Below are 72,089 nucleotides of genomic sequence, written 5' to 3'. Positions count from 1 at the left end.
GTTATGTTAATCACCATACACTACATCATTAGTTTTTTTTTCCTTTTTTATTATTATGTATGTTACTCACCCTACATTACATCGTTAGTTTTTGATGTAGTGTTCCATGATTCATTGTTTGCGTATAACACCCAGTGCTCCATGCAGTATGTGCCCTCTTTAATACCCATCACCAGGCTAACCCATCCCCCAACCCCTTCCCCTCTAGAACCCTCAGTTTGTTTCTCAGAGTCCATAGTCTCTCACAGTTTGTCTCCCCCTCCGATTCCCCCCCTTCATTTTTCCCTTCCTACTATCTTCTTCTTTTTTTTAATATATAATGTATTATTTGTTTCAGAGGTACAAGTCTGTGATTCAACAGTCTTACATAATTCACAGCGCTCACCATAGCACACACCCTCCCCACTGTCTATCACCCAGCCACCCCATCCCTCCCACCCCCCACGATTCCAGCAAGCCCTCAGTTTGTTTCCTGAGGTTAAGAATTCCTCATAACAGTGAGATCAAATGATACATGTCTTTCTCTGATTGACTTATTTCACTCAGCATAATACCCTCCAGTTCCATCCACGTCGTTGCAAATGGCAAGATTGCATTCCTTTTGATGGCTGCATAATATTCCATTGTGTGTGTGTGTGTGTGTGTGTGTGTGTGTGTGTGTGTGTGTGTGTGTACCACATCTTCTTTATCCATTCATCTGTCAATAGACATCTTGGCTCTTTCCATAGTTTGGCTATTACGGACATTGCTGCTATAAACATTGGGGTGCACATACCCCTTCAGATCCGTACATTTGTATCTTTGGGGTAAATACCCAGTAGTGCAATTGCTGGGTCATATGGTAGCTCTATTTTCAACTTTTTGAGGAACCTCCATACTGTTTAACAGAGTGGTGCACCAGCTTGCATTCCCACCAACAGTGTAGGAGGATTCCCTTTCTCCACATTCCCGCCAACATCTGTTGTTTCCTGACTTGTTAATTTTAACCATTCTGACTGGTGTGAGGTGGTATCTCATTGAGGTTTTGATTTGGATTTCCCTGATGCCGAGCGATGTTGAGCACTTTTTCATGTGTCTGTTGGCCATTTGGATGTCTTCTTTGGAAAAATGTCTGTTCATGTCTTCTGCCCATTTCTTGAATGGATTATTTGTTCTTTGGGTGTTGAGTTGGATAAGTTCTTTATAGATTTTGGATACTAGCCCTTTATCTGTTATGTCATTTTCAAATATCTTCTACCATTCTGTTGGTTGTCTTTTGGTTTTGTTGGCTATTTTTTTTTGCTGTGCAAAAGCTTTTTATCTTGATGAAGTCCAAATAATTCATTTTTGCCCTTGCTTCCCTTGCCTTTGGCAATGTTACTAGGAAGAAGTTGCTGCAGCTGAGGTTGAAGAGGTTGCTGCCTGTGTTCTCCTTTAGGATGTTGATGGACTCCAGTCTCACATTGAGGTCTTTCAACCATTTTGAGTCTATTTTTGTGTGTGGTGTAAGGAAATGGTCCAGTTTCATTCTTCTGCATGTGGCTGTCCAATTTTCCCAACACCATTTGTTGAAGAGACTGTCTTTTTTCCATTGGACATTCTTTCCCGCTTTGTTGAAGATTAGTTGACCAGAGAGTTGAGGGTCTGTTTTTGGGTTCTCTATTCTGTTCCATTGATCTGTGTGTCTGTCTTTGTGCCAGTACCATACTGTCTTGATGATGACAGCTTTGTAATAGAGCCTGAAGTCTGGAATTGTGATGCCCCCAGCTTTGGTTTTCTTTTTCAACATTCCTCTGGCTATTCGGGGTCTTTTTTGGTTCCATACAAATTTTAGGATTATTTGTTCCATTTCTTTTAAAAAAGTTGATGGTATTTTGATAGGGATTGCATTAAATATGTAGATTGCTCTAGGTAGCATTGACATCTTCACAATATTTTGTTCTTCCTATCCATGAGCATGGAATGTTTTTCCATTTCTTTGTGTCTTCCTCGATTTCTTTCATGAATATTTTGCAGTTATTCTGAGTACAGATTCTTTGCCTCTTTGGTTAGATTTATTCCTAGGTATCTTATGGTTTTGGGTACAACTGCAAGTGGGATCGACTCCTTAATTTCTCTTTCTTCTGTCTTGTTGGTGTATAGAAATGCAACTGATTTCTGTTCATTGATTTTATATCTTGCCACTTTACTGAATTCCTGTATGAGTTCTAGCAGTTTTGGGTGAAGTCTTTCGGGTTTTCCACATAAAGCATCATATCATCTGCAAAGAGTGAGAGTTTGATGACTTCTTTGCCAATTTGGATGCCTTTTATTTCTTTTTGTTGTCTGATTGTTGTGGCTAGGACTTCTAGTACTATGATGAATAGCAGTGGTCATAGTGGACATCTCTGCCATGTTCCTGACCTTAGGGAGAAAGCTCTCAGTTTTTGCCCATTGAGAATGATATTTTCTGCGCGTTTTTCATAGATGGCTTTTATGATATTGAGGTATGTAGCTTCGATCCCTATACTCTGAAGAGTTTTGATCAAGAAAGGATGCTGTACTTTGTCAGATGCTTTTTCTGCATCTATTGAGAGAATCATATGGTTCTTGTTCTTTCTTTCATTAATGTATTGTATCACATTGATTGATTTGTGGATGTTGTACCAACCTTGTAGCCCAGGAATAAATCGCACTTGGTTGTGGTGAATAATCCTTTTAATGTACTGTTGGATCCTATTGGCTAGTCTTCTGGTGAGAATTTTTGCATCCATGTTCATCAGGGTTATTGGTCTGTAATTCTCCTTTTTGATGGGGGTCTTTGTCTGGTTTTGGGATCAAGGTAATGCTGGCCTCATAAAATGAGTTTGGAAGTTTTCCTTCCATTTCTATTTTTTGGAACAGTTTCAGAAGAATAGGTATTAATTCTTCTTTAAATGTTTGGTAGGATTCCCCTGGGAAGCCAACTGGCCCTGGGCTCTTGTTTGTTGGGAGATTTTTGATGACTGCTTCAATTTCCTTAGTAGTTATAGGTCTGTTCAGGTTTTCTATTTCTTCCTGTTTCAGTTTTGGTAGTTGATACATCTCTAGGAATGCATCCATTTCTTCCAGGTTACCTAATTTGCTGGCCTATAGTTGCTCATAATATGTTCTTATAATTGCTTGTATTTCTTTGGTGTTGGTTGTGATCTCTCCTCTTTCATTCATGATTTTGTTGATTTGGGTCATTTCTCTTTTCTTTTTGATAAGTCTGGTCAGAGGTTTATCAATCTTGTTAATTCTTTCAAAGAAACAGCTCCTAGTTTCGTTCGTCTGTTCTACTGTTCTTTTGGTTTCTAGTCCATTGATTTCTGCTCTGATCTTTATTATTTCTCTTCTCCTGCTGGGTTTAGGCTTTATTTGCTGTTCTTTCTCCAGCTCCTTTAGGTGTAGGGTTAGGTTGTGTATTTGAGACCTTTCTTGTTTCTTGAGAAAGGCTTGTATTGCTATATACTTCCCTCTCAGGACTGCCTTTGCTGTATCCCAAAGATTTTGAACAGTTGTGTTTTCATTTTCATTGGTTTCCATGAATTTTTTTAATTCTTCTTTAATTTCCTGGTTGACCCATTCATTCTTTAGTAGGATGCTCTTTAGTCTCCATGTATTTGAGTTCTTTCTGACTTTCCTCCTGTGATTGAGTTCTAGTTTCAAAGCACTGTGGTCTGAAAATATGCAGGGAATGATCCCAATCTTTTGGTACCAGTGAGATGTGATTTGTGACCTCGGATGTGATCTATTCTGGAGAATGTTCCATGGACACTAGAGAAGAATGTGTATTCTGTTGCTTTGGGATGGATGTTCTGAATATATCTGTGAAGTCCATTTGGTCCAGTGTGTCATTTAAAGTCTTTATTTCCTTGTTGATCTTTTGCTTAGATGATCTGTCCATTTCAGTGAGGGGGATGTTAAAGTTCCCTACTATTATTGTATTATTGTTGATGTGTTCCTTTGCTTTTGTTATTAATTGCCTTATATAATTGGCTGCTCCCATGTTAGGGGCATAGATATTTACAATTGTTAGATCTTCTTGCTGAATAGACTCTTTAAGTATGATATAGTGTCCTTCCTCATCACTTATTATAGTCTTTGGTTTTTAAAATCTAATTTGTTTGATATAAGGATTGCCACCCCAGCTTTCTTTTGGTGTCCATTAGCATGGTAAATGGTTTTCCACCCCTCACTTTCAATCTGGGGGTGTCTTTGTGTCTAAAATGAGTCTCTTGCAGACAGCATATTGATGGGTCTTGTTTTTTTTATCCCTCTGATACCCTGTGTCTTTTCATTGGGGCATTTAGCCCATTTACATTCAGGGTAACTATTGAAAGGTATGAATTTAGTGTCATTGTATTGCCTGTAAGGTGACTGTTACTGTATATTGTCTGTGTTCCTTTCTGGTCTATGTTACTTTTAGGCTCTCTCTTTGCTTAGAAGACCCGTTTCTATATTTCTTGTAGGGCTGATTTTGTGTTTGAAAATTCCTTTAGTTTTTGTTTGTCCTGGAAGCTTTTTATCTCTCCTTCTGTTTTCTGTGACAGCCTAGCTGGATATGGTATTCTTGGCTGCATATTTTTCTCGTTTAGTGCTCTGAATATATCATGCCAGTCCTTTCTGGCCTGCCAGGTCTCTGTGGATAGGTCTGTTGCCAGTCTAATGTTTCTACCATTGTAGGTTAGAGACCTCTTGTTCCAAGCTGCTTTCAGGATTTTCTCTTTGTCTCTCAAACTCATAAGTCTTACTATTCGATATCAGGGTGTTCACCTATTTTTATTGATTTTGAGGGGTTTCTCTGTGCCTCCTGGATTTTGATGCCTGTTTCCTTCCCCAAATTAGGGAAGTTCTCTGCTATAATTTGCTCCAATATACCTTCTGCCCCTCTCTCTCTTTCTTCTTCTTCTGGGATCCCAATTATTCTAATATTGTTTCATCTTATGGTATCGCTTGTCTCTCAAATTCTGCCCTCGTGTTCCAGTGGTTGTTTAGCTCTTTCTCTCAGCTTCTCTATTTTCCATCATTTGGTCTTCTGTATCACTAATTCTCTCTTTTGCCTCATTTATCCTAGCAGTTAGAGCCTCCATTTTTTATTGCACCTCATTAATAGCCTTTTTGATTTTGACTTGGTTAGATTTTAGTACTTTTACTTCTCCAGAAAAGGTTTCTCTAATATCTTCCATGCTTTTTTCAATCTCAGCTAGTATCTTTATAATCGTCATTCTGAACTCTAGTTCTGACATCTTACTAATGTCTGTATTGATTAGGTCCCTGGCAGTCAGTCCTGCCTCTTGTTCTTATTTTTGAGGTGATTTTTTCCATCTTGTCCTTTTGTCCAGAGGAGAATAGATGAATGAGAGAACAAAATGCTAACAGGGTAACAATGACCCCAGAAAATATATACTAAACAAATCAGAAGAGACCCGAAACCGGGGGAAAAGAAAGGGAAAGAAAGAAAAAAGAAAAAAAAAAAAAAAGAAGAAAGAGGAAAAAGATAAAAAAAAAAGAATATGATCAAATATGATCAGGCTGGTGAATAGATCAGTGTCAAACACTAGATTTTGGGCGTATTTTGGTCTGTTAGAAGAAACTTCCTCCCAAAATTTTAAAGAAAGAAAATCTTATATATGTACGAAAATAAAGGTAAATATGATGAAGGGATGGAATATGACTGTGAAGATGAAAATTATAAAAGATTTTATAAAAGGAATTGATAAGATAAGAATTTGGTTGAAAAAAGATAGAAGAGAAATTAAGAAAAAAATAAAGGGAGAGAATGTGATCAGGCAGGAGACTAGAACAAAGCCATACACTAGAGACTTAGGGTATATTTTGTTCTGTTAGAAGTAACTGTATCTCAAAATTTTAAAGAGAGAACAACTTATATATATACCAAAAATAAGGTTAAGTACTATGAAGGGATAGACTATGACTCTAAAAATGAAAAATAAAAAAAGTTTTTTAAAAAGGGATTGATATGTTGGTTGAAAAAGGGAAAAAGAAAAATTGCAAAAAAAAAAAAAAAAGAAGAGAAAGAAAAGAGAATTATAAAAATTAACTTTGAAAGACTAAAGAATCGGGGGGGAGAAAGCCATGAATTCTATGTGCTATATTCCCCTAGCGCTGGAGTTCACTGTTCTCATTGATCTGTAAACCTGCTCTCGGCTGGCTGTTCTTGCTGATCTTCTGGGGGAGGGGTCTGTTGCCATGGTTCCCAAATGTCTTTGCTGAGGTGGAATTGACCCGCCCTTGCCCAGTCCAGCCTAAGTAATTTGCTCGGGTTTGCTCTCGGAGCTTTTGTTCCCTGCAAGCTCTCAGTACAGCTTTGGAGGATGAGGGTGAAAATGGTGGCCTCCCACTCTCCCCCGGAGGAGCTGAGAACTTGGGCCCCGCTCCTCAGTGTGCCCCCAGAGAAAAGCAGTCAATCACTCCTGCCTCCCCAGTCTCTGGCCGCACTCCGTGCTCACCCGGCCTGTGACCGATTGTTTCTATCTCTGGCACCCGACCCTGTGTGGAGTCTCCAAACCCAGAAGATCCCTGCGGTGCGCTCCCCCGCCGCTCCTCCCGGGGGAGGAAGGGGAGTCTCCCAAGCTCTGCTGCTTGTTGGGTCCCTGCTGGAGGAGCAGTGGCTGGACTGTGCCGTGGATCATGGTTTATGGCCACCCCGAGCTGAGAGCTCGCGCCTCGGCTCCATCTCTGCAGCCAACTTCTCCACTCTGATACCTGGGACCTCTGTTGCACTAGGCACCCCCAGGTCTTTCTGTGACCCTGAGGGTCCTGAGACCACACTGTCCCACGAGGGTTCCACCCCCCGCTTAGCCACTAAAGTGACATCCCTCAGCGGAGCCGACTTCTAAAAGTTCCGATTTTGTGCTCCGTGGCTCTATCACTTGCCAGAAGTGGCCGACGGAGGCCCCCTCCCCCACCGTCTATCCTCCCGAATATTGCCTCGGATTCACTTCTCCGCACGTCCTACCTTCCAGAAAGTGGTCGCTTTTCTGTTCAGAGAGTTGCTGCTATTCTTTTCTTCGATCTCCTGTTGAGTTCGTAGGTGTTCAGAATGGTTTGATCCCTATCTAGCTGAATTCCTGGGACCAGACGAAATTTAGGTCTCCTAGTCCTCTGCCATCTTGCTCCAAGCCCTGTTTGTTCTTTTTTACCTAGCTCATTTAGGTGTAGGTTTAGGTTGTTTATTTGAATTTTTCTTTCTTTTTTTTTTTAAAGATTTTATTTATTTATTTGAGAGAGAGAATGGTAGAGAGAGAGCACGAGAGGGAAGAGGGTCAGAGGGAGAAGCAGACTCCCTGCTGAGCAGGGAGCCCAATGCGGGACTCGATCCCGGGGCTCCAGGATCATGACCTGAGCCGAAGGCAGTCACTTAACCAACTGAGCCACCCAGGCGCCCGTATTTGAATTTTTCTTGCTTCTTGAGGTAGGCCTCTATTGTTATAAACTTCCCTCTTATTTATTTGTTTGTTTATTTGGGGTGGGGGCAAAGGGAGAAGGAGAGAGAGAATCTTAAGCAGGTTCCTCTGCCATGTGCAGAGCCCAATGTGGGGCTCTATCTCACAACCCTGAGATCATGACCTGAGCCAAAATCAAGAGTCAGATGCTTAAGAAACTGAGCCACCCAGGTGCCCCTAAACTTCCCTCTTAGAACAGCTTTTGCTGCATCCCAAAGATTTTCGACCATTGTGTTTTCATTTATCTCCAAGTATTTTTTTATTTCCTCTTTGATTTCTTGGTTGACCCATTCATTGTTTAGTAGCATGTTTTTTATCCTCTATGAATTTTTGTTCTTTCTGTTTTTTTTCTTGTGGTTAATCTCCAGTTTCATGGCATTGTGGTTGAAAAGATGCAGATATGACTTTGATATTTTTGAATTTGTTGAGACTTTTTCGTGGCCTAATATATGATCTCTTCTGCAGAATGTTCCATGTGCATTGAAAAGAATGTGTACTCTGCTAATTTAGGATGGAATGTTCTAAGTATATCTGTTAGGTCCATTTTGTCCAATATGTAAATTAAAGCCACTGTTTCCTTGTTAATTTTCTGTTTGAATGATCTATCCATTGATGTAAGAGGGGTGTTAAAATCCCCTACTATTACTGTATTACTATCAATTACTTTCTTTATATTTTTTATTTGGTACTTTATATACTTGGGTACTCCCCTGTTGGGTGCATAAATATTTATTATTGTTATATCTGTTGGATTGTTCCCCTTATGATTATATAGTGTCTTTATTTGTCTCTTATTACAGTCTTTGCTTTAAAATCTATTTTGTCTGGGGTGCCTGGGTGGCTCAGTCAGTTAAGCAGCTGCCTTTGGCTCAGGTCATGATCCCAGGGTCCTGGGATGGAGCCCTGTGTCTGGCTCCCTGCTCAGCGGGGAGTCTGTTTCTCCCTCTCCCTCTGCCCCTCCTCCAGCTTGTACTGTCTCTCTCTCTCTCTCTTGCTCACTCACTCTGTCTCTCAAATAAATAAATAAAATATTTTTAAGAATAGTCTATTTTGTCTGATATAAATATTGCCACCCCACCTTTTTTTTCACCTCTATTTTCATGATAAATGCTTTTCCATCCTCTCAATCTGTATGTGTCTTTAGGTCTGAAATGAATCTCTTGTAGGCAGCATATATATGAGTCTTGCTTTTTTACACATTCTTTCATGCTATGTCTTTTGATTGGAGCATTGAGTCCATTTACATTCAATATAATCAAAGAGAGGTATGTACTTATTGCCATTTTGTTACTTGTTTTATGGTTGTTTTTGTAGTTCTTTTCTGTTCCTTTCTTCTCTTGCTGTCTTCTGTCATGGTTTGTTGGCTTTCTTTAGTGATATACTTGGATTCTTTTCTCTTTATTTTTGCATATCTATTACTGGCTTTTGATTTGTGGTTACCTTTAGGTCTGTATATAACATGTAATGCATATAGCCGTCTATATTAAGTTAATGGTAGCTTAAGTTTGAACCCATTCTTTATGCCTCTTCCCTCAACTTTTTAGGTCATACTTTAAATCCTTTTATTTTGTGAGTCCTTTGACTGATTTTTATAGCTAGATATACTTATTTTATTACTTTTGTGTTTCCTGCTTTTCTTACTCCTATTTATGGTCTTTCCTTTATACTTAGAGTCTCCTTTAACATTTCTTGTAGACTTGGTTTAATGATCATGAGTTCTTTAACTTTTGTTTGTCTGAGAAGCCCTTTATCTCTCCTTCTAGTCTGAATGCTAGCCTTACTGAATAGAGTATTCTTGGCTGCAGGGTTTTTTTGTTTGTTTGTTTGTTGTTGTTGTTTTGTTTTTTTTTTTTCCTTTCAGCACTTTGAATATAGTGTGCCACTCTCTTCTGGCCTATAAAGTTTCTGCTGAAAAATAAGCTGATAGCCTTATGGGGTTCCCCTTGTGGGTAACTATTTTTTTTTTCTTGCTACTTTTAAATTCTCTCTTTATCACTACATTTTGCCATTTTACTTATTTACTATGTGTCTTGGTGTGGACTTCCTTGGGTTGATTTTGTTGGGGTCTTTCTGTGCCTCCTGGATCTGGATTTCTGTTGCCTTCCCTAGATTTAGGCAGTTTTCAGCTCTTATTTCTTCAAATAAATTTTCTGCCCCCTTTTCTCTCTCTTCTTCTGGGAGCCATATAATGCAAATGTTATTGTGCTTGACAATGTTGAGTTTCCTAAGTGTTGTTGTTGTTGTTCTTCTTCTCCTTCTCCTTCTCCTTCATTTCTCTCTCCTGTTCAGCTTGATTGCTTTATATCACTCTGTCCTTCAGGTCACTAATCCATTCTTCTGCTTCCTCTAGTCTACTCCTTATTTCATCTAGTGTATATAAATTTCACTTATTGAGTTCTTCATCTCTGGTTCCTTTTTGTGTTTTCTATCTCTTTACTAAGGGTCTCACTGAGGTTCTCCATTCTTTTCTCAAGTCCAGTGAGTATCTTTATGACCATTACTTTAAATTCTCTATCAGCATATTATCTCCATTTTGCTTGGGTCTTTTGCTATGATCTTTGTCCTCTTTTTCATTTGGGACATATTCCTCTGTCTGTTCATTTTGTTGAACTCTCTGTGTTTGTTACTCTGTGTAAGGAAAGTCAGCTATGTCTCCTGCTCTTGAAAGTAGTGGGCTTATGAAGAAAAGGTGCTGTAGTGCCCTGTAGTACATTTCCTATTCACCAGAACCTGTTACTTCAGAGGTGTCTGCTAGGTGTGTTGCCTACACTGTGCTGTTGTGGCTGAGCTACTTTTGCCTTCAGTCCAGTTTTGTGCAGTGGTTCTTTCTGCCTGAAGTAGGTAGGGTTTCCCCATCTTTTGTTCATTTTCTGGGTTATTTACAGTGATGTGGCTGTTATTCTGATATCAGGACGAGGTGAGCTTAGGGTCCTCCTACTCCACCATCTTCTCCAGAAGTGCACTTAAATCATATTTTAAGTATAAGATAATATATTTGAATATGGTTTAAAAATCATATATTTAAATACTTTACATTGGCTACTAACCGTGATCTTGCAGAAAGCACTTATGTACAGGGTATAGTTTTCTTATTTGAAATTGAGGAATTTGGGCACATGACTCCCTTGTAATTTTTTGATATAATGTCTCTTATTTATTCAATTTAGATATTAAATAAGTATTTGCTTATATAGTACATGGTACTTGATTGGACTGAGGAGGATACAAAAGCAGTATATAGCCATTCTCCACCATCCAGGTATTTTTTTTTTTTAAGATTTTATTTATTTATTTGACAGAGAGAGACACAGTGAGAGAGGAAACACAAGCAGGGGGAGTGGGAGAGGGAGAAGCAGGCTTCCCGCTGAGCAGGGAGCCCGATGTGGGTCTTGATCCCAGGACTCTGGGATCATGACCTGAGCTGAAGGCAGACGCTTAACGACTGAGCCACCCAGGTGCCCCCACCATCCAGGCATTTTACTCTATTGGGAGACAATAAGGCATAAGGAAAAGGAAAGGTCATCTGCAAAAGGAAAGAATGAAACTAGATTATCTCCAAAAACATTTTCCATTTTAAAATTTAATCACTGCGTGTGTACTTAAAAGCTAAAAATTTTGTGATATGGAACCTAATTATGTAAGCATATAAAGTATATGATGAAATCATTAGGGAAGTTTTCATGGGAGAAATAATTCTTAAGACTTGTTCTTAAGGATGCATAGTATTTTGGAGAAGAGACAAAAATTGTTCTTGTAAGAGTACTCAGGATCTCTGTACTTCACTTCACACTGGCATAGCACACAATGCCAATCCAGATGAGCAGAAGAGTCAAAGAGATTTATAATAAAATGAATGCCCTATTAGGAATCAATATCAGAGGAAAGACAGACAAATTCAAGTTAGATAGGATTTGGGGGAAAAGTCAATTTATGGGCTGAATTTGGAAAATATTTTGGGTTGGAACTTGGGAGTGAGGGAGAGAAAGAATTGGATAATATTGGAAGTAGTGGAAATAGAGAGGGTTTTATCATATTTTGCAATGTAATGAGTATCTTCTGATCCTTCCTGTCCCTTGGTGGAAGATGGTAAAAACTGGAATTGCTTTCATTTAAAATTTGCTGTCATTTGAAGGTTATGATAGGTTGGGCTGAGTGAAGTCTTAGTTGTATGTGGGTGACAGCTTTTACAGTCAAAACAAGATGAGGACAGGCTGGTTTGACTGCAATGGTATTTACAATTAACTGATCACAGCCAGTTATAGATTTCTTTGTTCTTTCTCCACTTCCTTGACTCGACATAAAACAAACAAACAAAAAACCAAAAAACAAAAAATACAAGATGTATCCATTTTAGGAAGTGAGAGCAATTTGAGAAAAGAGGAAAAGATGGGAGTCATAAATTATACTAATTAGAAAGTGATCAGACTTTCCTAGAGAGAGGTAATATTTTATATTGAGAACAATTGAGATACAAAGTTATTTAGGTAACTTGACTGCAGGCTCTGATGAACTAGGATGAATAGGTTAAGAAACTGACTAACTTTTAACATACTCAAAAACTCTGATGGTCTCCTTTATACTTACCACTATTAGATTATAATATATTGGATGTTGTACTTATCATTGGGACATATACTAAATTTTTCATCAGTATGTGGGATGCACTATGAGAAGGAGAGCCTCAAGCATATAGAACAGCAGTTATAAAAATTTACTTCTAAAAGCATGATGTTTGTGCTAGCACATGGACAGTTGAATGTAAAGTGAAAATGGGGGTGAAAATTTCCAAATAAGAATGATGAAACTTGATGATTAAATAGTGAATGAAGGAAAAGAAGAGTCAATGACAGCTACCAGGGCTCGAGCATGGGGGGAGTGGGAGAATTGGGTATTAATAGTAGATTAGTATTACATTCTTTAAACATTGAAACTTTTTTCACTTGTTCCTTCAACATGTTTATTGTAGACTTCTATGGGTTAGGACTATGCACTCTTTGGAACATGATATGAAGAACAAAAACAAAAACATGGGGACCTTTCCTCATAGTTCTTACCATTTAATTGGGGATTTAGATATCAATCCCCTAATCACATACTCCAAACATATAATTTCAAATGATAAGTCTTGTAAAGGAATGGTATTTCATTCTATAAAAACACTTAATGCAGAGATCAGACTTAGTCTGGGTCAGGGAGGACTTTAGGATATTACACTTGAACTGAAATTTGAAAAATGAACAGGAAATAGCTCAATGAAGGGAGGGTCAGGGAAGAGGAGCTGGGTTGGTGTCATCAAAAGACAAGCATCATGTTATGTGTTTGGAGGATAGGCAGGAGCAAGACCATATAGTGCCTTATAAACTATAGTAAGGATTTTGATATTTTCCCTAAAGACATTGGTAATCCAATGAGGGGTTTACATGGAGGGCTGATCTTATTGCCATTTGGAAAAGCTGCTCTGATTTCAAGATAAAGGCTGGATTACAGAAGCTGGGTTGAGAGTAGGGAGACAAGAGGGGTGGATGTGGAAGGACAGAACAAATGTTATGTGATAATTTACGCTAGAGGTGATGGTGCCTGGAACTAGGGTGCAGAGAGGTGGAAGAGGTTGCCAGTGGAAGATTGTAAAGTGAGCAAAGAGGAAGGCCTAAGGATGAATGTTGATGATCTAACATTTAAAGGTTGATGAAATTAGAAAGTACTTTCAAAGGTGACAGGGAAGGAATGGTAAGAGAGACAGAAGGACAACGGGAGAGTGTGTCATCATAGAAGACAAAGGAAAAGACAGAAGAATGTGTTGTCATGGAGACAAAGGAATATAGGCTCAGTAAGTTTCTGTATAGCTCTGCATCTCCAGAGAGGATGCTAGCCAGTGAATTCTGGTCCCAGTACCACCACTACTGCATACCTTAGAAAACAAATATCATGGCTGGCCCTCTGCTATTGGACACTAGATACTGTTGCCACTCCTGAAATGGATGGATTCTCATCATTAACTCCTGATGTGAGTCCTTACTTGTTATATCTAACTGACAAAATTGAGCTCATATTCCCGTAAGCCAGCCTCCTAGAGAGAGGGAAGCATATAGCTGGCTCTTTTTGCTTTTGTAGTGAGAGACAGACATGGCCTCCCTCGAGACTTACCTAATGGCTAATCTCCCAAATTTAGAAAGAAGAGATCAGATGAAGGGTAGCAAAAACAAAACAAAAGAAAACAAAAAATCAATTGGAAATGTCCAATATATTCCTCCTAAATATCATTTTATTTCAGAAATTTCAGAAGCTTTACTTGGTCCTTCTCTACATCTTGGCATGAGGATTTAATTGCCTCCTCTTGCCAACATTGTCTTGTATACACCATAGTCGGTCCATTTGTCCATGAAATATTTTTTATGCACGCACACTGCATCATGCACTGCATAAGGAGTTGGGTACACAGAGATAAACGATGCACGTCCTGCCCTCTAGGAGCTTGTAAAGAGAATGAAACTTGTTGAGGTCCCATTCAGAGCTCCAGAAGGGGCCCTAGGTTCATATGATCATACATCTTAAAATATATTGTAAAAGTAAGCAAGTTTGTCTGCAGTTGATTAAGAACACTTGACTTCCCACTCTAACTCCCTCTCTATAAATATTGCCATACTCTTGAATGGTTGAGTGGCTGTGGGTGTTTTTGCATTTGGTTAAGGGGAAGCTGAGTTGGGGATACAATTAGTTTGGGTCTAGTGGGATATAGTTATTTGGTTTGCAGATAATTCCATGAGTGGTTAAGTGATAACTAGCAAGGACTTCTGTTGAGAAGGCACTGGTGAACCTCTGGAGACCACTGCCAGAGCTGGAGTCTCTTTTCTAGTTCATCTCTTGTATAGAGTATTTTAAACACACATGCCAACTTGTGTTTGTCTTTAAAGGTCATGGGTAACGGGATGGTTTGAATTTTAAAGTGGTTCAAGCCTAGCAACTTAGGTTTAATGATATTAATGACACTTGAAAGAGAACCCCAAACAATAAGTAGATTAAAAAAACTTTATTCAAAAAAGTTGATAAGACCTGGATACTTCATTTGAGCTGCATTTTGTACAAATGTTTTGTGATGTTTCAGTAATCTCTTTTGTCATCTTTAGATTTGATTTTTAAATAGCTAAGAATATTCAGATAAAAATGGAATGTTGAAAAAATTACAATGTCACATGAAAAAAATCATACCCAAAGCAATAATTGATTTAGGGGAAGAGAGATGTTTTAGGTGGAGATAATGAATAGGGTCTTAGACTTTTGATAACCAAATTAATAAGGAAGAATGAATGAAACACACATATTGGGGAAAATTTTTAATTTTTTGGTATTTTGTCATAAATATTGACATAGATGAAGCTAAAACTTAACATGCCCTACAACACTGAGGACATTAGCAACAAACTTGTTAAGGAAGATTGACAATTCAGAGTATTTAAAATTATTCACTGCACTGGCAGACTTGGAAGAGCTTAATATGCAAAGCTATTTTCCCCAGTTTGATAACAGTCCTAAAAATGTACAGTATTGATAATGAATTATGAAGCTGAAACTTTTCTAAATTATATTATTGATTTTTTAAAAATAACTTAAAAAATTTTAAATTGTGATAAAAATATATAACATAAAATTTGCCATCTAAACCATTTCTAAGAGTACAGTTCAGTAGTGTTAAGTATATTTACATTGTTGTGCAACAGATTTGTATTACTGTTTAAGCATGAAAGAAAATAGAGGAAATGCTGATTTAAGAATATATGTTGCAAAATTTTCATATGGAAAACAAGCAAGAGTGTGCAGCCAAAAAAATTTAGAGGATGACAGAATTACTTAATAGAAGTGTTATTTTATTATGGATTTTGTGATATTTGTGGTGCTACAGGAGAGTTTACTAGCTCTAAGCACAAGCATATGTACGGCTTCCAGCATGAATCTGGACTGAGCTGCTCAACCTCTTTGCAAGTGTACTGGATCTCCTGTAATGGAAAAGAGAGCAATGGCCAATTCTAAGGACTTTACAGTCCTTTCTTTAACCAATCAGAATCCTCCTAATGTGGAACAAACTCCCCTTTTCACTTTTGAGCTTAAGAGTCCTGCTGAATTTGTTTTTGTTTCATGGGGCTCTTCCTTGTCCTACAAGCAAAATAACTTTTTTTTTTAATAAATAATTTTTTAAATTAATTTATTTTTTTTGATGTAGTATTCCATGATTCATTGTTTGCATATAATACCCAGTGTTCTATTCAATATGTGCCCTCTTTAATACCCATCACCAGGCTAACGCATCCCCCCACCCCCTCCCCTCTAGAACCCTCAGTTTGTTTCTCAGAGTCCATAGTCTCTCATGGTTCATCTCCCCCTACGATTCCCCCCGTTCATTTTTCCCTTCCTACTATCTTTTTTTTAAATATATAATGTATTACTTGTTTCAGAGGTACAGGTTTGTGATTCATCAGTCTTACACAATTCACAGCGCTCACCATAGCACATACCCTCCCCTATGCCTATCACCCAGCCACCCCATCCCTCCCACCCCCCAAAATTTTTTGACCTTTAGTTTGTTCTTTAGAAGCTTTGAAATTCATAATTGATTGTAGTCCTCTTCTCTTTAAAAATAAATACACATTTTTGCATCTTACTTTGTTTTAATAATTTTGTGCTCTTTTCTGATCCCCTTCCCCTCTGCTTAAGGTCCAGGAGCTTCTGGATCTCCATATTATTTAATCACTTCCACTGACGTATAGATGGTATTATAGTCTTTTAACCTCAGTTTTCTTTTTGTTTCTCTTTCTTTATTTCCTTCTTAAAAAACATTTTTACTTCTTTTTTCCCCCTCTTTGGAATAATCAAGAAGTTTCAGAAGTATTACAGATAGGCATTTAGTACTAAGAAGCTAAAAACAATAGAATCATAAAGCATTTTGTAAGTAAATAAACCATAAATAACTTTCAAGGTCACATGTACAGATCTTCCTCTGTCACTATGAGGTTACATCTTAATAAAACCATTGTAGTTTAAAAATATCACAAGTTGAAAATGCATTTACTGTACCTAACCTACTGAATATCAAAGCTTAGCCTCGCCTACCATAAACGTGTTCAGAACACTTAGGTTAGCCTATAGTTGGGCAAAATCTTCCAACACAAAGCTTATTTTATAATAGAGTGTTGAACATCTCATGTAATTTATTGAATACTGTACTGAAAGTTAAAAACAATGGTTGTGTGGGTACAGAATGTTTGTAAGTGTACCAGTTGTTTACCCTTGTGATGGTGTTCTGACTAGGAGCTGTAGCTCACTGCTGCTGCCCAGCACCAGAAGAGAGTATTATACCACATATTGCCAATCCCAGGAAAAGATCATAATTCAAAATTCAAAATACAGTTTCTACTGTAAAGTCAAAAAAAATTTAAGTTGAACCATTGTAACTTGGGGGTCATTTGTAATTAATTTCAGAGTTAATTCTAGAACCTAGATTGTTGTCTTATTCTTTTTTTTATTAAAAGATTTATTTATTTATTTGTGTGTGTGTGAGAGAGAGAAAGAGAAAGAGAGAGTGCACACGAGTGAGGGCAGGGGCAGAAGGAGAAGCAGACTCCTCACTGAGCAAGGAGCCCAATGTAGGACTTGATCCCAGGACCCTGGGATCATGACCCGAGCCCAAGGCAGAAGCCTAACCCACTGAGCCACTCAGGTGCCCCTGTTGTCTTATTCTAATATTACTTCCAGCATATGTAGCTCCTCCTCCTCTAAAATATTGTAAATGTATGCAAGCTTCTTTCTACAGTGATTAGTACTTACCCAAGCTCAAACTGTTAAGACTTTATTAAAATCCTTCGTTCATTTACATAAAATATACATTATCACAGAAAAACTCACCTTCATTGTTAATTTCCTCACAACAATTAGATTCTAAAGAAAGCACGGAAGGCAAAATCACATATAGTCAAATTTATTAAATTGCCCTTGAAAGTTCTTTAAATGCCACGTAGGCAAATGAGTTGCTCACCTTATGAGAGACAAGAAAACTGAGGCCAAGCAGGGTGAGAGGAGATTCAGGTTTCTCATTTGTTGTTCATTCTGGGGCAAATGCTTACTGAGAAGAATGGTGGGGATACTTATGGCACTATTAAAGTAAATAGCCAGCTATGATTGGTTTGTATTCATATTATTAATCTCTTTCTCTCTCCAGTAAGTCTCTCCTGAATCAGACCACATTAAGGATAAAATTGGCATATGTTCCCAATTGAATCCTTAGGATTTTTATGTAGCATCTAATTTGACTAGAATAGAAGTCTGAGTGGAAGAGCAATTTGGCCAGGTTAACACAGCTGAATTGCAATTACTTCTCCCAAATTCAAACAAAACCCTTCCCAGTCATTTGGACAACTGTGATCTTATAAATTGGTCTATGGTTGTTGGCATAACTGAATGTCAACTCTAGCTGTTTGCCATGTGAGCTTAGCCATAGCTCCATTAATAAAAAAACTCACAATCATCAATATGTGTTAAAGACGCTTTTGGGGGTGTTGGACAGCTATGAAAATTGCCGTTGTGAAGAGCTAGAAGTAATCATTGTATGATAATTAAGCACTTAAAAATATCCGTTGTGTAATACAGGAAGATTTCAGCATTTGCCATTTATTCTACAATAGCTGATTTGCTGCATTTATTCTTTATTTGTCTTTTCTGTGAATATATTTATTGCTAATGTTTTTAGTATTATTGTTAGCTTCATTGCATAATTAGTGGTACTCAGCTGCAGCTTTTTAGCCTGAAAGAACTGTAATTAGTTTTCATTCACTAGTCGTATTTATGCAGCATTGGGGTCATTGCCAAAGGTATAAGGATTATAATTCTATTGCTAGGCTGTAAATTTCTATAAACTAGAAATTTACTTCATTCATTTTAAGTAATATAAAAAGGGTATGAATTACAAATGATAGAACTGGAAGAATTCTTGGAAGAAAAGTATATTATAGGCTTCAAATGAATAATATATATGTGTATGAAATATGAGGTATCAAGTTATTCTCTGTCTCAAGTGGAAAATTCTATTCTCACTATTTAGTTGATTAGTTCTAAATAAGTCAAAGCATGGTTAAGAGATCTATTCTTTTGCACTTTCTCTACCAGTTGTGCTATCTAGAGCAAAACATTATTAGTAAAAATGTGGGCTTGTACAATCCATCCACCCTGAGTTCAAACTTCGCTTGATTTATTGGGTAGCCCTTAGTGAGTTAATTACAAAGATTAAATTCAAATTAAATTCAATTTGTAAAACACTTAAGACAGTGCTCATAAATAGTAGTTACTATTATCATTTCTTTATATTTATGCTGTCAATTCTCTTGTAAGTTTTTAAAGAATGGTCAGAAGTGGCTGTCCCAGGGGCTTGATAGCAGAAAGCCTTATTAGGATCAACGTATTCTGGAATGGTATAGGGAAGACCAAGTTTCGAGTGAGAGTAAGTATCAAATGAAAGAATGTGCCTTAAAGAGTATTTAATTAATATCAGCTAAAGTAATAAATATCTAAAGCAGTAGAGATGTTAAAATTCTGCCACAGACTTGTGTGTTGGGTTTCAGTCCATTCCCTTGTTACTATTACAGAGCTTTTGGCAGTGTGTATATGCTGTGTGGTATATCTGTGTGCTGTCTGGTGTGTGTGTGTGTCTGTGGTATGGGTAGTGGATGAGTGCATGTGTATGGGCTGTGTGTGCTGGTGGTAGGGAGGAGCTGATCTGACCAAGGATAGAGTTCTGAAATCACCGTAGACATCTCAAGAATTCCTCTATCTTTGGTGGATCTGTGTTCTGCCTGTCCTGTACAGTGGATCTAGTGATTCAGATAAATGAGATTGCTTTGCCTCTTTCAGTTTCATCAACCACTGATGGATTTGGATTTGGATTGAGTTATGCAAATCAAAAGTACTGACCATATTCATGTGATTCTATGTTAGCAGATTTTGGAGTCAAGATACCTTGTGCTGAAAATATTTGCTATGTGATAGTTTTCTTTAATTTTAACATTTTGATTATACACATTTTAAATGTTACCAGGATGGAAAGGTTCTCATTTTTCTTTCCAGATCGGGAAGCCAGAAAGAAGCTGTTAAAAAGTTGTGAATTTTTTTAATTAGGGAAGAGCTTCTAGTGTACAAGTAGTAAATAACAGAGAGACAGGCTAGAGTACAATTCTGGCTAATAATTTTCAACTAATTGATAATTGCCTAAAAACTAGTGAGTTAATTTATTCAAAAGACCATCTTTTGTAAGAAAATTTCAATAGCAAAACATTGAAGGCCCTGCCAGAACTCTTAAGGGAAACATCATGGGCTGAATATAGGCAGTCTGTGGGCTTATGTACACACTACATGAATCATCTCTTTCCTTTTTGCCATTTTCTTTGTATAGTCTTTTTTCTCTTGTAAAGGTTTAATTTTAATTCCAGTTAGTAAGCATATAGTGTTATATTAGTTTCAAGTGTACAATATAGTGATTCAACACTGCTATAATTACCTGGTGCTCATCATAACAAGTGCACTGCTTAATCCCCTTCACCTATTTCACCCATTCCCCCTTCCCACCTCCCCTCTGGTAACCATCATTTGTTCTCTATAGTTAAGAGTTTGTTTATTGGTTTGTCTCTCTCACTCTCTCTCTCTCTTTTTCCCTTTGCTCATTTGTTTTGTTTTTTAAATTGTACATGTGAGTGAAATCATATGGTATTTGTTTTTCTCTGACTTATTTTCCTTAGCATTTATACTCTCTACTTCCATCCATGTCATTGCAAATGGCATGATTTCATTCTGTTTTATGGCTGAATGATATTCCATGGTTTGTGTGTGTGTGTGTGTGTGTGTATGTGTGTGTGTGTGTGTGTGTATACATACCATTTCTTTATTCATTCATCTACTGATGGACACTTGGGCTGCTTCCATAGTTCGGTTATTGTAACTAATGCTGCTCTAAACATAGGGGTGTGTGTATCCCTTTGAATTAATGTTTTTGTATTCTTTGCATAAATACTCAGTATGTGTGATTACTGGACCATAGAGTAGTTCTATTGTTAACTTTATGAGGGACCTCCATACTGTTTTCCACAGTGGCTGTACCAGTTTGCTTTCCCACCAACAGTGCAAGAGGGTTCCTTTTCCTCCACATCCTTGCCAACACTTGTTGTTTCTTGTGTTTTGATTTTAGCCATTCTGGCAGGTGTGACATCCTATCTCATGGTAGTTTTGATTTGCATTTCCCTGATGGTGAGTGATGATGAACATCTTTCCATGTGTCTGTTGGTCATTTGGATGTCTTCTTTGGAAAATTGTCTGTTCATGCCTTCTGCCCATTTTTAAATTGGATTATTTGCTTTTTGGGTGTTGAGTTGTATCAGTTCTGCATATATATTTGGATCCTAATCCTTCATCACATATGTCATTTGCAAATATCTTTTCCCATTTTGCAGGTTGTCTTTTAGTTTTGTTGAGTGTGTCTTTCTCTATGCAGAAGCTTTTTATTTTGATGTGGTTCCCATAGTTTATTTTTACTTTTGTTTCCCTTGCCTGGAAAGACGTATCTAAATTAGTTGCTATGGCTGATGTCAAAGAAGTTACACCCTGTACTCTCTTCTAGGATTTTTATGGTTTCAGGTCTCACATTTAGGTCCTTAGTCCATTTTGAGTTTATTTTTGTGTATGGTGTAAGAAAGTGGTCTAGTTTCATTCTTTTCAAAGCATGCTGGTGTCCAGTTTTCCTGACACCATTTGTTGACAAGGCTTTTTCCCATTGGATAGTCTTTCCTGCTTTGTTAAAGATTGATTGACCATATATTTACGTATTATATTTGGGTGGGTTTATTTCTGGGTTTTATATTCTGTTCTTTTTTTTTTTAATTTTTTTATTGTTATGTTGATCACCATACATTACATCATTAGTTCTTGATGTAGTGTTCTATGATTCATTGTTTGTGCATAACAACCAGTGCTCCACGCAGAACGTGCCCTCCTTAATACCCATCACCAGGCTAACCCATCCGCCCACCCCCCTCCCCTCTAGAACCCTCAGTTTGTTTTTCAGAGTCCATAGTCTCTCATGGTTCGTCTCCCCCTCTGACTCACTCCCCTTCCTTCTTCCCCTCCTGCTATCTTCTTCTTTTTCTTTTTTCTTAACATATCTTGCATTATTTGTTTCAGAAGTACACATCTGTGATTCAACAGTCTTGCACAATTCACAGCGCTCACCATAGCACATACCCTACCCAATGTCTATCACCCAGCCACCCCATCCCTCCCACCCCCCACCACTCAGCAACACTGTTTGTTTCCTGAGATTAAGAATTCCTCATATCAGTGAGGTCATATGATACATGTCTTTCTCTGATGGACTTATTTCAGTCAGCATAACACCCTCCAGTTCCATCCACGTCGTTGCAAATGGCAAGATCTCATTCCTTTTGATGGCTGCATAATATTCCATTGTGTATATATACCACTTCTTCTTTATCCATTCATCTGTCGATGGACATCTTGGCTCTTTCCACAGTTTGGCTATTGTGGGCATAGCTGCTATAAACATTGGGGTGCACGTACCGCTTCGGATCCCTATATTTGTATCTTTGGGGTAAATACCCAGTAGTGCAATTGCTGGATTGTATGGTAGCTCTATTTTCAACTGTTTGAGGAACCACCATACTGTTTTACAGAGTGGCTGCACCAGCTTGCATTCCCACCAACAGTGTAGGAGGGTTCCCCTTTCTCCACATCCCCGCCAGCGTCTGTCATTTCCTGACTTGTTCATTTTAGCCATTCTGACTGGTGTGAGGTGGTATCTCATGGAGGTTTTGATTTGGATTTCCCTGATGCCGAGCGATGTTGAACACTTTTTCATGCGTCTGTTGGCCATTTGGATGTCTTCTTTGGAAAAATGTCTGTTCATGTCTTCTGCCCATTTCTTGATTGGATTATTTGTTCTTTGGGTGTTGAGTTTGATAAGTTCTTTATAGATTTTGGATACTAGCCCTTTATCTGATATGTCATTTGCAAATATTTTCTCCCATTCTGTCGGTTGTCTTTTGGTTTTGTGGACTGTTTCTTTTGCTGTGCAAAAGCTTTTTACCTTGATGAGGTCCCAATAGTTCATGTTTGCCCTTGCTTCCCTGGCTTTTGGTGATGTTTCTAGGAAGAAGTTGCTGCGGCTGAGGTCGAAGAGGTTGCTACCTGTGTTCTTCTTTAGGATTTTGTTGGACTCCTGTCTCACGGTTAGGTTTTTCAACCATTTGGAGTCTATTTTTGTGTGTGGTGTAAAGAAATGGTCCAGTTTCATTCTTCTGCATGTGGCTGTCCAATTTTCCCAACACCATTTGTTGAAGAGACTGTCTTTTTTCCATTGGACATTCTTTCCTGCTTTGTCAAAGATGAGTTGACATAGAGTTGAGGGTCCATTTCTGGGCTCTCGATTCTGTTCCATTGATCTATGTGTCTGTTTTTATGCCAGTACCATACTGTCTTGATGATGACAGCTTTGTAAATAGAGCTGGAAGTCCAGAATTGTGATGCCGCCAGCTTTGCTTTTCTTTTTCAATATTCCTCTGGCTATTCGGGGTCTCTTCTGGTTCCATACAAATTTTAGGATTCTTTGTTCCATTTCTTTGAAAAAAGTGGATGGTATTTTGATGGGGATTGCATTGAATGTGTAGATTGCTCTAGGTAGCATGGACATCTTCACAATGTTGGTTCTTCCAATCCATGAGCATGGAACATTTTTCCATTTCTTTGTGTCTTCTTCAATTTCTTTCATGAGTATTTTATAGTTTTCTGAGTACAGATCCTTTGCCTCTTTGGTTAAATTTATTCCTAGGTATCTTATGGTTTTGGGTGCAGTTGTAAATGGGATCGACTCCTTGATTTGTCTCTCTTCTGTCTTGTTGTTGGTGTATAGGAATGCCACTGATTTCTGTGCATTGATTTTATATCCTGCCACTTGACTGAATTCCTGTATGAGTTCTAGCAGTTTTGGGTGGAGTCTTTTGGGTTTTCCACATACAGTATCATATCATCTGCAACGAGTGAGAGTTTGACTTGCTCTTTGCCGATTTAGATGCCTTTGATTTCTTTTTGTTGTCTGATTGCTGTGGCTAGGACTTCTAATACTATGTTGAATAGCAGTGGTGATAGTGGACATCCTTGCCATGTTCCTGACCTTAGGGGAAAAGCTCTCAGCCTTTCCCCATTGAGAATGATATTGGCTGTAGGTTTTTCATAGATGGCTTTTATGATATTGAGGTATGTACCCTCTATGCCTATACTCTGAAGAGTTTTGATCAAGAAAGGATGCTGTACTTTGTCAAATGCTTTTTCTGCATCTATTGAGAGGATCATATGATTCTTGTTCTTTCTTTTGTTAATGTATTGTATCACGTTGATTTGCGGATGTTGAACCAGCCTTGCAGCCCAGGGATAAATCCCACTTGGTCATGGTGAATAATCCTTTTAATGTACTGTTGGATCCTATTGGCTAGTATTTTGGTGAGAATTGTTGCATCCATGTTCATCAAAGATATTGGTCTGTAGTTCTCCTTTTTGATGGGGTCTTTGTCTGGTTTTGGGATCAAGGTAATGGTGGCCTCATAAAATGAGTTTGGAAGTTTTCCTTCCATTTCTATTTTTTGGAACACTTTCAGGAGAATAGGTATTAATTCTTCTTTAAATGCCTGATAGAATTCCCCTGGGAAGCCATCTGGCCCTTGGCTTTTGTTTGTTGGGAGATTTTTGATGACTGCTTTAATTTCCTTAGTGGTTATAGGTCTGTTCAGGTTTTCTATTTCTTCCTGGTTCAATTTTGGTAGTTGATACATCTCTAGGAATGCACCCATTTCTTCCAGGTTATCTAATTTGCTGGCCTATAGTTGCTCATAATATGTTCTTATAATTGTTTGTATTTCTTTGGTGTTGGTTGTGATCTCTCCTCTTTCATTCATGATTTTGTTGATTTGGGTCATTTCTCTTTTCTTTTTGATAAGTCTGGCCAGGGGTTTATCAATCTTGTTAATTCTTTCAAAGAACCAGCTCCTAGTTTCGTTGATCTGTTCTACTGTTCTTTTGGTTTCTATTTCATTGATTTCTGCTCTGATCTTTATTATTTCTCTTCTCCTGCTGGGTTTAGGCTTTATTTGCTGTTCTTTCTCCAGCTGCTTTAGGTGTAGGGTTAGGTTGTGTATTTGAGAACTTTCTTGTTTCTTGAGAAAGACTTGTATTGCTATATACTTCCCTCTCAGGACTGCCTTTGCTGTATCCCAAAGATTTTGAACAGTTGTGTTTTCATTTTCATTGGTTTCCATGAATTTTTTTAATTCTTCTTTAATTTCCTGGTTGACCCATTCATTCCTTAGTAGGATGCTCTTTAGCCTCCATGTATTTGAGTTCTTTCTGACTTTCCTCTTGTGATTGAGTTCTAGTTTCAAAGCACTGTGGTCTGAAAATATGCAGGGAATAATCCCAATCTTTTGGTACCGGTTGAGACCTGATTTGTGACCTAGGATGTGATCTATTCTGGAGAATGTTTCATGGGCACTAGAGAAGAATGTGTATTCCGTTGCTTTGGGCTGGAATGTTCTGAATATGTCTGTGAAGTCCTTTTGGTCCAGTGTGTCATTTAAGGTCTTTATTTCCTTGTTGATCTTTTGCTTAGATGATCTGTCCATTTCAGTGAGGGGGTTGTTAAAGTCCCCCACTATTATTGTATTGCTGTCAATGTGTTTCTTTGCTTTTGTTATTAATTGCCTTATATAATTGGCTGCTCCCATGTTAGGGGCATAGATATTTACAATTGTTAGATCTTCTTGTTGGATAGACCCTTTAAGTAGGATATAGTGTCCTTCTTCATCTCTTATTAGAGTCTTTGGTTTAAAATCTAATTTGTCTGATATAAGGATTGCCACCCCAGCTTTCTTTTGGTGTCCATTAGCATGGTAAATGGTTTTCCACCCCGTCACTTTCAATCTGGGGGTGTCTTTGGGTCTAAAATGAGTCTCTTGCAGACAGCATATTGATGGGTCTTGTTTTTGAATCCAATCTGAAAGCCTGTGTCTTTTGATTGGGGCATTTAGCCCATTTACATTCAGGGTAACTATTGAAAGGTATGAATTTAGTGCCATTGTATTGCCTGTAAGGTGACTGTGACTGTGTATTGTCTGTGTTCCTTTCTGATCTATGCTGCTTTTAGGCTCTCTCTTTGCTTAGAGGACCCCTCTCAATATTTCTTGGAGGGCTGGTTTCATGTTTGCAAATTCCTTTAGTTTTTATTTGTCCTGGAAGCTTTTGATCTCTCCTTCAATTTTCAATGAGAGCCTAGCTGGATATAGTATTCTTGGCTGCATATTTTTCTCGTTTAGTGCTCTGAAGAAATCATGCCAGTCCTTTCTGGCCTGCCAGGTCTCTGTGGATAGGTCTGTTGCCAATCTAATATTTCTACCATTGTAGGTTATATATCTCTTCTCCCGAGCTGCTTTCAGGATTTTCTCTTTGTCTCTGAGACTCGTAAGTTTTACTATTAGATGTCGGGGTGTTGTCCTATTTTTATTGATTTCGAGAGGGGTTCTCTGTGCCTCCTGGATTTTGATGCCTGTTTCCTTCCTCACATTAGGGAAGTTCTCTGCTATTATTTGCTCCAGTATACCTTCTGCCCCTCTCTCTCTTTCTTCTTCTGGGATCCCAATTATTCTAATGTTGTTTCGTCTTATCGTATCGCTTCTCTCTCAAATTCTGCCCTCGTGATCCTGTAGTTGTTTCTCTCTCTTTTTCTCAGCCTCTTTATTTTCCATCATTTGGTCTTCTATATCGCTGATTCTCTCTTCTGCCTCATTTTTCCTAGCAATTTGTGCCCCCATTTTTGATTGCACCTCATTAATAGCCTTTTTGATTTCGACTTGGTTAGATTTTAGTTCTTTTATTTCTCCAGAAAGGGTTTCTCTAATAACTTCCATGCTTTTTTCAAGCCCAGCTAGTATCTTTAAAGTCATGATTCTGAACTCTAGGTCCGACATCGTACTAATGTCCATATTGAGTAGGTCCCTGCCTGACGGTACTATCTCTTGTTCTTTTTGCTGAGGTGATTTTTTTCGTTTTGTCATTTTGTCCAGAGGAGAATAGATGAATGAGAGAACAAAATGCTAACAGGTTAACAACGTCCCCAGCAAATATACTCCATACAAATCAGAAAAGGCCTGAAACCAGTGGAAAAGAAAGGGAAAGAAAGAAAAAAAAACAAAAAGAAAAAGATTAAAAACAAAAACAGAACAATACAAAAAAAACTGAATATGATCAAATATGATCAGGCTAGCGCATAGATCAATGCCACACACTAGATTTTGGGCATATTTTGGTCTGTTAGAAAAAAGTGCCTCCTAAAATTTTAAAGGAAGAAAGACTTATATATGTACAAAATAAGGGTTGATATAACGAAGGGATGGAAGATGACTGTAAAGATGGAAATTATAAAAGATTTTATGAAAGGAATTGATACGATAAGAAGTTGTTTGAAAAAAGAAAGAAGAAGATTTAAAAAAAAAAAAGGGAGAGAATGTGATCAGGCAGGAAACTAGAACATAGCCATACACTAGTGATTTAGGGTATATTTTGATCTGTTAGAAGAAACTGCATCTCAAAATTTTAAAGAGAGAACAACTTATATATATATGCCAAAAATAAGGGTAACTAGTATGAAGGGATAAAATATGACTCTAAAAATGAAAAATAAAAAATGTTTTTTTAAAAAAGGGATTGATAAGATGTTGGTTGAAAAAGGGAAAAAGAGAAATTAAAATAACAGTTAAAAAAATTAACTTTGAAAAACTAATGAATCATGGTAAAAAAAAGCCACAAATTCTATGTGCAGTATTCCCCTAGCGCTGGAGTTCTCCCGTTCTCCTTGATCGGTAAACTTGGTCTTGGCTTGCTGGCTGTTCGTGCTGATCTTCTGGGGGAGGGGCCTGTTGCCGTGGTTCCCAAATGTCTTTGCCGGAGGCTGAATTGCCCCGCCCTTGTCGGTCCGGGCTAAGCAAGCTGTTCGGGTTTGCTCTCAGGAGCTTTTGTTCCCTGCAAGCTTTCCGTAGGCTTTGGAGGACGACAGTGAAAATGGTGGCCTCCCAATCTCCGCCCCGGAGGAAGCAAGGACTCGGGGCTCTGCTCCTCAGTGCGCCCCCAGAGAAAAGCAGCCAGTCACTCCCGTGTCCCCGGTCTCCGGCCTCACTCCGTGCTTACCCGGCCTGTGACCGATCGTTTCTATCTCTGGCACCCGACCCCGTGTGGAGTCTCCAAACCCAGCAGATCCCTGCGGTGCGCTCCTGTGCCCCTCCTCCCGTGGGAGGAAGGGGAGTCTCCCCGGATCTGCTGCTTGTTGGGTCCCTGCTGGAGAAGAAGTGGCCCGACTGGACCGCAGATCACAGTCTATGGCAACCCCGCGCTGAGAGCCCGCGCTGAGAGCCCGCGCCTCGGCTCCGTCTCTGCAGCCGGCTTCCCCGCTCTGATACCTGGGAGCTCTGCCGCACTCAGGCACCCCCGGTCTTTCTGTGACCCCGAGGGTCATGAGACCACACTGTCCCGCGAGGGTTCCACCCCCTGCTTAGCCTCTGGAGCGACGTCCCCCAGCGGAGCCGGCTTCTAAAAGTTCCGATTTTGTGCTCCGCGGTTCTATCACTTGCCAGAAGCGGCGGATGGAGGCCCCCTTCCCTGCCGAATATCACCTGAGATTCACTTCTCCGCACGTCCTACCTTCCAGAAAGTGGTTGCTTTTCTGTTCAGAGAGTTGTTGCTACTCTCCTCTTCGATCTCCTGTTGAGTTCGTAGGTGTTCAGAATGGTTCGATCCCTATTCAGCTGAATTCCTGAGACCAGACGAAATCCAGGTCTCCTACTCCTCTGCCATCTTGCTCCGCCTCCTGTCTTCTTCTTTTTTTAAATATAATGTATTATTTGTTTCAGAGGTATAGGTCTGTGATTCATCAGTCTTACACAATTCACAGCGCTCACCATAGCACATACCCTCCCCAATGTCTATCACTCAGCCACCCCATCCCTATATTCTGTTCTATTGATCTGTGTCAATTTTTGTGCCAGTACCATACTGTTTTGATCAATACAGCTTTGTAATATAACTTGAAGTGTGGAATTATAATGCCTCCAACTTTGCTTTTCTTTTTCAAGATTGCTTTGGCTATTCAGGGTCTTTTCTGATTCCATACAAATTTTAGAATTGTTAGTTCTAGTTCTGTGAAAAATGCTGTTGGTGTTCTGATAAGGATTGCATTAAATCTGTAGATTGCTTTGGGTAGCATAGACGTTTTAACAGTATTTGTACTTCCAATCCATGAGCATGGAATGTCTTTCTGTTTCTTTGTGTCATCTTCAGTTATTTCATCAGTGTTTTATAATCTTTCACCTCTTTGGCTAGCTTTATTTGTAGGTTTCTTACTACTTGGGTGCCATTTTAAATGGGATTGGTTTCTTACTCTTTCTGCTGCTGTGTTATTGGTATATAGAAATGCAACAGATTTCTGTGCTTTGATTTTGTATTCTATGAATTTACTGAATTCATGTATCAGTTCTAGCAGTTTTTTGGTGGTCTTCCCGGTTTTCTATATATAGTATCATGTCATCAGCAAATAGTGAAAGTTTGACATCTTCCTTGCTAATTTGGATGTCTTTTACTTCTGTTTGTTGTCGGGGGGCTAGGACTTCCAGTACTATGTTGAATATAAGTGGTAAGAGTGGACAATCTCGTCTTGTTCTGTTTTTGTTTTTTTTGAAAGATTTTATTTATTTCTTTGACAGAAAGAGACACAGTGAGAGAGGGAACACAAGCAGGGGGAGTGGGAGAGGGAGAAGCAGGCTTTCTGCGGAGCAGGAAGCCTGATGTGGGGCTCGATCCCAGGACTCTGGGATCATGACCTGAGCCGAAGGCAGACACTTAATGATTGAGCCACCCAGGCGCCCCCTGTCTTGTTCTTGACATTAGAGGAAAGGCTCTCAGTTTTTCCGCATTGAGGATGACATTAGCTGTGGGTTTTTCTTATATGACCTTTATTATGTTGAGGTATGTTCCCTCTAAACCTATTTTTTGAAGTTTTTTTTTTTTTATCATGAATGGATGTTGTACTTTGTCAAATGCTTTTTCTGTGTCTACTGAAATGATCATATAGTTCTTATCCTTTCTCTTATTGATGTATCATGTTGATTCATTTGTGAATATTGAATAAAACTACTTGATTGTGGTGAATTTTTAAAAATATATTGTTGGATTTGGTTTGCTAGTATTTTATTGAAGATTTTTACATCTATATTTATCAAGGATATTGGCCTGTAGTTTTCTTTTTTTAGTGGTGTCTTATCCAGTTTTGGTATTAGGATGATGTGGCCTTAGAATGTATTTGGAAGTTTACCTTCCTTCCTTTTCTGTTTTTTGGAATGGTTTGAGAAGAATAGGTATTGATTCTTCTTTAAATGTTTGGTAGGATTCACCTGTGAAGCTATTTGGTCCTGGACTTTTGTTTGTTGGGAGATTTTTGATTATTGATTCAGTTTCTTTGCTGGTTATCTGTCTGTTCAAATTTTCTATTTCTTCCTGTTTTGGTTTTGGTAGTTTATATGTTTCTAGGAATTTATCCATTTCTTCTAGGTTGTCCAATTTGTTGGCCTATAATTTTTCCTAATATTCTTTATAATTGTATTTCTGTGGTGTTGGTTGTTATTTTTCTGTTCTCGTTTGTGATTTTATTTTTTGAGTCCTTTCTCTTTTTTTCTTGATAAGTGTGGCTAGAGGCTTATCAATAATATAGATTTTTTTTCAATGAAACATCTCCTGGTGTTATGGACCTATTTTTTTGTATGTTTGTTTCTGTATTGTTTATTTCTGCTCTAATTTTTATTATTTTCTTCCTTCCATTGGTTTTAGGTTTTGTTTGTTTTTCTTTTTCTAGCTCCTTTAGGTGTAAAGTTAGGTTATTTGAGATTTTCACTGCTACTTGAGATAGGCCTATATTGCTATAAAATTCCCTCTTAGAACTGCTTTTGCTGCATCCCAAGGTTTTGGACCCTTATGTTTTCATTTTCATTTGTCTCCATGTACTTTTTTATTTCTTCTTTTATTTCCTGGTTGACCCATTCATTGTTTAATAGCATGTTACTTAACCCCCATGTATTTGTGGTCTTTCCAGATTTATTCTTGTGGTTGACTTCTAGTTTCATAGTGCTCTTGTCAGAAACAATGCATGGAATGACTTTGATCTTCTTGAATTTGCTGAGGGTGGTTTTCTGGGCTAAAATGTGATCTATTTTGGAGAATGTTCCATGTGCTCTTGAAAAGAATGTGTATTCTGCTGTTTTAGGATGGAATGTTCTGAATATATCTGTTAAATTCATCCGTTTCATTGTGTCATCCAAGGTGTTGTTTCCTTGTTGATTTTGTGTGTAGATGATCTCTCCATTGATGTGAGATGTTAAAGTCCCCTACTATTATTGTAGTATTATCAGTTAGTTCCTTTATGTTTGTTATTAATTGTTTTATGTATTTGGGTGCTCTTATGTTGGGTGCATAAATATTTACAATTGTTGTATCTTCTTGTTGGATTGTCCCCTTTATTATTATATAGTATCTTTGTCTCTTGTTACAGTCTTTGTTTTAAAGTCTGTTTTTTTTTTGTCTGATATAAGTATTGCTACCCCAGCTTTGTTTTGATGTCCATTTGCATGATAGTTGTTTCTCTATCCCCTCATTTTCAGTCTGCAGGTGTGTTTAGGTCTAAAATGAGTCTCTTATAGGGAGCATATAGATGGGTCTTGTTCTTCTTATCCATTCTGTCATGCTATGTCTTTTGAGTGGAGTATTTAGTCCATTTCATTCAAAGTAATTATTGAGATGTATTTATTGCCATTTTAATATTTGTTTTGTGGTTGTTTCTGAAGATTTTCTCTGATCCTTTCTTTCATATTTCTTTCATGTTTCATGTTCTTTAGTGATATATTTGGATTTAATTCTTTTTATTCTTTGCATGTCTATAAGTGGTTTTTATATATGGTTACCATTAGGCTTGTATATAACCTCTTATATAAATAGCAGTATATATTAAGTTGATGGTTATTTAAGTTTGAACCCATTCTTTTTTCCTCTCCCCACATTTTAGGTATATGTTACTATATTTTATATCCTTTTTGTTGTGAGTTCCTTGACTGATTTTTTACAGAAATATTCATTTTTACTGCTTTCATGTTTTCTACCTTTATACTGTCACTTTTGGTCACTTCTTTCTACTCAAAGAGTCTCCTTTAACATTTCTTGCAGGGCTAGTTTAGTGGTCATAAACTCCTTTAGTTGTTTTTTTTTTTTGCCTGAGGAACTCTTTATCTTTCCTTCTGTTCTGAATGGTAGCCTTATTGGATAGAATATGATAGATATGATCTGTCTCCCATTTGCCCCCAGCATTATGAACTGCTGTTTCTTATGTTGCCTCTTCACATAGCCTGCTGTCTCTTTAAGGGCAGCAACCCAGCTATCACTTACTGTCCCAGCTCATCCAGTGTTGAATCATCTGACTTTTAAAGCTCCAGGTTCTAAGTCCCACTGGTTTTACAAACACAAAATTTAGCCCCTCTGGTTTTTAAAGTCAAACATTTTGGGGATTAGTCTTTGCCATGTGAGCTCCCTGGTGTGAGTGTCCATTTCTCTGCCCTCTTAGTGCATGCAGCTCCCTCCCTCCTGTGGGCAACCTCCCTCTGCCTTTCTGACCTTTCTAAACTTTCAGATATAACTTCTTCTCTATATTTAGTTGTGGATTTTGTTCTGCCAGTCTTTGGATTACTTTTTGGTTTATTGACTTGGTTCTGGATGATATCTAGTTGTACACATGATGTGGGGTGAGTTCAGAGTCCTCCTACTCAGCCATCTTCCTAAACTCCTCTTTGTAGGTGGACTGGATAGTCTTAAGATACAGTTTTGTATGCCAACGAGGAGTGATAAAAGGCAGACATTGGGGTTCCAAGCATGGGAACTACACTAAACCTGACATAAGCATACTTGAGTCCCTAGTCTTACTTTATCACTTAGCATTTTCACTTAATGTTTGTGTTCTCTTGGGCAAACCCAGACATTCCCATCTGTGAAATGGGATAATACATGTGCTGCCAACTCTATAGAATTGTTAAAAAGAAAGACAAAGTAAACTACTATTTCAGGAGCATTTTGAAAAACTGTAAGAGACAGGAAAAATCAAGGGCATTATAGTTGAGCAGGTATAAGTATGGGAATGCCAACAGTAAAATGCTATAGAGACTGATATAAGTTCAATGAGATAAGTGGTCACTCTAGGCCAGCAGTTCAGTCCTGACTACATACCTCCTGGGGGTCTTTTAAAATATACCAATACCTGCTGCCCACCTCCAGTGTTTCTACTTTAAATGTTCTATGCTGGGCCAAGCTATAGAATTTTCCTGAGGTGATTCTAAAGAGCAATCAAGGATAAAACCATTGCTCATAGGGTTTCTTGAATACAGTTTGCAATGCTTGCAAAATGGACATTTTGGCATTTTTAGTTTGAAAAATTAAAACCCTCCTATTACAAATAGGTTCTAATGTAAATGAAATTCATGAAGACACAGTGTTGACAAAAAGAGGTGATCTCTAGTCAGAAATACTGTCATAAATATAGAAAATATCTTTCATAGTTAGAAGTTCCAAACTGAAATGAAGCAAATATACTTATTTAACTTTTACTGTAATTTTTCACATTAATGAGCCTTGGAAGCCAGGTTGGTGGAGTTCCAATTACTGAAAGGGCTTCGAAAGTGTGATATCATACATCAGGAGAAAATATAATAACTCTGTTAAAGAGAGGGCTGAAGTAATAAAATTATCATAAACAACTTGATTCAATTATGCTACAGAACATCTAGTGATTAAAAGCTTCTATTCCTGTAGCTTCATAGTTTAAATTCAGTTCACTTATAGTTTTGCCCTGTTGCTAATTGTATTATTTGAAAATTCAATGATATGTAAAATATAAAGGCAGCAATTTAAAAGTAAATGTATATCTGCTCTATGATGTCTCAATTTGCTGCTTAATTTAAAAAATTTGGGGACTGTTATAAAGTTGCTAAGGAGAATTAGTTTAAAAACATTTGGGACTATTTCCCCTCAAATATAATGATGATTAAAATAGAAAAGTGCTTGAAATTATAAAGTTTTATATTCTAACTTCCCATAGACTTTCAAATAAAACTTTCCAGTAAATGGCCATGACCCTGTTAACTAAGCAGAAGAATTCTCTGGATAGAAGCACAGATTATCTTGCCCAGTTTACAGCAGAAAAAATCGAGGCCAGGAAACACTAAGTGACATTCCCAAAGCCACACAGCTCATTAGCAGAACTTGGACAGATCTCTTAGCTCCTAGCCCTCCCTATCTCATTCTGGAGGAGCCTGATAAATATTGATTAGACATTGTCTGCTGTGGACCTTGGACTTGGCAATGTGGCTGGTTTTAATCTCATAAATATGTCTCCAAACCTTGGGGGAATCCCTTGCTGATGTGTCTAATCTTTTGGCAGATAATTTGTTGGAAATCTCCTTGTTAATGTGGTCTTTTGGATAGTCCTAAAATTTTCTTAAGTTTTAGGGTTCAAATATTAGCATATGTTTAAGAGCCTGGCAGCATTCACAGCAGACACAATATTAGCTACAAGGAACCTAATCCACCAGTAGCCAAAAGAGGCTATGGTGAAATGCTATTCAAATGAAAGTTCTAAGCATCATTAAGAGGATGATTCATATAGAATTTGATTCACTGCACAGTTGATATCACTGATGGTCTGATAATTTTAATATTTATATAAACTAGAATAAAAGTCATCTGTCAATATCTACCTACTTTCAGATATATTATCCTGTTGTTTGGTTTCCTGCTCCTACTTGGCTTCCCAAACTCCCTACTCCCAAAGGAGGCCACAAGGCACTAGCCTTGCTGTAGCTATTAGGACACCTAAATTGTTAAATTTATAGAGTGGATTACAGTAGCAGACAAAGAGAAAAATAATGATCAACCATGAAACACACGTTTTACAATTCTGCATGTACTTGTTACAGAATTACTAATGGCTACATGGAATATTTTATTTCTCACAAATATGTGGCAAGAGAAATAAAAAAATGAAAAGATTTGGGGGGACAGTATTTGAAACCTGAGTATCCAAAGATGTTATTATTTTAAAAATTAAACAAATCTTATTAGTAAGTAATGATATTGTAAGGGCTTTGATTTACAGATATCTAATAAAAGGTAAAAGGGTATAATGTAAAATCTAAGGTTTATTTCAAATTATATTTCTATCATTTGTGGTTTCAAAGGTCATCCATTCTTCTGTTTTCTAGCATGTTTTAGACAAGTTTGTCCCTTCTTTTAAAATGCCCCATTTCTAAAGATTTTCTGAGGGAGATTCCCTAATCATTTTGGTACTTATTCCAACCAATAGAGCTTAAAAATGTGTTCAAAGAATAAGGGAGTTGGAATTCAAACCCAGGGCTTCTATTTTCACAACCCAAGGCTTCTGTAGAATGATCATCTTTCTCTTCTTAGGGGCTTTAGATAGAGGGTGGTTGACAGACAATGGGCTCTTGCAGGCTCTGCCTGAGGCTTATGTCTTGACAAAACAACTGGCTACACTAGGTTTTAACATTCCAATCTTGTGCCTTTTTCTCTATTGCAGAATTGTGCCAGTTTTGAATAAATTCTTTTGGTTTAGGGTTTGCCTCCGACAAAGATTGGGATATGGGAGGGAGGCATGGAATGGAGGATTATTAGTAATTTTCTATAAATTTTCTTGATCACCCTAATGGTCTTCCGGACCAGTCTCTAGAAGACTTGCCTCAGATCCCAGGGAGAGGAGACTGTTATGGAAAGTGAGTTGAATAGAAGAAATATCCATATGAAAGCAGCATCCAAGGTTACATGGCATTGTTGCCTAGTAACGGAGTTCAACCAGGAATTCCAGCTGAATTGGAGAGCAGCTATGCCATCAGGACAGAATATATCACTGCAGGCCAGACTTCCTGGGTTCAGCTGAGCTGACAGGGCCACCAAGAGAAGCAATAGCTTTCACCGGAATACAAAGTACACACAGAGAGCTACTTGATGAAACAGCAGAGGAAACGGAGGATCGAAGTTGGAAAAGATGGTAGTCATAATCATATGGTGAAATCAAAGGAAAGAACCTGGCAACCTTCTTGAACTGGTGGAAGAGGCTTTCCAACTTGAATTCCCAGCTACTTTTGCTCTTTTTCTAGGCCAGAAGTTTTTTTTGTGATTGTGATTATGATTAGTTATGCTGTCCTGGTTGGTGTGACTTGGAGAAATACAGCTTCTGTATTTATTTATATACTAAACATAGTTCATTATCATTAGTTGAAGAGTTATTAACTGTTAGAAAATTTTGAATTCTACTATTATTAATCTCGTAACTGTAATATTTTCTTGTGGCAAGAATCTGAAACTATTAAAAAAATAAGGTGTAATGATAGAAAAGAAAATAAAGCCAGACAATGAAATCAATGAAAATTCCTTTTCAGATAATCTGGGTAAATATTTGCCTATAAGCTCCACCTTGAAGTTTGACTGGAATATCCTGAAATAAATAGTTGTGAGACACTTTACAGAGTTTGTATTTAGGTATTATTTGATATCAAAGGAATTCTAATAATTTGCATATCGAGAACATTTTATTTCATTTTTGAATAGGAACACAGCTTTCATAATTAAAAGAACGTCATAGCACACATTCAGTTCAGAGCACCACTAACAAAAATTTTCTTAAATTTTTACTTCCTTGAACAAAGATCATGACTCTTCAAAGAGTATTATGACCTATTTTTAATATATGTTATTAGTTTCCCTTTCAAAGAACATTTTGAAGTGTGTTAACTTGTGAGTACAAGGGCCCATTTCAATGTCATGAAACCCTTCCTCCCAGTAGATTACAAAGCAGTTCATGGAGGGGGAGGGGTTATGATTTGTCTTCATATCAAAAAGCATCATGCAATTGATCACTGAGGTGTATTAGTTGCCTAGGTTCTGACTGCTGGTCTCCACCCTTATTTCTTCCTTCAGCAAATGACATGAGTCATATCTTAAAATTTTGAAACTGCATACTTTCCCCAAACATCTTGAATCCAGTAGATTGGAAGATTGTGAACAAGAACCTGACCACTTATGGGCACATAAGATGATATCATTGAGTAATTTTTAAAAATGCTTCTGAATGACCCCCTCACCCACCCTCATGATTCATTGCTTGAAGATTAAAATTTTACAAATGAATTTACAAGCTTTGTGAGGCTGTTATGGCCAATATCAAAGAGCTGAACCATCTGCTCAACTCTGTAAAATTTCAGAAAAATTTATATGACATGCTGTAAGAATGCCCTGCTGGTGGGATCCATGACAAAGCCTTCCACTGATGCTCTCAACTAAACAAAATTTAGTGTGTTTTATGGCCCAGAAAATTGTTCTGTTCAGGGAAACTGGTTTTGTTAATGCTTTAGAAATTAGAGGACAATTCCCAATGCAAATGCTGTTCACAATGGAAATGTAACTCAGTAAAACCCAAGACCAGCTCATTGTAGGAAACCTGCAGGATGAGGTTTTAACAGTCCCTTGCTCTTCAGCTCAGAAGTGTTGGATCAGCAGTCTACTGGAAACCAGAGTCAAGATTATGGAATGGAAACTTCTGCAGAAAAGGAAGGACACCTTGAACGAATATGACATTCAAAAAACTTTAGAATAAAGTCTGAAAAATTAAACAGTGATAGACAACATCTGCCATTTGGTGATCTTGATTATTCACATGTTCATATTCAGAGGGCCTAGGTTTGATGCCTCCACTTAATGCATTATGTAGAAACATATTAATTAATGAATGGAATAAGAGAAATACAGAGTAATATTCATTGAGTACTTTTCTCTCACCTGGCCTTGCTTTCTTCCACCACCCCCCCTTTTTTGTTATACTGAATATCTTTTCCAGTGTCTTTAAATTTTTTTTTTATTGAAGTATAGTTGACAATGTTATGTTAGTTTTAGATGCACAACATAAACCTAAACTTGCACAATAACTTTATGTCTTATGCTACGCTCATACTCACCACGAGTAAAGCTAATGTCACCGTACACTATTATAATGCCATTGACTGTATTCCCTGTGCTCTACCTTTCATCCCCATTACTTATTCCTTCCAAAGCTGGAAGCCTGTATCTCTCATTCCCCTTCTCTCATTTTATCCATGACCCCCAACTTCTTCCCCTCTGGTAACCATCGGGTTGTTCTCTGTATTTATGGGTCTGTTTCTGCTTTTTGTTTGTTCATGTTTGGTTTTTTAGATTCCACATGTAAGTGAAATCTCTTTTTTATCCATTTGTCTATCACTGGAAGGTTGGATTGCTTCCATATCTTGGCTATTGTAAATACTGCTTCAATAAACATAGGGGTGCATATATCTTTTCAAATTAGTGTTTTTGTTTTCTTTGGGTAAATACCTAGTAGTGGAATTATGGGATCATGTGTACCTCTATTTTAAATTTTTGAGGAACCTCCATACTGTTTTCCATAGTAGTTGTACAAATTTATGTTCCCACCAACAGTGCATAAATATTACTTTTTCTCCACATCTACCACATCCAACACTTGTTATTTCTTGTCTTTTTGATTCTGGCCATTCTGACTTGTGTGAGGTGATATCCCACTGTGATTTGATTTGCATTCTCTGCTGATTAATGATGTTGAGCATCTTTTCCTGTACTTTTGACCATTTGGATGTCTTTGGGAAAATGTCTATTCATGTCCTCTGCCCATTTTATATTCAGGTTATTTGCTTGTTTGGTGTTGAGTTGGGTGAATTCTTCATACATTTTGGATATTAACCCCTTATTGCATATATCATTTGCAAATATCTTCTCCTATTCAGTAGTTTGATCTTTTGTTTCGTTGATGGTTGCTTCCACAGTGTAAAAGCTTTTTATTTTGATATAAGCCCAATAATTTATTTTTGCTTTTGTTTTTCTTGCTTCAGCAGACATCCTTAGAAAAATGTTGCTAAAGCTAATGTCAAAGAGATAACTGCCTATGTTTTCTTCTAGGAGTTTAATGAGTTCAGGATTCACATTTAGGTCTTTAATCCATTTTGAGTTCATTGTTTGTGTATGGTGTAAGAATGTAGTCCAGTTTCATTCTTTTGCATGTAGCTGTCCAGTGTTCCCAATACCATTTGTTGAAGAGGCTGTCTTTTCCCTGTTGTACCTCCTTGCCTCCTTTGTCAAAGATTAACTGACTTTATAAGCATGGGTTTATTACTTGGCTCTCAATCCTCTTTCATTGAAGATTCATTTGTTTTTGTGCCAGGACCATATTGTTTGATTATTATAGCTTTGTAATATATCTTGAAATCTGGGATTATAATACCTCCAGCTTTGTTTTTCTTCCTCAAAATTCCTTTGGCTAATTGGGTCTTTTGTGGTGCCATATAAATTTTAGTATTATTTTTTCTAGGTCTGTGAAAAATGCTTTAGGTATTTTGATAGGGATTGCATTGGATCTATAGATTGCTTTGGGTAGTATGGACCTTTTAACAATATTAATTCTTCCAATCCATGAGCATGGAATATCTTTCTATTTTGTGTCATCTTCAATTTCTTTCATCAGTGCTTTATAGTTTTCAGGGTACAGGCCTTTCACCACTTTGGTTAAGTTTATTTCTAGGTATTTTATTTTTTTTGGTACAATTGTAGGTGGGATTGTTTTTTTAGTTTCTCTTTCTGCTACTTCATTATTAGTATATAGAAATGCAACTGATTTCTGGGTATTAATTGTGTATCCTGAAACTTTACTGAATTCATGCATGTATCAGTTCTAGCAGTTTTTTGGTAGTCTTTTAGGTTTTCTATATAGAATATCTTGTCATCTGCAAATAGTGAAAGTTTTACTTCGTCCTTGCTCATCTGGGTGCCTTTTATTTCTTTTTGTTGTCTGAGTGCTGTGGCTAGGACTTCCAGTACTATGTTAAATAACAGTGGTAAGAGTGAACATCCCTTTCTTGTTCCTGACTGTAGAGGAAAAACTGAAAGTTTTTCCCCATTGAATATGATGTTTGCTGTGGGTTGTTCATATATGGCCTTTATTATTTTGAGGTATGTTCCCTTTAAAACTACTTTGTTGAGAGTTTTTATCATGAATGTATATTGTACTTTGTCAAATGTTTTTCTAGTGTCTACTGAAATGATCATATGGTTCTTACCCTTTTCCTTATTGATGTGATGTATCACATTGATTGATTTGCAAATATTGAAACACCCTTGCAACGCAGGAATAAATTCCACTTGATTGTGGTGAATTATTTTTTTAATGTACTGTCGGATTCAGTTTACTAGTATTTTATTGAAGACTTTTGCATCTATGTTTATCAAAAATATTGACCTATAGTTTTTTCTTTTTTCTTTCCCCTCCCTGCCTCCCACCCACTTCCTTCCTTCCTCCCTTCCTCTCTCTCTCTCTCTCGCTCCCTCTTTCTTTCTCTTCTTTTTTTTTTTTAAAGATTTTATTTATTTATTTGACAGAGACAGGATAGCGAGAGCAGGAACACAAGCAGGGGGAGTGGGAGAGGGAGAAGAAGTCTTCCCACTGAGCAGGGAGTCCAGTGAGGAACTTGATCCCAGGACCCTGGGATCATGACCTGAGCTGAAGGCAGACACTTAATGACTGAGCCACCCAGGCGCCCTTTTCTTTTCTTTTCTTTCTGGTAATCTTTGTCTGGTTTTGGTATCAGGGTAATGCTGGCACCACTGAATATATTTGGAAGCTTTCTTTCCTTTTCTGTTTTTTTTTTGGGGGGGGGGAATAGTTTAAGGAGAATGGGTATTAACTCTTCTTTAAATGTTTAGTAGAATTTACCTGTGAATCCATCTGGTCTTGGACTTTCGTTTGTTGGGGCCTTTCTGATTACTGATTTAATTTTGCTACTAGTAAGTGGTATGTTCAGATTTTGTATTTCTTCCTGATTTAGTTTTGGAAGACTGTATGTTTCTAGGAATTTATCCATTTCTTCTAGGTTGTTCAGCTTGTTAACATATATTTTTCATAGTCGTCTTTCATAATTCTTTGAATTTCTGTGGAGTTTGTTGTTATTTCTCCTTTTCATTTCTGACTTTGAGTCCTCTCTTGTTTTTCTTGATGAGTCTGGCTAAAGATTTATCAATTTTGCTTATCTTTTCAAAGAACCAGTTCTTGGACTCATTGATCTTTTCTATTTTTTAGTCACTTTTTCATTATTTCAACTGTTATCTTTATTATTTTTTTCTTCCTACTAACATTGGACTTTGTTCTTGTTTTTCTTGATCCTTTAGGTGTAAGGTTAGTTTAAGTTTTCTTATGTCTTGCTATAAATTTCCCTCATCAGGGCTCCTGAGTGCCTCAATCGTTAAGCAGCTGCCTTTGGCTCAGGTCATGATCCTGGGGTCCTGGGATTGAGCCCCACATTGGGCTCTCTGCTCAGCGAGAAGCCTGCTTCTCCTTCTCCCATTCCCCCTGCTTGTGTTCCCTCTCTCGCTGTCTCTCTTTGTCAAATAAATAATAAAAATTAAAAAAAAATAAAAATAAATTTCTCTCATCAAATTGCTTTTGCGATATCCCAAAGATTTTGGATCATTGTATTTCCATCTTCGTTTTTTTTCCATGTATTTTTGTTTTCTTTTTAATTTCCCTGTTGACCCATTTGTTCTTTAGTAGCATGTTGTTTGCCTTTTTGTGTTTGGGTTTTTTTTTTGTGTGTGTGTGTGTGTCAATTTTTTTTCCCTGTAATTGGTTTCTAGTTTCATACTGTTGTGGTCAGAAGAGATGCTTGATATGATTTCAGTCTTCTTAAATCTATTGAGACTTGTTTCATGGCCTAACATCTATCCTGGAGAATGCTCCATGTACACTCAAAGAAAAGAATGTGCATTTTTCTGTTTTTGGATGGACTGTTCTGTATATATCTGTTTAGTCCCTCTTGTCTAAGGTGTTTTTCAAAGCCATTGTTTCTTTGTTGATTTTCTGTCTGGATGATCTATCCACTGATGTAAGTGGGGTCTTAAAATTCCCTATTATTGTAATCCCCGTCAATTTCTCGCTTTATGTCTGTTAATATTTGCTTTATGTATTGAAGTCTTCCAATGTTGTATGCATAAATATTTATAATTGTTATGTTCTCTTATTGGATTGATCTCTTTATCATTATGTAATAATCTTTGTCTCTTGCTACAGTCTTTGTTTTAACGTCTATTTTCTCTGACATAAGTATTGCTAGCCTGGCTTTTTTTTTTCCCCAATTGGATTTGCATGGAATATCTCTTTCCATCCCTTTACTTTTAGTGTGTGTGTGTGCCTTTAGGTCTCAAGCAAATCTTTTGTAAGCAGTATATAGATGGGTCTTGGTTTTTTGTCCATTCAGTCACCTTCTATCTTTTGATTGGAGGTTTTAGTTCATTTACATTGGAGTAATTATTGATAGGTATGTACTGATTGCCATTTTGTTCCTTGTTTTCTGGTTGTTTTTATAGTTCTTCTCTTTTCCTTTCTTTTTGTCTTGTTTGCCTCCCTTGTAGTTTGATGGCCTTCTTTAGTGTTATGCTTGGACTCCTTTCTATTTAAATTTTGTGTATCTATTACAGATTTTTGGCTTGTGGTTACCATTGGGTTCATATATAACATTTTATGTATATAGCAGTCTATATGAAGTTGATGGTTGCTTAAGTTTGAACACATTTTAAAAGCACGAAAATTTTACTCCCCTTCCACGTTTTTATGTATATTATCTCCTGATTTTACATCTTTCAATTTTTTGTATCCCTTAACTAATTTTTGTAGATATAATTATTAATTATATATTAAAAAATATAATATTAAAACACAAAATTACTATTTTGTGTTTTAATCTCCATATGCTTTACAAGTGACTAATCTACTACCTTTACTATTTGTTAGCTTTTATCTGTAAAAATTTTCCTTTCATGATTTTCTTCTAGTTATGGTCTTTTCTTTCCACTTAAAGAATTCCCTGTAACATTTCTTGTAAGACTTGTTTAGTAGTGATGAACTCCTTTAACTTTTGTTTCTGGGAAACTCTTTATGTCTCCTTCAATTCTGAAACGATAATCTTGATGGATAGAGTATTCTTGGTTATGGGTTTTTTCCTTTCAGCACTTTGAATATATCATACCACTCTCTTTTGACCTGCAAAGTTTCTGCTGAAAATCCACTGATAGCCTTATAGGGTTTCCTTGTATATAACTTTTTTGTTGCTGCTTTTAAGATTCTCTATCATTAATTTTTGCCACTTTAATTATTATATGTCTTAGTGTGGATCTCATTGGTTCATCTTGTATGGAGCTATCTGTGCTTCCTGGACCTGGATGTCTGTTTCCTTCCCCAGATTAGGGAAATTTTCAGCTATTTTTTTTTTCCAAATAAGTTTTCTGCTCCCTTCTCTCTCTTCTCCTTCTGGGATCCCAGTAATGTGAATGTTATTACATTTGATGATGTTACAGAGATCCATTAACCTATTCTCATTTTTTATTATTCTTTTTTCTGCTTGCTGTTCAGCTTGGTTGCTTTGCATTACTCTGTCTTCCAGATTTCTGATCCAACCATCTGCATCCTTTAATCTGCTGTTGATCCTCTTTGCTGTGTTTTTAAAATTTAAGTTATTGAATTCTTTACCTCTGACTGGTTCTTTTTTATATTTTCTAACTGTTTTTGGAAGTTCTCACTGAGTTCATCCCCTCTTTTCAAGTCCAGTGAGTATTTTTATGACCATTGCTTTGAACTCTTTAGCAGGCATATTGCTTATCTCCATTTTGTTTAGCTCTTTTTCTGTGACTTTGTCTTGTTTTTTCATTTGAAACATATTCTTTTGTCTCTTCATTTTGCCTAATTCTGTATTTATTTCCATGTATTAGGTAGGTCAGCTATATCTCCTAGTCTTGAAAGTAGTGGCCTTATGTAGAAGAGATCCTGTGGAGCCTTATACCACAATCCCTCCTTGTCAGCAAAACCATGTTCTCCAGGAGTGTCCCCTGTGTGGGCTGCATGTGCCCTCCTGTTGTGGCACATTGTTGTGGGCATTCAGTCGGTGGGTCTGGGCTTCAGCCCAATTGGCTGCAATGACTCTCACCTGCTATGAATGCATGGGGCAGGCTTGCTCCCTGTGCTATTGAGAAGCCTAGTTGCGACCACAAGGGTGGGTGGGGCTGGCAGTCAGCTTACCTGTCTGCAGTTAGCCTCTGTTATAGTTGGAGGTATCTGGAAGGGCAGGGCTTGCTTCCTACACAACCAGCTAAGAGGCCCAGCTGCAGGAACTGTGTGGTGCTGGTGTTTAGGGTTATCTCCCCACCTCCCCAGGGGAAAAGTTACTTTGTAGTGGTGCTGGTCCTGGCTAAGGCTGCCAGTCAAATGTGGCAGAGCAGGAGATACTTTAGAAGAGTGCCTACCAGGGCAGACAGGTTGGGTGGTGTGAGTTTGCTTGGGAATACTGGGGCAAGTACATGGTACTCTCAAGGGAGATGCAGAATGTTAAAACTGGTTCCCACAAGCAGCCAGCTATCTAGGCTGGGAGGAAGGGAAGAAAAATGGTACTTTCGTTTCGGGAGAAATCTTCAGATCCCTGACCCTACAGCACCGTGTCCTAAGATTAGTCAATAAATTTTCTTCACATAAACCCCAGGTACTTTTCAAACTGCTGCTTCTGTGCTGTGTTTTATGCTGTTATTTAATATGCTGGCTTTTTAAGGGCAGGACTCAGTTTCCTATCTCCCTCCAGCTCTCCTGGAGTTAAGCCCCAGTGATTTTCAAAGCCAGAAGTTATGGGGACTCTTCTTTCTAATGCAGGTCCCCAGGGCCTGGGGTGCTTAGTGTGGGGTCTGATTCCTTTGCTCCTCCATGCTTGTGATATCTCTCCCATTTGTAGTTAGTTAGGCTGGGGGTTTGGTTCTTGACCACATCTCTGGCCCCCCTACCCTTTTTGATGTGACCTTTTGTCTGTGACTCACTGTGGAAATCTGTTCTGCCAGCCTTCAGGTTGGCAGAGTTCATTGCTTTAGATGTAGTTGTTGCCTCAGTGTGTCCCTGGGACCAAGTGAGCTCAGAATCCTTGTACTTTTGTTTTCCTCCCAAACTGCCCCTACTGTTTTTAAAATCTGGAAAATAAAATGAAGAAAAAAAAAAAACGAAGAAACAATTTTGTTTTTCTGTTAGGACTTCCCCAAAATGCAAAGTACTGCTAAGGAATAAGAATTCTCAAATTGCAGATGAAAAATTTACTCCAGCTCCAAATGGCTAAAGCAAAGGCTCCAAACATGGAAGTGAAGGAGATAGCATAGTTTTATTTTGATATACGGTTGGAATGGAGAATAAAAGAAGATATCACTGTAATGGAGCAAAACATAATGAATCTGGAGGATAATTCTGGACATTAAAAGTTATTTGATAGCAAACTCTCAGCCACTTCTTGGGAGGAGTGATCACAACATTACATAGAGAAACTAATAGGTTACCCCATGTCTTGTTAAAGTGTGTGGGTTTTGGATTTGCTAGAGGCCCTTGTGATTTGATCTTAAGTGCCCTCTTTCTTTAAATTGTTGTCATTTGGGGCACCTGGGCGGCTCAGTCGGCTAAGTGTCCGACTCTTGATTTTGGCTCAGGTCATGATCTCAGGGCTATGAGATCAAGCTCCTCATTGGGCTCTGCACGGGGTGTGGAGCCTGCTTAAGATTCTCTCTCTCTCTCCTTCTGCTCCTTCCTCCCCCTCTCATAATAAAATAAGAAAAAAAATTGTTGCCATTTGTTCTCTGTACCTCTTTCTATTTACATACTAGAATAAGCAGGGTATAGAAAGATAATGTCATCCTTACCCATAACATCAAACCTCTCTTTTTTTATTTTTCTATTTATTTCCCTTGTCCTTTACTAAGACAATATCTCCTCATTGAAATACTATTTAAAAAAAAAAGAATTAAAACATCACTAATTTAGATTACTTTAAATCTTCATATAATTTCACATTCATTGTCTTAGTAACTGGCAAATTAAATTAAATTGATATTATTTAAGCTTTTTAAAGATACATAAGCTGTGGAAAGATAAATGTCTTGTACATCTGAAATGTGATGGAGCAAGAATTATAATTCCACTAAGGCCTTTGGCCCTAGGATAGTTCTATTTCCTATAGGACAATGCTTTTGTGGCAAGATTCCTTAAGGCCTAAGAAATAAAATGGAATCAATTAGGAGGTGTTTTTACTTAAAACAAACGGAGAAAATATCCACATATCTTGTGCATATACTAGAAGAATTTAAAATGTAGATCACTTGTTTCAGTGGAGTGAAACAGACTTTGAGGTCTTGCTTCTTAGATTGGGACAGGGTGCCTACTACTTAGGCTATACTGGGGGAGTTACATGTAATGTTGGAATTTCAGTTACTTCAAAATGTTCTTGGCATAGGTCTTTATCTTGAATGATATTGAATCCTTTTTTCTTTATCTTTCATTCATGAAAAAATAAATACTAAATATTGTACTAGATGCCTTCAAATCAACAGTGGACGGACTCATGAAACTGCATTGCTCACCTTGTTTTCCTAAAGGAAAGCAAAGCTATATTCTCATAAAATATTCTATATAATTTAAGTTCTTAGTTTAATATTGTCATTTTATGCCTTATACTTACATCTGCATTTTAATGAATGCAAAACAATGTGCATTTCCTAGTGTGTCTCTGGGGATATGCGTTTTATCCTTTTGTTATTTTGCATTGATTTAGAGCCTCTTCTCTGGGCCATTTGTGCTGTCATAAGTTGTGTCTTTAAGTGATGGCATTATTATCATGAAGAAGAATAATGTTTCTGTTAATGCCTATGTCATTATTTAAAAGGATAATTATAATAATTCTTCATGAGACTATTTCACAACATGAGGTAGGTAAGAAAGGCATTTTAGATGATTCTCTCAGCAGGTCGGGAAAATGGAAATACTTGTAGTTTGGTGCCTTCCCATGTCCCTAGCTACAGATGAGATGTGAAGGAGTGACTAGCACTCCTTGACTTAGTGATGATGTGTAAAATGTTTCCTGCTCAGGATGGTTTCCATGGTTTCAAGGCAGGTCACTAAGTTAGGCTCGGCCCCTCTATTTTGGCCTGGACATGGCACCTTCCTTTCTGGGGAAGCCATTTTGGCCCCTAATATCACTATTTCTCTTCAAAATGCAACTGATACAATTGAACTGAAATGACTGGCAGAGTATAGACATAAATCAGTTCTGATTTTGCCTCCCTCTGTCCTTTTAAATGTAGTCTGTGGGATTAGTTTTTCCCATCAGTGTATGAAGAAGCTCCATGACCTTTCTGGTTACTTTTAGGCAATATGATTTTCTGGTAACCTCAGGTCACAGAAAACTACCTCAGTTTAGTAATTTAATTGTCAGTTGCATGAATTAATAAAAACTTCAATTTTGAGTTAAAGTTGATGCTTCTTTCTGTCTGGCAGCTCAGTGGGAAGCCTGAAGTTGAAGCGGCATAGGGAGGTTTTATTACCTAATCTTCTACTCCTTCTCCAGCTCACTGGCAGAGGTGTCTAGCTCTTCAGGGGCTGGGAGTAGGGAGGAAGCAGTGGTAAGAAAGGCAGCAAAGATGTTACTTCCCAGCTCCTTGTGTTGTGATCTAGTATCGTGGCAGATGTTCACAGCTGACTCTTCTGTGGGTGCTTTTGTGCGTTTTCTGTACTTTCCTGCACTATCTCAAGCAGGGGTCAGTTTGCTCTCTGCTATATGTTTAGTAAATGTGTCTTCTCCTAGTAGCAAATAATCTCTTATCACTTTTTGGCACAAGCCATGAATTTTATCTAGTGCCTGATGAATGTGTGATAATCAACTGAAGACAGACAAAGAAAGAGTATGTTAAACTGGTCTGGTTAGTCATTTTAGGGGAATAGTGTATACTGGTAGGACGTATGGGCAGAAGAAAGTGCAGATTGACACAATGATAAAATAAAATTGATATTTCAAGTAGACAGGAACAGAAATGATGGGATTGAAGTCACTCACAAGGGGAAAAAGAAAAAGGGAAATAAGAAAGAAGAGTATAAAGACAGAAGCTGTGCTGCCAAATGAAAAAAGGGCTTGCATGTGATGTGAGGATTGTCTGTGAATCAGAAACTGTTGAAATGTAAAAGAGGAAGTTATACAAGCATATTGTATTTGTGGTTAGGCAGAAAATAATTTCACAACAACATATGACTTAGCAGGATTAAACAGCTCCAAATGTCTTGGCCCAAATGCTCTGAAGATTTAGGTAGTCATTAAAACAGGAAAGAAAAAGAGTCAATGGACATCATTACTCTTTTATAAGAGAAGCTTTATATGCTTCTTTTAAAAGGAGGGTCATATAAGTTATAAACAGAAATTAAATGGTTGAAATAAGGGTTTAATTTAAAGGCAATAAAACCATTAATATGCTCACTAAATACCAGCTGGCTATTAGAAACCTATTTAATGAGATTTACCAACCACTAAAACCACCCTATCTGTTAAGTAGCCATTAAATATCAATAATTTTGTTTGTTATGGAAAATACAGTTAAACTATTCCAACACAGTAGGAAAACAATAAGTAATAATTATAAGTAATATTTGTTGAGTGTTTATTATAAGCCAGCGACTGTTCTATAGACTTCCTGAGCATGATCTTTTTTCGTACTCACAAGGCTATAACATCAGTATTATTGTGTCCTCCACAGTTGGGGGAACTGAGGCCTGGAAAGAGTAATTAATTTGCCTAAGGTCTCAGAGCTGATCAGTGGTGCAACGCACAAACTCAGCAGACTCCAGAACCCAGTTTCTACCAGTAAGTTACCCAGTGGCACCCGCTATAAACAATATCCAGGAGTCTTAGGGCAAATCTAATAATGGCAGCTTTACCAGTTAGAGGCTGGGTGATCTTATTTTCAGCCCAGACTTTCCTGTGGCCGTTGCCATGCTGCCTGGTAGGAGTCAGACTATCAGTTGAAAGTACTGCAAGGGTGTCATCTGTGACAAGCCCTTGTTATCACTTCTTACACTTTCAGTTGGATCAGGTATTAGAGATAGGAAAGCAGGACTCCTGAGGTTTCGACCCTCCTCACTCTTTGTCTCAGGTTTTATGTTTTTTTATCACCTGCAGTGTCTCAAATCCATCTTCTCTTTGTTCACCATCCACAGCTCTCCCTTGTCCTACTGCGTCACCTCCCTTTGTATCTTCCAGTTTGTTTGCTGCCTACAGGGGTGGGGTGGGGGGTAGGCAATGGTATAGGGAAGAGCTTGTCTCAAAGACGCACTAATTCCTGAGAGCAGGGTCTAAGTGTTTGCAGAAGTCTGAAAATATGCACACAGACTACCTGAAGGTTTTGCATCTGTGGTATTGTATTACATTTCACATTTTGGGGGCAAATAGTGAATGATGAAAGCTTAAAAAACTCTGAAAAGGAATGTTGTGCTCATATAATTGTTGCTTGTCAAAACCACATTTAATAAATATAGCCCATAGCAGGATTTAATTCTCTGCAACACAGTAAATAATTAATCTTCTAAATTTATTGTTGACTGGTAATGAATACATACCAAGCCTATTACTCGTTCGAAATTCTTGCCCAGTATGTCCATTTGTTTTCTTATTTCCTTTTTATTTTCCCTAATTTTTAAAAGTTGAAATTAATATCATTTCATACTGCTCTGTAATGCTTCTAAAAACTCATTTTCCCCACTAGAGTTTACCTATAAACAAAGGTTTTGAATAATCAAATCATAGCCATCTCTTTATCTTCCATTTAGCTAAGTTTTAGATTATTCCCTCAGGTTAAGAATTGCATCATTTGTATCTCAATACAGTGCCAACCACGTTGTCTCCTTTTACAACTAAGCAGTAACCTTAGTAACAACATATTGGAGAGCCTATTGGCTTTAATTTAACATATACTTTTAAGGAAATAATTATGAATTCACACCAGACTACGTGGGAGTTGCAAGTCTGGAAAAGATATAGCAAGACCGTTAAGTAAGATAGTCAGCTACATATATTTTGCTGAAATAAAATACACGAGTCTAGAAATAGCCTATGGTGGATGACACCGGTGACTGAAATGACGTGGCATGTATGAGAGTGCTCCGTGTGACAGATTCCACAGTCACCCTTTGTGAACCACTTCCACTGTCTGATCTTGAAGTTGGAGGAAAACTCTTTGCGAGTGATTTGTATCTCCCTTGATTCGATTTAGGGGTGTTTCGTCTTATGTCTTCCCATCCGTATGGGAAGGAAAACCAGCTGATTCTTCAAAGAATGCTTTCATTGGTCCGAGAACTCTTAAGTCAGGTTTATACTTCTTTCTCTAAACATATTAAATATCTGTTGTTACTCATAGTTGCTGGTGGACTTGTTTGCCAAACATATACACATGAGGCTGCATAATGGTTGGTGAACTCATTGTGACAAATGTTAGGGGTTTATTTAAATCCCTTAAAACTTTTCTCCATGAAGATATGGTTCTTCTGTAGATCTTTAGCTACTGTTTACATCTGGCTAAAGCATCCTAGCTTCTGGGATCCCAGTGGGGTGAAAAGATGAAGTGGCCGAAGGCAGTTGCATCGTGCAGTACATTATCACCTGTCACTATTTCTTAAGTTTTTTGTAAGAACAAGATGGCCCTCCCCACTCAGGCCAAGACCTTGATCACTGGCCAGATGCCCAGGAGCTTGTTTGACCTCATTAAAATTGAACAATCATGTTAATGTTTGGGTCTGAGGCCAAACCTCTTAGAGCTGTTTAAAATTTCTGAGGATATTATCATAAGATTTGGTTTGTGATCTTTTCTTAGTATTTTCTAGCAGATCAGTCTGAATAGAAATAGACCAAGAGGGAATTAGATCTGGAAATTGGGATTAAAGGCAAAACATGTGCTACAAAAAAGTACAGCCAACACAGGGCCACTTAGCTCACTTTTTTCCCTCTAAAAAAACAATTTGTGATGTAAAAACCTAGAAAATATAATATTTAAAACTTATAATTAAGTGGAAACTTGTGAACCATAGAAGTATGGTGGCATTAGCTGGCCAGAGAGGCAAATAATTATAGTTGGTTTTATTGTCAGGGAGCAGGAATTGGGGTCCTGTTGGATTCTACCAGATACTATGCTAACTCAGTTGTGACCTCTCCTCCCATGCCTATGCTACTGAAGGTCAAAAGAGTGAATTTAGATCACATGGGAAGTATGTTACAGGAGAACGGGGCAATTTCTAGCAGCTTTGTCAAGATCATGTGGGACTGGCAACTCCTCAGATTTTCTGAAGGTTGCAGATTTTCTTGAACATAAATCTGTATCCATGAAGGATAAAGTTTTTACTTGGAGTTTAATTATTTACCGCCAAAGGACATGCCTCTACCACTGCTTGGGGTCCAGTGAACCTCCCAGCTCAGTGGTCCTGTCAAGTTGGTGCAAATGCCTCCACTAATTGGTGTCCTGCCCTGTTGTCTTCATGCTGAGTTCAGCATGAAGCCAGTCTCTCTCAAAGAATAGGCTTAGTGTGATGAAAGCCCTGTGATGCTACAGAGCACAGATGTGCCGTGCCTGGATGTGTTTGTTCAGTCAGCATGGACACATTTCAAACACAAAAATGCAGTTGATCAAATTTGATTGTATTTTTAACTTTCACAGAAATAATATTTACAGTGCTTGTGCTCTTGTAGATACCTATTAGCCATCAGTGACCCCAGGACTAATCATTCTTTCTTAAAACTACCATCAGCCACAGAGGTAGCCAGAAGAAATGAAGGCGAAGGCTGGATTTCTACTCTGCACTGGCCGCTGACTTCTTTTGCTTGTAGTTGGGTCCTTTTAGGCATCACCCCTAATATATATCTGTACCCCTGTCTTCTTGTCCATAAAATTATGATTTGGGACTAGAAGCTGATTAATATCCTTTCCATATTTAAAGTCTACCATTATATGATGGAACGACCATAGGATGGAAATGAGGATTAAACTGTTAAGTAGTAAGCTTTGCCACTTTGATTCATGGAGACTTTACAATCAGGCACTTGATTTTTTTAATATATATATATATATATTTTAAATAAAGAATGAAAAGGAAGAATGGAGGATAAGAACGGTAGCTTTCCCCCTGATCTTTTATGCTTGCACAGTAACACCTAACGTTTTTCTGGGTATATTGCAATTTATCAAGCACCTTTATATACATAATATGTTTTGAACTTTACAACCACCTGGCATAGTGGGTGAATAGAGCAGCTATTGTCCAGAGTCTCAGGAAGGTCAAGTTGGAGAGGTCAGAGTGGTTAGCGGTTGAGCTGACATGAACCTATTTCTTTTGTGTCTAATACAATAACCATTCCATACTCCAGCTCTATCACTCTACTTTATTTACAATGAAAAACGCTTCCAATATTTTTTCAGACTTAAAATAAATAGAACCTTACCTTGATGAGCACTAAGAAATATATAGAATTGTTGGATCATTATATCACACCTGAAAGTAATATAACATGGTATGTTAACTGTACTTCAATAAAAACAAATTAACAAACAGAACCTTGCAATATATAGGATGATTATTTGCTTTTAGATGACTGAAACCAGTTTTGGTTGTTTTTCAATTATTTGGCCTCTATTCTAGTCATATTTTGAAAAATAGATTATAGAATTGTTGTGGAAATTATTTTACTTTTTTTATTTTCAAAGGTATGTGAAAAATTTTAACTTTCAGAGGTAGAGGTGAAGGAATCTTGCAGGCCATACATTGCAATGGGAAGCAATCTTAAAGAGGGATGTGTCTGTGACTGGTAGAGGGACTAGACTTTAAATTGCCTGGTAAAACCAAATTGCCTTCTTAAATTTGGGGGGCAATTGCCCCCTTCAGATGTAATTATAATTATGGAATGGTATATTGAGATTTGCCTTCCAGATCCTGGAAGGTTGCACAGACTCTGTTTTTGTTAGTTTGTTTTGTTCTTTAAATTCATGAAAAACACTGTAGCCAAACACAGACAATCTTGGAAATTTTGTTTGCAATACGACTATTATTCCTAGGCAGCAGGAGTTATGATTCATTGAGAAATCTAGACCCTGAGTTGCAACAATTATTATATAACTTCTCAGGATGTTTATCCTGCAAGTAATGAAAATAAATCACAACTAAAACCTCAAAAACTCTAATTCTCAAATTCAAAGAACAACAACTTTAGAGCTCTTCTCTTGCATAAGGAAAGGGTTAAGGTATAGGCAGGAAGAGATAGGAGTCTCCTGACTAGGCTCTGAAACCTTGCCTGGCAGGCAGAGAAGGTCAGACCCCCCAGAACCGGAGATAAGGAAACAAACCAGATCACCTGGCCCTGGATGTTAGGGAGTATTTTTTTTGTCAGCTACATTGTAACCACAGAAAATGACAGGACCTCAAAAGGAAAGTAAGCCATTAAACGATGTTATCAATAGTCCTTGCTCAAACCAAGAGAGCGCAAGAGTTTCAAGGCCACAAACTTCCTGGTCAGTTCTCCATACAGGACTGCCAGTAAAAGCCCTCAGCGGCAACCCCTTTAGGAGCCCTCTGACTGGAGAGCTTTTTTCTTTCCTATTCTCACCTTCACTTAATAAACTTGCACTTCCCTTCACCCTTTTACGTCCGCGAGATTCATTCTTCTACTCAGGAGAAAAGTACCCTGCAACCCTCCAACGCTATTAAGGGATGTTTGACTTTATAACAACCATTTTTTTGTGAAGCTAAACTCTTCAAGAGGCAAGCACTTACATGAGTTTTATCAGGATCATACTATATAATTTTTGGTTTCTTGAAATTCTGGATTGGACTTATTTTCTAGGTTTATCTTCGTTACATCAACATGGCCATTGTTTCAGTAAGTGAACACCTTGATAAACAATATTTTGTTTTCAACTCCCCCTGCAGCAACCCCCCATCTAAAAAACAACAACAACAAAAAACCCAAGACATCTTTTTTAGGGATCCCAGTCTAGCTATTTTGAATGGTATTAACCTAAAAATGACATTCTCTACATTGACTATTTTTCTTGACCGAATTGCCCTTTATTGGTTTGGCCAAATCATCTTTATCTTGGGATCCTGGGAAAAGACTTTTATTCTTGTTTTTGAAAATCTTGCTGATTTGCAGAACAAATCTCCAGCCCATTTTTTTTTCTTTTGTAAGTTACATAAGTCGCGCTGTGTGAACTAACATCTTGTCACTCATTGTCTTAAAGCAAAAGCCGAACTGGTGAGAAACCACCTACTGTCGAATATCAAACCTGTGTCAAAAAGGCAATAGCGACATGCTGTTCTGCTGTGCCCTGAGTGAACAAACAATCCTGAGAGCAAACAGGAAGAGCAGCAGCAGGCATCAAAGGACTTGACTAGCCACACAGAGTTAGAGAGAAGCCAGGGAGAGGTTATCTTAAAGTGAGGACACAGTGTGCAAATAAAGCACTCTTCGTTTGTTTGTTTGTTTGTTTGGTTGGTTGGTTGGTTGGTTGGTTGGTTCAGGACTTTGGAACACTATGAGAGGAGAAAACTTCAGGCTGATAAATTTTTAGTCAAGTGGATGAGGAAACAACAGAGGACTATGGCTAGAAAGATTTTGTTTGTTTGATATTTGGTGTTTGTGTATGTGTTTATGCTTACACTTGTATTCTTACTTTGTTTTGAAAACAATTTATGGTATCTCAGTCTAATGTGTGTGTGTGTGTGTGAAAATTTTTGGTTAAAACCTTCTAGATTATCTTTAAAAATTTTTTCCCTAAGTTTTGTTGGGATATAATTGACATAGAATATCATATTAGTTTTAGGTATGCAATATAATGATTTGATATATGTATGTATTGAAAATTGATCACCACGATAAGTTTCATTAACATCCATCACCTCACATAGGTCCAAATTTTTTTCTTGTGATGAGAACTTTTAAAAATCTATTCTCATAGTGATGTGGAGAACAAAGGCAAAAGAAATGTAGATAAAATTAAATTTCCTTATAACCTGCAGCCCATTGATAAATACTTGAGACAGGCAGAGAATGACATTCCTCCCAAACTCCCAACTGTCTTAATGTTAATGACTGGTTAGAGGGAAAAACAACTTTAGCTTGACAATAGCTAGGCCTCCAGGATCCTGTGAGTCTTCTTTAGCACATGATAGTCCTTTTGGAAACTTCCCTTTGTTTTTACGTCTCCCAACTCTACAGTATATGATCAATTGCCCCTCACAACCCCAGGGCACCTCTTTCTGCCCATTGGCCTTGTGCTACAATAAAAACATCTTTTCTCACCCAAGACATCTCAAAAATTCTTTCTTGGCCATCAGCTCCAAACCCCAGCATAACCCCAAATACAATACAGTATTGTTAACTACAGTCATCACGCTATATATTACATCCCCAGAATTTATTTAGCATATAACTGGAAGTTTGTGCTTTTTGGTCACTTTCACCCATTTCCTACCACTGTCCCCTGCTTCTGGCAACTGCCAAGCTATTCTCTCTTTCTATGAATTCATTTTTTTTTCAGATTCCATATATAAGTGAGATCATAAAGTATTTGTCTTTCTTTGTCTGATTTATTTCACTTAGCATAATGCCCTCAAGGTCCATCCATGTTGTCTTAAATGGCAGTATTTTCTTCTTTTTTAAAACAGAATAATATTCCATTTATATATATATATATATATATATATACCAAATTTTTTGGATTCATTCATCCATCTGTGGACATTTAGGTTGTTAGCATGTCTTGGCTATTATATATGATGCTGCAGTGAACATGGGGGTGCCGATAGCTCTTTGAGATAATGATTTCATTTCTTTGAATTATGTATCTCGGAAGTGGGATTGCTGGATCATATGTTAGTTCTATTTTTAATTTTTTGAGGAACTTATACTGTTTATTGTAGTGACCGCACCAGTTTGCATTCCCACCAACGGTATATGAGGGTTCCCTTTTCTCCAAGTCCTCACCAACATTTGCTGTCCCTTGTCTATTTGGTGATTGCCATTCTAACAAGTGTGAGACCATACCTCCTTGTGGTTTTGATTTCCAGATTATTTTTATAAATAGAACCAGATAGAATATTTCAGAGTACTCATCTTAATAATGGAGTGAATCAGAGACAGTTGTTTAAATGTTACTCAATTCTTTCAGAAAATTGTTTTTGTTAGTCAAAATGAAATCTTGTTTTTGCTCTTTAAGAGTAAATGTCTTGGCATAATTGATCTTTTGCAAGGTAGTTAACAATTAGGAACTAAAAAATCCCCTATGGACTCTTGTGCATGACTTTTTTTTTTTTTTTTTTGTGTGCATGACTTTTTAGATGTGGAAAATAATATTTCTATAACTCTGTAGAGTGATACTATGGTCTTGAAGACAAAAATGAATAGACAGGCAGATGGATGCTTTGTTGCTTCTAGGGAATAATATTCATATTATTTCCATCATTTAGCCATTTACTGACTGGTTAATTGTATATTTCCCACAGACTGATGGCATCACCAGCATTTAGTCACAGGTCTCATTGTATTGAAACTGTGATTAGATTTGGTGTAGGAATGGATTGATGGTATTAGGGACAGGGTGGGCACTGAGGCATTAAATATAAAAGTTCCTGGCTTCTTTTTTTTTAGCGCTTTGTGATATGGCTCCCAACAGTCTCAACCTCTGCTACATCTGTTATAATACTTTGCTTCAGCTGAATCAGCTTATTTGGGGTTTCTTTTTTTTTTCTTTTAAGATTTTACTTATTTGACAGAGAGAGACACAGCGAGAGAGGGAACACAAGCAGTGGGAGTGGGAGAGGGAGAAGCAGGCTTCCCGCTGAGCAGGGAGCCTGATGCGGGGCTCGATCCCAGGACTCTGGGATCATGACCCGAGCCGAAGGCAGAGGCTTAACAACTGAGCCACCCAGGTGCCCCCTTTATTTATTTATTTATTTATTTATTTATTTATTTATTTATAAATAAAAAGATTTTATTTAGTTTTTTGACAGAGAGACACACAGTGAGAGACACAGCGAGAGAGGGAACACAAGCAGGGGGAGTGGGAGAGGGAGAAGCAGGCTTCCCGCCGAGCAGGGAGCCCGATGTGGGGCTCCATCCCAGGACCCTGGGATCATGACCTGAGCTGAAGGCAGACTCTTAATGACTGAGCCACCCAGGCGCTCCTTATTTGGGGTTTCTGAGCCCTGTGGTCTCATGTCTGTACATTTGTGCAATAACTGGAAATACCATTTCTTTCCCACTTCTGATGTATCCGTGAATGTGAAGAAAGTGCCACTAGACTAACACATCTGACCACTCTTCATGCCCTTGCACATTTTATACCAGAGAAGGTAAAGTGTGACTTACCTAATTGGAGGGATTGGAAAGGGAAGTTGGGCATGAGTACGCCAGCCCCTTTTTTTCTCCCTTTCTTTGGGAACCAGCTTGCTCCCCCTTGCTGCCTGTGGTCTCCTGCCCACAGTGCCTGTGACTGGAGGAGTGGGTCTGGCCAACTCACCATTAATGTGCACTTGCCCACAGATAGAACCTATGTCCTCCACCCCTGCCTTCTTTGGTAAGATTTTCTTTTTGGCTCCCGTCTGTTGTCTGCTTTGGATTCTTTTTCAATTGGTTCTTGTTTTGGGGAACGTGGCACTATGTTTTGGGCCCCCATGAACCTATCAAACATATACGGTCTCCTATTCCTGCTATGTCCTTCCCCTTCTGTTTATCTTTCTAAAATTCAACTCAGTAGTTACCCCTCTTGGTTTTCCTCCTTTCTTCTGATTCTGTGCCTCTGTAGAATTGCATGCATACTTCTCCTTAGCTTATTTTTACATTTTGCCTCCCCCTTCCCCCGCTCCTACACCCTCCCAGATTGCAAACTCCTTGAGCGCAGAGACTGGCCCATTGTTGTTTTCCCAGCACCTGTCACAGAACTTGCATGTAGTAGGTACTCAATAAAGGTATATGGAATGAAGCCAGTGAATTATGGAAAAATCTAAGGCAATTTTTAATCCATCAATATTGAATTATGGGAGTTAATTTCTATGATCATAAAGAAAATGTATGACTATGTTTTTTTTTTCTTCAGAAGCTGTCTTCCATTTTGTTGTCTTAAACCACTTTATATGAACTGTAATTATGAAAATACACCTCCAGGAATTTTGTTCTGAAAATTATTTGACCTCCAACTCCAAATGCCCTAGCAGTGTTTTAAGTATCGTCAACTATGCTTCCTTCCCAATGTAATTATTTTCACTGGTATCAGTAACAGTAAAGATGAGTATGAGTGTGGATATGTACCTCAGAGATGGGAGTTTATATTTGAGGCTTAGCAGAAGAACACTGCTTCTTGCTTCCTATAGACCCAGGCACTTGCCACTCATCTTTTGCTTTATTCTCACCTTGCACATGATTGACATCTGCTTACTGTCCAGCTTAGTATCTTTTCATGCATATCCATCTTTTCCTCCTAAATGGGTTGTAAGCCCCTCTAGAGTAGGGCAACAGCAGTGGTACGCTTCTTCATAACTCTGTGAGTCTGTTACAGAGCCTTGTACATAGTTGATGCTTACAGATAGCTTGGCAATTAGTCATTTGTAACGCTGACAGAAAAAGTGATTTTCAACACATGAAAACTGAAAATAGTTACAGATCCCTGTCTTGAGTCTCTAAAAGATAGTGGGAATCATCAAGTATGTGATTCTTTCATTTTGTTCCTTTTAATTCCACCTTTATGTCAAAACAAAGCCATTTTTTCCCTCCTAGTTTACTTAAGGAAAGGGCTGTTGCATCTAAATCTAAAAGAATGTAAATCCTGGAATGTTTTAGGGACTCCCAGTTTCGATATCAGTAAATAATATGCCACTGATGAGTTCTGGGAGAGAAGAAATGCTTCAGCTTCAAAAACTGTCTGTTAAACAGAAAGACAGGTGTATCATGTTTACAAGGGATGTGACATTATAAACTCAGCTGAAACAACCCATCCAGATGTGCAGTGATCTGTAGCTATGAACCCAGAGAACCCTGTCACAGGTTTTATGGGTAATTTTTGTTTGCGAGTGTTTAGACACCTCAGCAGCCAACTGGAATGGGGCCAATATCAGTAAAAACACCCAGATGAAAAACCACTATCTAATCAACTCCCATCAAACCAGTCAGTGGTAAAACAGTGCTTCCCAGAGACACTTATTACAGATAACATTTTGGTTGTTAAATTTATGAAGTGTAAAGTTATATAACTTCTTTTTTGAAAAAGTCAAGACTACATTTTCATGTACACATCCACCCACAAACACAGTTCAGCAGTGGAAGCACTAATAAGGTCTTTGACAAAAATAAATTACATAAATAATATTTAGCAATTTTCAACATTCACTGAGAAAGTCCACACAGCAGGGCACGGCCTTGCCAATTATGAAAAATGTTATCCTGAATAATTAGCAGAGAGTGTTGACAAAAATGTCAGCATGAGCGGAGACAGTGTGGTTTATCTACTGGCATATAAGATACACCTTTTTGAACCCAAAGTTTTGCTAATTTACCATGTTTTCATCTTTCAGGCTTACTATAAATCCTCAATGTAAATTTGGTAAAGGTGGTGCTTGTCTTAAGAAACTACCTCTGTTCTGTACCATGGTGTATATTATGGGCTAATGTTGCAGCACTGATGATCTCAGTGGTGGGATGGTTGCTCTTTTCTCTGTGGTTCAGATATTAGGTGCCCCCCCCAATGAGGAAATGCCCACACTGAGTCAAATTCTCTTTGAAAGGATCCTTGGGTCCATGCAGGTGTGTAGATCTCTGTCCCCACCAAGATAAAATTGAGTTTTCTATTGTCAACTTCACTGGATTCAAGGTTCAAGGTATAGGCACTGTCCTCTCCTCACATACACACAAGAGGTGGGCATTTTGGCCATTAGCTGCTCTACTAACCTGCAACCACTCGGGCTACTTTGGATACACAGCTAGGAGAAATTACTGAGAAGGGAGTACGATGGGATATTGGATACTTGTGCAGAGCCCTATTATTTTAGTTTCAATACGTTAAACTTTTATTTAATAAGTTTCAGAAGAAAAAAGGTTTTTGAGATATACAGTATTAATTGCTCTCTTAATCATTCTTCTGAAAGTACTTTTTCAAGGGTCACAGGCAGCCATCTAACACAAATCCAAAAAACACTTCCTCAAAACAAAGACTTCTTTTATCTTTGGCCCTGATGGCTGACCTGTCCCGTCTTCCCAGGCCTCCCCAGGAATCTGTTGTTTCTTTGTCTTCTTTCCTAGTTTCTCTTCTTTCCTTTGTTTCTTTAAATCTTTCCTATGCTTCCTAAGTTGTATCCTTACTCTTTTCTTTCCATGAATTTGCTTGGTGATTTCATCCTTTTTCATGGCTCCAGTTATGATTTTATATGCACACAGTTTTCAAATATGTAGACTTTCTCCTAAATTACTGGAGCACACTGCCACTGTCCATATGTATTTCATGTGTTTTTTACTCAACATATTGAAAACCACACTGAGTATCTTTACCTACACATTGTCTTCTCATTCTCATATCTTCATCCTTGTTAATTGTAGCATCATTACCAATAGTCATGTGGGATCTAAGTGTCAAATGTTGTCTTGACTTCCCTTACTCCCTTACTTTGACCCCTTCCTTCTTATTGACATGTATTACATCTCTTCTTTTCTATTGTCAACCTTCAGTTCATGTTTTTGTTATCTCCTCTCAGAAAGTGAATATATTTTAACAGACATCCAGGACTCTTTTTGGACCTCAGTTCATCTTGGAAAGTTCCTTCAGAATAATTTTGTGAAGATCTCTTTTTTTCCTCTAACTTCACTGTTCTAAAAGTCATCTCTTTCACTCACTGAGTATTTGTTGAGTTTTTACTATATGCTCTGAACTCTCATAAATCCTGGAGTACAAATGGTTCTTGTCCTTAAGGAATTCCCAAATAGGTCACCAATAATGATAATATATGGTGATTTGTATAATGATGGACATATCTTACTGTTTCTTGATTACCCACTTAGAATTCTTCCCTTCCTTTCTCCTACTATACAATTCCTTGCTCTTTTCAAAACCCAGGTAAAATAGCATCTCCATCGTTGTATTTTTCCTTGTCTCACTTAAGCGTATTTTCTTTATTTGCAGTCTCATATAATCTATTCTCTGAATCATTTATTTGGAAATTAATCATCTGGTGGTTTGTCATCTTCTATTGTAAATTTTAATTGTAATTTAATGTTTAATATTTTGTCTTGTATTCTCATTTAGGTTGTCCATGCTCTGAGATTAATAATAAAGTCTTAAACTTGATAGCTTCCCCAGGCCCTTATAGCATATTGCTATTAGGTATTCAAATACAAAGATTACAAATGATAAATAATATTAAGTACATTTTACTGGTTAAGTTAATAGCTTTTTCCTACCCATATTAAAATCTGACATGACATGAAATAGTTTGAAGTGTATTTATACAAATTTTTATTTAATCAAATTTACTTTTTGTGTAGGTGTTCTCAACCTTCTATCCTATTCAAAACTTGTCCTTGAAATTTCAAAATCTCATCTACTTTTAACAGTTTCTACAAGAATTGTTAAAAATGAAATCCAGTGTAGTCTCCTGAGAAGTGGAATACGCCCTTCAAAACAATTTTACCTCAAAACATTTTCTGACCCAGGAGATTTTTATTTTTGTCACTTTGGTCTCAAGGCAAAATTTGAGTGTTAATGTAATGAAAGCAAATGTAATGCTAGTAATACAGGGACTGTAAATTCCATTAGATAATATTCTATATTTATCTTGAATAATGAACTAAATCAAGATTTTAATATTATCAAGTGTTTGAAAAATTAAATTGCTGTGGTGATTGTAGTTTTCTCTTTCTACTTTTAACAAATTATCACAAACTTAGTGGCTTAAAAGAAGACAAATTCATGTGTTCTTACAGTTCTCTAGGTCAGAAGCCCAACATGAGTCTCACTGGGCTAAAGTCAAGACGTCTTAGGACTGGGTTTCATCTTGGAGGCATAATGGAGAACCCATTTTCTTGCCTTTTGCAGCTTCTAGAGACCACTGGCATTTCTTGGCCTTTCTATCATCAGAACCAGCAATGTTGTGGTGGGGAGTGGGGGGTGGTGCTGAGTTCTTCTCACGCTGCCATGTCTTTGATTCTCTCTTCCATACTCACATTTCCCTATGACTACAGCCAAGATTCTTTAACATCCATGGGCTTAGATTGGGCCAATTTGGATAATCCAGAATAATTTCTGCATCTCAAGGTCTTTAACTTAATCCCATCTGCGAAGTCTCTTTTTCTATGTAAAGTAACATATTCACAGGTTCTAGAGATTAGGAATAAACACTTTTGAGTGGCCATTATTTTGTTTACTACAGATAATTTTAGGCTTCTGGGATTTAGTCTATTTTCAATTGAGTGTATTTCAGTATTCATAAAAACTATTCTAAATTTCTTACGATCATAAAATCTTAGAACCTGAAGAGTCCATAGAGGTCATTTGTGATAGCCAGCATTCAAAATGACTCTCAATGGGCCACACCTCATGGTATTCACACCCTTGCATAGTCCCCTCTGATATTAAAACAGGGTTGACTTTGTACCAGCAAAATATGGTGGAGGTGAGTGTGTGACTTCTGGAGCTAGGTCATAGAAAACATTGAAACTTTTGTCTTGGCCTCTTAATCTAGGGGAAACTAGCCACGAGGTAGTAAGGAACATCAAGCAACTTTATAAAGAGGTCCCTGTGAGGAGAAACAGGCTGCCTGCCGAGAGCCAGCACCACCTGGCCAGTCATGGGAATGAGCTACCTTGGGAATCTTCTAGTTTCAGTCAAGCCTTCATATGACTCAGCCCTGCCTGACATCTAGTCTGTGATTGTATGAGAGACTCTGAGCCAGAATCTCCCAGGCTAGTCTCTCCCAAATTCCTGGTCCACAGAAACTATAAGAAGTAAGATCTATTTTTAAATCACAGTTTGGGGTTATTTGCTACACAGCAATAGATAACCAATCATCTAATCTACCATTTTCAACGTGTGTTCTGAGAGGCACTAATTCAGTTAGATGCTCTTTAAAACAGTAATCCCTTATTCTAACAACTTTAAGGAACACTATATACTATGAATCCTCTTCAAAAATTAAAATATATGTTAGTAGAAAATAGATCAATTTAGCAGTGTCTAACTCAGTGTGAACTATATTTGCCTATAGACCAGTCTTTACCAACACTACTCCTGCCATCTATTTTTAAGTCATATCTACTGGAAGCCTGCAGGACACCTTTTGGGCAATTCAGATTCAGTCTAATTTTTCTGTTTTTAAAATAAAAAAATGAATGGTAGAAAGGCAGTTTACTCACAGTTTCTTGATTTAGGCAGCAATGAGTTCATAGTAGAATGAAACTAGAACTCAGGTCTCCTAATTTTTATGTTCTTTAATTATACTGACCAGAATTTGCTTAGGGTAATATGTGAGTAGATATTTAATGGTATCAAGGAGAATGTCTCTTTCCCACTGACTTACTTCTCCTGTCCTTCCTTCCCATTCTATCAAGGCCTAAAATTCTACTATTAGACTCTTTTTTTTTTTAAGATTTATTTATTTATTTGACAGAGAGAGAGACACAGTGAGAGAGGGAACACAAGCGGGGGAGTGGGAGAGGGAGAAGCAGGCTTCCCGCCGAGCAGGGAGCCCGATGCGGGGCTCCATCCCAGGACCCTGGGACCATGACCTGAGCTGAAGGCAGACGCTTAATGACTGAGCCACCCAGGCGCCCCCAATTAGACTGTTTCTAATGGAAGCATTACTACAGGTAAAATGTCTTTAGGAGAAAAACCACTTTATGCTCTATAAATCAGTTACTTATAAATTTAGGATGAACAAAGCATTTGAAGTTTTGATGAAAAAATAAGTAATCAGTGAAGATCCTAGGTCTTTGAAGAGGAGTGCAGTACTACCTTGAGCTCTGTTCTTTAGAGGGACCACTTTGACTTTTCTCTGTCCATACCTTCCCAGTTGAGGGCCAAGGAGATTTTCCCACCTAGGGTCCACATTCCTGCTTCTAGACTAGACATCAGGTACCAGGGATCCCAGAGTTCCCTGATCAAAATGCTCTGATCCTGTTGCCTAGAGCCTGTGCAGGCATCATCCAGGGGACCACCTTTCTGAAGTAGCCTATGCCACAGTGTCCACCCTGTGGATGCAAGGGGTAGCAGCTGTTTTTGGTGGGGTAGAGACAAATCCCCAGGCCTCTCACAATATAAGTCAGAGCTGAGGTTAAAAAGAGGAGAGTGACTTGCGAGCTGGGGCTTGGTTCTTCTGGCACTTGAATATCTAGGCACAAAACTCTGAGTCTACATATTCTAAATTAAAACTGGGCAACCCAGTTGTTATGAAAGTGTATTTGTCAAGGTAAGTGGATAGAATATATTTAATAGCTTTTTAAGGTAGATTTATAACTTTTAAATATGTAGCCACATTATGGACCTCCATTTGTACTCTTGTGCCCACCCTGCAGTTATTGGTGGGGCCTAGCAGAGAGTGCATTTTGGTGCATAGGCACGTACTCATTTGTTGAAGTACATGATGAGGAAGAAAGTGTGGAATGGTGATGTAAAACATGAATTATCCAGCACTGCTCCTGTTCTGGATTTTTTTTTCTTCTTACTGGTAATAAAGTTGGTTCTTAAGTGCGTGAGATTAACTTAGATATTACTATCTAAGGAGAGCATTTATTAGGGAATTTCTAGAAGAATCTGAAAATGTTTACTGCCCTCTACATAGTACATTCATTAGCAGTTAAATTTCTGGGTTGGAATTCTATGTTCAGCTGGATTATAATGAGCCTAAATCTTTTACATATTTTAGTTCTTCAGTTTCCTTTGTCCCTAATTCCTTTAGTCCTGTGTTGATAAAGTGTGATCCCAGGACCAGCAGCACCAGCAATACCTGGGAACTTATTGGAGAACAAACTATGGGCTCCCCTAACCACCCAACTTCACTTTCTTTCTTTCTTTTTTTCCTTTTTTCTTTTCTTTTCTTTTCTTTCTTTCTTTCTTTTTTTTTTTTTCTTTTGTCCAACTTCACTTTCAATACCTACTAAATCAGAAACCCTGAGGTGGGCAGGTCCAGGAGTCTGTTTAATAAAGCCTCAAGGTGGTTCTGAAGCAGCTACAGCAAAGGTTTGGGAACCATGACCTTAACCTATATTCACTTCTGGATGGAGTTTTCAGAGACAAATATGGCTAACAGTTTTCTTTGTCCACAATATTGGATCAACAGACACCAGATAGTGCCATTGAGAAAAACAGTGTACCTTTATAATTGAAACAAAGAGCACTTTTACTTTAAGTTCTCTCTAGAAAAAATGAGTACACAAGCTAGATCTCACACGCTTGGTGCCTTTTGATAAGGCTTAGCTTGCTTTTGAATTTCTTTATTTTTATCTTTAGCAGTGGTTTCAAGTTGTAGTTTTGTTATTGTTTTTGTTTTCCTGGGCCAAAGCCCCTTAGAGGTGCTTCATCAAGGATTGAAACACCATAAAGGAGAATCAATAAATTAAGTTAAAACTGAACTTCAGAGTTAGAGGGTAGAAAGAGACAATGCAACCGTTCTCCACAAGCAGTTTACTTCCAGAAGGAAAAACAAATCTGTTGTTTGTTTTTTTATGGTTTGATTAAATTCTCTGATCACAATAGCAATGCAGACCCACTCTGATATTCACTGTGAATTGAACAGTAATAAGAAAGGATGCGTTTTTATCTAGTGTCAGGAAAAAAAGATAGAAAATCAAATGTACTAATTTTTGAACTTATACTAGGGTTAATATTTATTAATTAATAATTGATGTTTAGTATAATTTTACTTATGGCTACTTAGAAATGTAGTGGATTTTTATATGAAATAAAGAAGAAACCAGTAATGTTAATACCATTTTTACACAGAGCCTTCCATTGTTTTTAGGTCTTCATTTATCATAAATTTTAATTTTATCTTATTTTCACTAAGAAAGCCATTACACCAGGAAAATGTGGAGATACTTTTTGAGGTTTTCTCCTATTTATGATTTTATGTTAATTTTATAAATAGTTCTGGTCTTTGCCTTCTAGGGGCTTATGTTTTACAATTGAAGAATAAGAGTTTGATAACAATTTGAGTTACAAGATGTTTAACTTGTAAGAGCAGCTGGCTAAATATGTAAATAATTTTATTAGTATTTTCTTGTATCTTACAAATTTTGAAATAGGATCTAGCAATCACAAGTGACTATTTATTTTCAGTCCTATGTTAAAAGCAGGGAAGTCTAAGATTTCCTGTATTGGAATATAATATACACAATTCCCGTTGAAATTGCACTTTAGGGACACCTGGGTGGCTCAGTCAGTTAAGTGTCTGCCTCAGCTCAGGTCTTGATCCCAGGATCCTGGGATCGAGCCCTGTATTGGGCTCTCTGCTCAGCCGGGGTATCTTCTTCTCCCTCTCCTTCTCCCTGCTCGTGCTCTCTCTCTCACCCTCTCTCTCTCTCTCTCTCTCTCAAATAAATAAATAATCTTAAAAAAAAAAAAGAAATTCCACTTTAAGCCCTGACATTATTCATCCCCTCCCCTTTGATGCTGTATGTCCTATTGATGATCTACCACAATTCCTCATCTTCTCTTACGTTGGATATAAAAGATAAAATTTCCCTGCTGATTCTGGGAAAATCTTTTCCCTATCTTAAAGCATCATTCTAAATGATGCCACTACACTTTTAAAATATTAATGCTATCATGTGTTCACCAACTGTCCCTTCCTCCTTCAAGAGGGAGATTGAATACTCAGGTGCTTCAGGATCAAAGCTGATGTGTCATGGGAAAGCTCTTAGAGCCTGATTGTTGTCATTTTGTTGGCTTTATTCATCCATTGTTTCAATATGGACATTGTGGCCAGTGATACTTCTTACTCACGTGGTACAGGTGCATGTGAAATGAAGCTGATCCTGATCTGTTATAACCTGTTAGATCTACTTGTGGGAATTGCTAGCCTGTCAAACTTCCTCCATTGTTAACTATTACTGTTCTTTTTTTCCTAAAGGATTTACATATTCAATGAGTAGAATATGGCTTGTACTTATTGACTGTTCATTTATAATTATTTTTACTCATTTCTTGAATCTATATTTTGCTTCTACAAATTTACTTTTAGCTCTTCAAGATAAAGCTTCTTTATTTCATTTGCATTTGTATCAGCACTTAATAGTTTTCTATTCTTACTGGAAATTAAAGTATCTTAAAATAACTAACATTGCTGCTCGCTTGAATAATGTCAAATTGATTATGCAGCACTGCTACAAGGCATATGGAATATAGATGTTAAAAAGAACAGTTCTTTCACAATATCTCACTTAATTCCATTGTTACATCTTAATATGTGGACCATGACTTTTCTCATTTTATATAAAGGGCTGCCATGATATATATTAGAATTCTTCAGCTCAGACTTTCATATTAAAAATAAGGTTTACTATAAATTCCACTCAGAGAAAGAAAGTAGGAAGCAAATTGTTCTTGCATGTTTTACAGAGAAGAAAGAAAGAAAGTTGCAGGTTGAAAAAAATCTAAGGAATAGTAGTGTGATGGTTAGGGAGAATGCATATATCAAAAATTTGGCATCATGTATTTTCTTGGTTTTCTACTTAGAAGATAACTTTCTTTTTTTGGTTCAATTTTTATTTACCAAATAATTTTATGCACGTTCAAATATTAAGATGTTTCTCCTCTAGGGGTGCCTGGGTGGCTCAGTCCTTAAGCGCCTGCCTTCAGCTCAGGTCATGATCCCAGGGCCCTGGGATCGAGCCCCTCATCGGGCTGCCCGCTCCACGGGAAGCCTGCTTCTCCCTCTCCCACTCCCCCTGCTTGTGTTCCCTCTCTCGCTGTGTCTCTCTCTGTCAAATAAATAAAATCTTAAAAAAAAGATGTTTCTCCTCTAAATGAATATTTATAATTAAAGAATAAGAAAGGATGATTTCTGTATCTTTTAAAACCTACTGTAATTAAAAAGGAGTCCATGCCTTGATTCTATTTTTGAGAAGACTGAATTTCTCTGAGAATATCACACGACATTACATACCTGCAGTACACTGGGCTTTTTAGGAAATGATCATCAAAAGGAAAGACAAGTAAATATAGGTACATTAGATGGAATTTGGGGTTTTAGATGGTAATTGTTTAAAACTCATATAAATCTGAATATAACCAGTATTGAAACCTGACTAATTTAAACTGACAACATGCTACTCACATAACAACACAATATACTGAAAAAGTCATGTCTTTCGTTTCAATCTAAATATTGTCCAAGAATGTTACAAATATTAATTATTTGCTTGCCATGTGCAAAGTGTCTTTCTAGAAACTATGGTTGCAAACATTGAATTAAAAAAAATAAATTTCCCTGCCCCGAGGTAACTTATAGTCTAGTAGAAAGAGATAAAACAAATATACAGATAAATAAAGTCATTTATGGTTTTTTTGTACACTGAGAGTATATTATAAACAACAGTCACTGGCGTGCACTTGGCTAAATTTTTTAATTCTAAATTCATTCTTGAATATGAAATTTAATTAATGTGTCATGAACAATGGTAATAAAAACTGGTAAGATGAAGAATTGTTAGTCACACTTACATTGAGATACAGGTTTAATGAACTTGCTCTTGCTAGATACAAAACAATTAGCTAACCTACATTGGGAAGGTCAGGTATTTTGTCATGTCTCATAAACATAGAGGATATATCTGTAATTATAAAATAATACTGTAATTTTGTACCTACAAGGTTAATTTTGTATTACAAAAGTAAATTGAGGCCTTGTATGTCTCAGCCTTGTGTGATTTAATGTGTAATCATTGAATCATATTTTTAGCTTGGTGTTCAGCTATCCTCAGGAGATGTTGCAGAGGGATGTTGGATGCATGTTGATGCACAATCTGGACAACTGAAGGTACCCTCCAGTGTGTAAGGGCCATGAATGTATTATAAAAGCAAAATGAAAGTCCTGCAATTTGTATATCACAAAACCATTTGTGAAACTCCAGACACCTCCATGAGAGTAATCCTCACCTATCCTTCTGGGATAGGATGAGGGTATGCGGTCTTATTATATTTTGCAGGTAGGATAAATAACTTGCTTCAGGTTGGCTGCAGAGTAGGGAATAAAGCAGAGGTCTTTTTATTTCTTGTCTTGTAATTTAACAATGCTCTGCTCCTTTTAAACAAGTCATTATGTTCTGTCTTACAAGAATCTCAAGGATATTTCTTATTTTGGTATTTTGTCTTCTCAGATTGGAGACTGGGCCACTTTTTTGGTATCATGTAACGTTGGTCACATGGACAGTACTTACAGGATCTGGCATTTATTTTTAAGTTTCTAAGATTTTTATTTTACCAGTGTAGCTGACACTGAGTGGAAGACTAGACATCATGAGTGTTGCTTCACGGCATTCATGAGTATCCTCTGACTAGCTGGCACATTGAACACTGACTTTTGCTTTGATAGGTCTGTGCCTTTCTGACACATTTTCCTCCTCTGAACAACAAAGCTGTAGTTTTCTGACTTTTACAAATGAGAGGTGCTGTAGAATAAGCAAAAAATGGTTTAAGTGCCTCTGAGAAACTTGTTATGTAAATACACATTATTATGATCATAAACAATAATAATTTATTTTCTGAGGCATGATGCCAGAGCAAAGGTCATTTGGGTAGGCAAACATTTGTTAGTTGTATGGAGGTTTCATCAAATGCAGTCTCCATTCAGAGATAATAGATACTTAAACGGATTTTTCTTTTTCACGAATGCACCTCAAGGTTTAGAAGCAAATGCATTCTTAAAAATATCAGACAATAATAATGATAATTTTTCTAAAATCTTCATGGCCTGCCAAATTTACAGCGTGAATACAAGTAGAGAATTACAATCCCTTGGGAAATTGAATTTGATTCTTTTTAATTTATTTTTAAAATTTAACTTGGAAGCCCAATCACAAATTCTTCAGACTGGCTGGTGTTGGATTTTCATTAGAGCAAGATATTCTAGTTTTGCATGTATTTTTTATATTCTTTACTCTCAGGGGGAAGAAAAAAAGATGACTGTCCTCTTTTCATGAGAAAGCATTATAAAATTCAGCCATAAAACTAAAATAACAATCAGTAATTTTGATAGCTGGTAGATATTTTTGATGCCTAATCTGTTAATAAATAAGAAATTTATAAGTTATGTTAATAAGCTATTCCTTAAGGAACTAGGAGGCAGTTATTCTTGAGGAGTTGGAATAAAAGGGAGGTGCGATGACTGTTATATATTTGAAAAATTATTCACATGGAGTAGGACATAGTCTTATCCAAGTGTTGTTCCAGAAGGCAGAAATGAAAATTTTAAGTGCAAGTTACAGGGGAGTAAATTTCAATTCATTATAAGGAAGTGGTTCCTAGTAATGTCTCCAAATACAGAAAGTATTTACGCCTTTGTTAGGACTATTACAGAAAGGATTCCTGAATCCTGCTGGAAACTTGAACCCCATGGACCTTAAACTCCTCTCAACTCTAAACTTTTGGCAGTTCTATTTGAATCTTTGCCCTTTACTGTATAATCCTATATATCAAACGTGAGTAGTTCCCAAACTGATGTCCCCATCCAGTTTTCCAAGTTTGTTGATTGAAGTACCGTACTTATCTACTTTCAGTATAACTCTCCCTTAGCCCTTTTAATATTATTCAGATCTCATCCCAGTATTTAAAATCTTTTTTGGGGCGCCTGGGTGGCTCAGATGGTTAAGCGTCTGCCTTCGGCTCAGATCACGATCCCATGGTCCTGGGATCGGGCCCCACGTCTGGCTCCCGGCTCAGCGGGGAGCCTGCTTCTCCCTCTCCCTCTGCATCTCCCCCTGCTTGTGCTCTCTCTCTCTCTCTCTGTATCTCTGTGTCTCGAATGAATAAATAAAATCTTTTTAAAAAATCCTTTTTGATGTAGCCTCACTTTCCAATATTTTCTCTTATTGCTTTCAACATTAGGCAGCTTGTTCTCTTCAACTCTCTTCTCAACCCAACACGGTCAACAAGGTATAGTACAAGCGTAGGTAGAATTCTGTACTCTCTTGTGTTCCTCTGAGAATATTTCTTAGACTTAAATTACCCTGCAATGACCTTTTATTTTGAAATTCACTTAAAACCCGCCAAGTCATCTCTGTAAAAGGATTCCCCCCTCTTTAAAATAGTTGTTCACTACTTTGGTTCCTATGTATAAATGGAAGATACAAATATCACCTTGCTAACTAGTTTTTAAACTTTGACTCTCTATTTGGCTTTATGTTACAATTTTTTCACAGAGCCTAAAGCAGCCATGAACATTTATTGAATACACATTAAATTCCTATCAAGTGAGTGAATCAAGAATTATAAGTAGTGAGTGTTAAATGAAGGAAAGGACCGAAGTGGCTTCCCCGGGAAAAACGTCTGAGATATCTGTGGATAGTTGTGCTTTATACTGATTCTCTTACAGGTGGAAACAGGCGTGAGTGGCAATAGAATAAGCCACCAATTTCAACCATGTCTTTTCTCCTGGTCCGTTCTGATGAGCAGTATGCCATGGGCTATTAGCCCTTGAAACATTTTGGGTTAAGTAAGATAGCTGACTGCACATAATTCTCATTTTGCAGTGAGAGCTTTAGGCTTTATTACATCTGAAATACTATGGAGCACATCATCTTGACTTTGATTTTTTACAACATAGTTCAAGATGAATGGAGATTTTAGTGAATTTGATTCATATCATCAGTTCATTTATTAGCAGATGTAATGATGGAACCATAAACTCGTCACCCCAGGTGACACTAATGAACTTCTTTTGTGAGCTCCCTCAGCAATGAGAGTGATATTTGAATTAAAATTTATACTAGTTCTTTATTTTTAGAGGTGCAAGGGCTACATTTGAAGGTGGGAGATCTTGTCCTTGTTGGTGACTGACATGTCCTTTGAAGAAAAAATGCCATTCCCCCAAAATTCCCAGAATTTTTATTTTAATCTCATTCTTATCTTAAACCTAATTTCCTATATATATATTGGATATTGTGGGCATATTCTTTCTTCTAAAGCATAGAGAAATAAAAATAACAAATATGAATGTGACATATATATAAATGTTTAATTTTTAATGTCTTAGCTTTGAAAGAACCTGTTACAGAAATGGTGAGCCCAGAAATGACTGTCTACACAACATTAAATAATTAGCATTTCACCAACATAATACTAAAAACATCGATATGGGTCATATAACAGAGTCTGTGGTGGAGGCAGACGTTAATAATTATAGAAAAGGTTATTTAACGAGAGATGAAATAAATGCTATGACCTAAATGTGTACTGTGGTAGGAGAGCATATGACAGAAAGACCTGATCGAGGCTGGGAGTGACAAGGGAGTAGGGGTGGGGGCTCAA

This window comes from Zalophus californianus, chromosome 2 (genome assembly GCF_009762305.2).
Source record: "Zalophus californianus isolate mZalCal1 chromosome 2, mZalCal1.pri.v2, whole genome shotgun sequence".
In the NCBI taxonomy this organism is placed as follows: Eukaryota; Metazoa; Chordata; class Mammalia; order Carnivora; family Otariidae; genus Zalophus; species Zalophus californianus.
The sequence above is the reverse complement of the archived record's forward strand: the minus strand, read 5'-3'. Positions refer to the sequence as shown.